The sequence below is a fragment of the Musca autumnalis genome, unplaced genomic scaffold (assembly GCF_047663935.1).
Source record: "Musca autumnalis isolate F117 unplaced genomic scaffold, ASM4766393v1 scaffold_4, whole genome shotgun sequence".
NCBI lineage: Eukaryota > Metazoa > Arthropoda > Insecta > Diptera > Muscidae > Musca > Musca autumnalis.
This window is the reverse complement of record NW_027411977.1, coordinates 190693817-190765905: the sequence shown is the minus strand read 5'-3', so window position 1 is coordinate 190765905 and position 72089 is coordinate 190693817. Positions and strand designations below refer to the sequence as shown.

The following is a 72089-nucleotide window of genomic DNA, read 5'->3' as shown; positions in this document are numbered from 1 at the left end:
TTAGCTACATTTTCAGACCGATGTAGCTATAATTTGACATTTAGGGTTCTTAAATGTCAGAAAACTTATATAACAAAAGTTGTGGACATAGGTCCACTTTTTGGTATAGCCCCCATATAACGGTACCCCCCGATTCACGGTATTTTGACGGTTTTAGCTACATTTTCAGACCGATTTAGCTCTAAATAGACATTTTGGGCTCCTAAGCGTCACTAAACTTAGCTAAATTTTGACATTTAGGGTTCTTAAGTGTCATTAAACTTATTTAAAAAAACTTGTGGACATAGGTCCACGTGTTGGTATAGCTCCCATATAACGGTACCCCCCGATTTGCGGTATTTTGTCGTTTGTAGCTACATTTTCAGACCGATTTAGCTATAATTTGACATTTAGGGTTCTTAAGTATCAATAAACTTATATAACAAAATTTGTGGACATAGGTCCACGTTTTGGTATAGTCCCCATATAACGGTAGCCCCCGATTTATGGTATTTTGACGTTTTTAGCTACATTTTCAGACCGATTTAGCTCTAAATAGACATTTTGGGCTCCTAAGCGTCACTAAACTTAAATAACAAAAGTTGTGGACATAGGCCCACGTTTTGGTATAGCCCCCATATAACGGTACCCCCGATTTACGGTATATTGACGTTTTTAGCTACATTTTCAGACCGATTTATCTATAATGTGACATTTAGGGTTATTAAGTGTCAATAAACTTATATAACAAAAGTTGTGGACATAGGTCCACGTATTGGTATAGCCCCCATATAACGGTACCCCCGATTTACGGTATTTTGACGTTTTTAGGTACATTTTCAGACCGATATAGCTATAATTTGACATTTAGGGTTCTTAAGTGTAACTAAACTTATATAACAAAAGTTGTGGACCTAGGTCCACGTTTTGGTATAGCCCCCATATAACGGTACCCCCAATTTACGGCATTTTGACGTTTTTATCTATATTTTCAGACCGATTTATCAATTGACATTTAGGGTTCTTAAGTGTAAATAAACTTATATAACTAGTGGACATAGGTCCATGTTTTGGAATAGCCCCCATATAACGTTACCGCCCGATTTCAGGTATTTTGAGAATTTTACCAACAAGTTTTAACCGAATTATCTGTAATTTGAACATTTGACATTTGAAGTTCTTAGTGGTCACCACACCTCTCCACCAAAAATTGTCAAGAAAGCCCCCATATAACGGTACCTCCCGATTTTCAGTAATTTGATGATTTTAGCTACAATATTAAACCGAACTAGCAGTAATTTGACATTTGAAGTTCTTAGTGGTCACAACACCTCTCCATCAAAAATTGTCAACATAGGTCCATGTTCGGATATAGCTCCCATGTAACGGTACCTCCCAATTTTCAGTAATTTGGCAATTTTAGCTACAATTTTTAACAGAACTAACTGTAATTTGACATTTGAAGGTTGTAGTGGTCACCACACATCTGCATCAACAATTTTCAACATAGCCCCAATATAACGATACTTCCCGATTTTCGGTACTTTGAGGATTTTACTTAAAATGTTTACTTAAACGTAGGTCCATGTTTTTGTATAGCCCCAAAACAAACCTCCCGATTTTCCGTACCTTAGCTTTATTTTTTGGACGAACTTTCTGTAATTTGAAATTTAAAAGTCAACAAAAATTGTTCATTTAAGTTCATATTTTCGTATAGCCCAGATACCTCCGAACTAGCTGTTAATGACATTTGAAGTTCCCACCTTATGTACCGATTTTCGATATTTTGGGGATTCTAGCTAAAATTTTTAACCAAATTAGGAGTTATTTGACATTAAAGGCTCCCATCAAAAACTGTCAACATAGGCCCATGTTTTATTATAACCCCTATATAACAGTACCTCCCAATTTCTAGCCCACCAAAAATTGTGAACAGTTAGATATAGGCACCATAAAAAAGGGCCTCCCGAATGAAGCATTTTATGTACATTATCTGACATTTTAACGTACTCACTTAAAGTTGGGGACAGGAATGAATATTTTATGGTGGAGGGTATGAAAAGTTCGGCCCGGCCGAACTTAATGCTTTTTTACTTGTTTTGTTTGTATTCTTTTTTATTACACTGTGCAGCAGCATTTTTGGGGGGTGGAAAATTTCTTTTGAATATGAAAGTACTTGATGAGTATACTAAGAACCCAAAAGGAAATTTTCGCCATAGGTCAAGTTTCTGAGATATCGCGCGATGAAGTTTTTGATTTTTTCCCTATAATACTTGGTAAAATAGCTCCATATCTCTATTTGGCGTTGTTGTAACTTCATTTTGAGGTGACATGTCTTCAGTCAAATCGATTGGCGAATCTTTTTGTAGAACATTTCATTCTTCTAACTCAATGCCTTTCATGTCCTTTTCGTCCTTTATTTCTTGAACCGTAGTGAAAGTACTACAAGATGAGATTTTTCAGCATCCAAATATTCTACGAAAATGTTGCTCAGAAGATTTTAGGTACGGTTCTCTTTGACAACTAATCGATTTTGTCCCGTTTTCATTGTCCTTTTTGAAATTTTCCACCCCCCAGACTTTGAGTTCCATTTTGTGTCACAGTGTTATTAGCTTTTTAAAAACTAGCATATTTCCCCTCCATAATAACATGGAATTTATTTATTTTATAATATTTGTTGGGTCTCCTTGTCATTACTTATTAACAACATAGAATTTATTTTTTTACATTCGGTGGCTCTCAACGTCTCTATCCATCAATAACGTAAAATTGATTTGTTTGGTACGGTTTGGCTTTCGTTCTCCCTCTTCCTGTCTGCCTCTCTTCGCAAAATACATACATTCTGCTGTAGGCATAGAATGCACACAGCAACACAGAGGCCGGTGGATGGCAAAGTGTGGAACAGAAGGAGGGAGAATCTAACCACCGCAAAAAACATTGGATGTTTTTTTGTCTATTCGTTTTCTTTATCTTGAAGATTGCACTTATGCGTGAGCCAATATTATTTTGCCATAGAAAGTAGTGGAATTTTGAGATCGCCAACACTTAAGCCGGTTTTTTGACATTAGTATTTTTCTTGTCGTTCGAAAACGAGAAATAATAAGAAATTGAATTGTTCCTTTTTAAAATAAACACCATATTAGTGCCATATTAGTTAAAGAAAATCTGAAAATGTTTGCTGTCAGTTCCTTGCTTTTTGGGAAGCTGCCTTTGGCGAAACGTCCCCCGTTCTCTCGCAGGGCGAATCTGACCTAAGTGACCTAATTTGAGGATTGCATAAAGCGCGAAGGTGCAGGTGGACTGGGCAGACCAGGAAAGGAGTCTCCGTGGTGGCCAGCCTTCGTCAGCTGGGTCAGTGGCCCAAACAACCGGTATGAGAACCGTAAATAGAGGGCATCGCTGTAGTCGCCTTCTCCGGTTCCAGTTTCCATCTTGGAGCGATCGGTATATACCGCAATGCTGGGTAGAGATGGGATGTTGTGGGTCCAGGCTCCCCTGTGGGGTATTTGTACATTAATCTTGTCGAAGTGTGGTTGTGGTGATATATAATCACTGATTACCACCAATCCCAACGGCAGTCCAGATAGTCGTACAATTGCAGCATGATCATATTCAAAGCTGTGCCGTGAATTTATCTAATTAATTAAACGGGTGAAGGTTAAGAGTAAGTTGAGGACCGCCTATGGAGTGCTCCTAATGCTACCGGTGATTAGTACAGCTGCAGCTCTTCTGATGTTATTTAGTTTGTGGAGGTACGATGTTCTGTCCAAAGCATTCATTCCACCATACCAGAGAACCATAAGTAAGCATTGACAGTACTATAGTCGTGAAATAGTCAGGTCCACACTCCTACGAATGGAATTTTTGAATGGATAAAGGGCTTCGAGGCCTCTGTTGGGACGTTCTTTAAATTCGTTTTCCAAGTTAATTGGCGGTCTAGGATGTTGCCGGGGTACTTGGCTTTTAAAGAGAGCTCTAAGGTGACTCCATCAATGGTTTGACTTTTCTCTTGTTCGTAAATAGAACTAGCTCTGTCTTAGATGAAGTCACTCCAAGAACACTGTTCTGTCTCCATCTCCATAGTTTGACTAGTGCTCTATCTATGAGTTCCAATAGTGTGTGTGTGAAATTGAGCTGATGATTACGACCACGTCGTTAGAATAAGCTACCGTTTTTGTTCGTAGTTTATCAAATTCCTTAAGAATTTCATTTATCACCAGAAGCCACAGCAGTTGCTATATAATGCCATCTTGTGATGTACCCTTGGTGACAAACTTGCGAATGGAATACCAATCGATATTTGAGTTGATTATCCTGCTGTTGAGAATTCCGTCAATCCATCTTCTTGTGTGCAATATCTTCCTCTGCATCTCCATATAATCTACAGTAGACGTCGCCACTGTCCAATCTTGAAAGTACAGATCGCAGGATCCGTTGATGAGGATAAAATTCTAAGTCGATATAGCCTTATACGTCTGTCCGTCCGTATATATCCGTATTTGGTATAAAAATTATATTATTCCTAGGATGTTTGGTATTGCAAAGGGGCTATTCGGTCCACGTTTTGATATTGTCCCAAAGAACGGTACCGCCGGATTTTCGGTATTTTGAAGATTTTAGCATTATTATCACTCCAAAATGGCGGAACGGTAACTCCCGATTTTCTGTATTTTGAAGGTTGTGGCCACAGTAACACACCGAAATGGCTGAAATTTGGTTTTAGTCTTCCTTGGTGGTATAAAACTTTCTCCCACAATAACCCACAGAAATGGCTGAAATTGACAATTTGACTTCGTTGGTGGCACTAAAATTTCCCCCGAAAATTTTCGGCACAGTTCCACGCCTTTATTTTGCCCCCATTGAACGCTACCTCACGATGTTCGGTATTTTGAAGGTTGTGGCCACAACAACCCATAGAAATGTCTAAACTTGTTCGGTATAGGTCCTCGTTTCGATATAGTCCCTATAGAACAGTACCACCCGATTTTCGTAATTCTGAAGGTTGTGACGTCAATACCCCAGCGCATGACTGGAATTGGTATTTAGTCTTATTTGAGTTTAAAAACTTTACCAAAGAAATTGTGTAGGGTATAAAAAGTTCCGCTCGGCTGAACTTAATGTTTTTTAATTGCTGGGAATATCATGGATGATGTCTCTGAAGCATTCAATATTATGGGTAGCAATCTTACTGTAGAGTGTTATTTTTTTTTCAAACCGGTAACCAGTATCGTTATACTTACCTCAAAACAAATGCTGCTAATGCTTTTTTGGAGGTAGATTTGAACTTCGGTATTATGTTATAGTTTTTTTTTTTAATTTTTTTCTATGGACAGCCCCATATCCTTGCAATTTGAATTGCATGTCCTTTCTAGCGACAACGATACACTCATTAGTTTGTTCGGTATTTACAATGAGCCTGAAATTGAAATGAAGAAATGATTATTTTCAGTTTCTTCTTTTGCTGCTGTTTCGGTTCGGCTCTTCATCATCATTGTATTTTTCTCTTTCATTAGATCTTAACGGTGGTCTTCTATGTTGTTATTGCTAACTATTATTTCTGTTTTTGTTTTAAGGCTCGTTATTTTTAGGTAGTAGGATATTTTTTTTAGTTTATTGTACGAAATGGTTTTGACTTTTTTCCACTTCACTGGAGGGGGTCTCTTTTGTTTTTTGTTTTATATATCATTTCCATTTTGATTTTCAACAGATGATGATGTTGTTGTATAAGCAGGAAATTGCATGCAGTAAAATAGGCCATTAAAAACCAAAACCCAGAGCAAAACAATGGAACCCAGTAACAGAACCAAGTATCACAGAAACAAGAACAGTAACTGAAGTGGCCGGGGTGGGGTGGGGCGGAACGACAAGGCGGCAACACGAAAAAAAATAGCAAAAAGAAATATAATACAATACAATTTATCGCGTTACTTCCGCTAAATTGGTGTTGATTGTGGTCATTGTGACGCCAGCCATCATGAACGAAGTACGACACGGACTACAACAAGCACGGCTGTGACATGAACCTTGGTGGCGGCATAAACTAAAGAGCACCACGCGATGCTGTTGTTTGGTTGCTTTTGCTCGATTCAATGGAAAGAGAGAACAGCACGATATAATGACCAACTAAAACAAAAGGTGGGCTGTAGTGGGGTCTAAGTTTTTGGGGTCATAGGCCCATTAACTGCCTTTCTGTGGTCCTTTTGTTAAATCTTGTCCCCATTTCTTGACCAGCTGCTAATACTTAATGCCATAATGGTCGCCACTTATTTGCATGCAAAGTTTGTGGCATTGTCACCCGGTGTGCCTTTGGTGGTAAATTTCGTTTGCCTGCAAGTCGAATTCAATGAATGGCATAAAATATTCATAGCAATGTATGAGTGTGTGTAAGTTCGTATATAAATCTAGGTTAAAACCGCCATGATTTACACAAGTTTTCGCAGGGCTTTTGTTTTTGTCGTTTAATGTAGGCACGAAAGAAAATCCATAAATAAAACAGTTATGATTGGCCGGATGTGAGGTTGGTGAACTTTGATAACTTGTCGGTTTGCTTATTACACTACACATCAAGGTATTTTTTTAATGCCCAAAAACAAAAATACCTTGATGTGAAGTGTAATAAGCAAACTGACAACTTTATGATTTGAAACAAGTAAGAACGGCGTTATATATATGTATACCCTCCACCAAAAGCTGTATTGAAGTAAAACGGAATAATTAGTTTCCTTTCGTGTATAAAGAAGACTTAATACTAAATTTCAGCAATTTTTGTAAAACAATGTGAGGCACCGTTCTATGGGGGCTATTTCAAAACGTCGATCTATACCTATAAATTTCTGACGGAAAGTTTTTAGACTCAAAGAAAGAAAGAAAGAAACTTAAAAAATACCGAAAATCGAGAAGTACGCTTCTATGGGTATATAGGAAGACGTGAACCTATACTGATAATATTCTGCTGGAATATTTTATAACTCTTGGAAGACTAAATAACGAATTTCAGCCATTTCGGTGGGATATTGACGTCACAATCTTCAGTATTACGAAAATCGAGAGGTACCGTTCTAAGGGGGCTATATCGAAACGTGGACCTATCCCGACGAATTTTAGTCGGAAAGGGGGCAATATGAAAGCGTGGACCTGTACAGACAAATTTCTGGCGAACAGTTTTATATCACATTGAAGACTAAATACCAAATTTCAGCCATTTTGGTGGAATATTGAGGTCACAACGTTCAAAATACCGAAAATCGGGAGGTGCCGTTTTATGAGGGCTATATGAAGGCATTGACCGATACGGACTAAGTTCTGGGGGAAAGTTTTATACCACCAACGTAGACTAAGTAACAAATTTCAGCAATTTCGGTGTGTTAATGAAGCTAAAACCTTTAAAATACCGAAAATCGGGAGGTACCGTTGTATGGGGGCTATATGAAGGCGTGGACCGATATCGACAAAATTCTGGGGGAAAGTTTTATACCCCTAAAAAAGACTACGTACCAATTGGTAGGATAATGAAGCTTAAACCTTAAAAACTCCGAAAATCGGGAGGTACCGTTCTATGGGTGCTATATCAAAACGTGGACCGATATATCCCATTTTCAATACCAACCATCCTGCAAATTATAAAAACTTCTGTACCGAATATTAACTCTCTATCTTTAAAATTGCGAGCTGTATCTTGATTTCAACAGAGGGACGGAAGGACGGACAGACGGACATGGTAAGTCGACATAGAATTTTATGCTGATCAATAAAAAAAAAAAAAAAACTTTATAGGGTTTCCGACGAATATTTCGATGTGTTACAAACGGAATGACAAATTTAATTATACCCTCCATATGGTGGATGGTATAATAAGGTACAAGAGTTCGCATGGTTTGCTACAAATGTACGGCGTAAGGTTGTCACAACCAAATATTTACATGGGACAGGTCAACAACCTATCTCCTTTTCTAGCTTACAAACGAAAGCACCAAAAAAATTTAGTTCCCAAGAAGACCGAGAAGATGTTCCGAAGTAATCAGATCTCACCAGAAGATCCTGGTCATTTAAGGACTAAGCCTGTTTTGATGACAGCACCAGATGGTAGCAGCTAGTAGTAGCAGACATTGAAAACCCTGATCCAGAAGATTAGATCAGTAATCATCATTGGATGCTTCTAAAGTTTCTTTGGAACAATATCGTCTTATCTGACATTATGGGGTCATATAAAACGTACTTCGGCAGGGTAAATTCAAATTCAATCCCACGGTGGCTCTTCGATACCGGATTGACCCGGAACTACCCCACATCCTTGTTCCGGATGTGCTCGATTTGTCACATAGTCAAACTTGGGTGAGATGCAAAGGGGCTGCTCTGGACTCGCTCATGTGAAGGACTACGTTAGGGACTTTGTTATTGCGTTCTGCGCCAAAACTGCCAGCAGTAAGTCGTCGTCGTCGTCATCAGAATACGAAACTCCCACGAAGAATACGCAGTAACCGCACACACAACTCTTATCACCAACCGATGTTGTTCCAATCCCTGAAAATGCATTATTTTTACTATTTATTTGCAAGGGACTCCGAGGTAAATCGGAAACTGGTTGAGAAAATGAATTCCTCCACGTTTTACACCGTCAATTAAGACGGTCATACCAGAATTAGCGGAGAGTGTAACAATTCGGAATGCACATCGTGTCACCTGGTCTGACACATGACGTTACCTGGTAATCCGTCGTTTCTCATGGGGTCTGAGGTGGTCTGATTAATTATCTCAATTAACAGACCGCCAGATTTCATCCCCTCTGGACGCCGCACTTTCACCAATCATAAGAAGGCTAATTGGCCTAGTAAAAAAGTTTTCACTAACTACCGCTTTAAAGATCAACGCAATCCTTCTGATGTTCGTGAATCAGGGAGGGAGTTTCGATACATCAGAACTGCTGCAGCCGCTTGCCATATACCTGCGGAATACCTGAAGTGAGACAAAACTTCCCAGCAGAGGCGACGGGATAAGCAAATGAGCGTGATAAGCTTCACCGTACCAACCCCAGTGATCCCAGAGTCAAGAAGTTGACACTGGTTGGTGGGCGAGCATAAGCGGAACAAGTTGCTAAATTACCTGAAGAGTTGCAACACTGAAACCGGAATAAGTCACTCTCGAACCCTGGAAAGAAGGAAGATAGGACTTCAGTGACTGAGGCTCAGTCACGTTTGGCGACGTTAAGTTGACTGATCTGAAGAGTTGCGCAAGTTATTTTAATCGACAATTTGTCGAGCACCCCTGGGGTGACAGGCCGTAGAGAAGAGTACTACGTCGCAAATGTCATCAGGAACGCTATATCATCCCAGGTGTTTGGTCCGATCCCGAAGTCTGGAAAATGGGCAGGATAGTCACGCTACTGAATCCAAGCAAGGATGCCCGAAAAGGTCAATCATACAGGCCGATCACACTTTTGTCGACCGTAGCCAAAAGTCTTGAGGTTTTATCCTTACCCAGCGTCATAAATACCCAGCAAAATAAATTGGAAGTAGTGCAATGTGGACTAGTTCTTTCACGGCATGTTTTGATGCAGTTCAAACAGAGTCGTGAAAAAGGCACTCCATTCCTCACATTTTAACTGCATTTGGATGCAATCCAAAGAATCACATCCACGCTCTTGTACAAGTCATGAGTGAAAATGCATAATTTGATGCACTTCCAAGTCACTTGTACATATGATATAACTCTGCCTCTTTGGGGGCAAATTTTTGCTGGATCATAAACATCGGTTCCGTAAGCAGCATAGTACGATAACAGCGCTGCCATTTCTCTGCATATCATTCGACGACTCCACCTGAACAACCCGTGGCCGTAGTGGAGCTCAATTTATCAAAAACCTTCAATATTGTCAAGCACTCAATGCTGTTTGAGGACATTGAGCAGACGATCCTTCGGCCAAGTTTGAAACGTTTCATAATCAATTACATATACATATGTATGTTGTGGACGGCAGTCGAACGTGCAATTCAGGAACAAAAAGTCCAAGCCCAGTAGGGTGAAACAGGGAGTCCCACAAGCTGGTTGGTCACCGGAACTGTTTAACTTATACTTCTCCTGTAGTTCACCCACTCCAGATGTAATCCTAACATATGCGGATGTTTGTACGATGTTGGCTAACTCCTATTTGACTAATCTTACAACATTTTTCCACGCGAGGAATATGAAAATAACTAAATCTACAGCCTGTTCACCGCATGGACTGCAGGGGTGAGCACTGAGTTTAATGTCATGATCGATGGTAGCAGAATTCCGACCATCAACTACACCAAGATTCTTGGGGTCACATTCGACAGCATGTTCACGTCGTTCGTGCACGCCACAGCTAACTGCGAAAAGCGTCGTTCGCGCATGCCACAAGTAGAGGCGTAGGAACAGTGTCCTCAATCTCTAGTGGCAGCACTTGGGTTGCAGATAAAAAACCTTTTGACTAGATTTTGACTATTGATATAAAGCGACAGGGTGCATCATGTCTTCTGTACATCATCTACATGAGGAGACAAAGACTCTTTCAGTACAGCAACGCAACGTCATTCTCGCAATGCAGTCCTAATTCGGGTGTTACCGTGAGAACAATCCCAACACCATATGGTGGATAGGAACCGCCACATCCAGGCATGTCAGGAGGAAACTAGAAAGTGCTCATCAAGCCTGAATCGCTGAAGCCATAAACAATCTATCATGTGAATGCGGTCCTCGGTGAACATCCTCTGATGGGGAACATCAGCTGCCACGAAAAACCAGAGTAGTTTTCGCTCAACTACGCTCGGGATGGTGCAGCCGTCTTTATTTCTATAGGGCAAGAATCGTTGACATCGTGCAAAACATCTGTCCAGCATGTGACACAGGCCAAACCAACTTAACTTTTATCAGTATCATCACGGTTACAACCCACAAGATCCTAATGGACATGCCCTGCAGAGAAGGTAAGAATTAAGTTCGAAAGCTGCTGGGCACGACAATTCACGGCGTTTGGACGGTTGATTGGCGTGTTGTCAATTCTTTCCAGGTGGATGGTGCCTTGGTGGTTAAATTTCTCATCGTCAAAGAGAGTTCGGAGTATCGCAATTTTAATGGAATTGATTATTGGGATGGGTGTGTTTTCTTCCGATGTAATGGGAAGTAGAGTAGGTGCGCTGCCATATATCGAAATAACGGCGAGTAGTGTTAAGCAACAAGCACTCCAAGTGTTTCCCATAAATCTACATCATCTCACCGCTTCCACTCTCCCTCCGAAGTTGGTATTGCCTTAGTTCGGAGCTTTATTTGAATCTGCATAAAGTTTTTTGGCGATGGAAACTATTTTTTGCTCCTCCATTAATACCTAACTCATATCAGTGACGAACATGTGACGATTGTCTATGTCGCGAGTTCATATAAACGGTAACCAAAAATAGAAGGAGTTCGCGTAGGTGGATGAATTTTGGTACAAGTACTTATTGTAGGCTGACAATGTCGAGGGGGGGCAAAAATTTGGAAGGGTCGCTCCACGTTTTGGTGATGACAAAATTTAGCTAAATTTATCGACCAAATGTGTTGGATTTTGAGGTGCAGAGTTCCAAGTTGACACAAAAACTTTTCCGATAAAAATAATGGACATAGATCTACGTTTTGATATAGCCCCAATAGAACAGTACCGCCCGATTTTCGAGATTTTGAAAGTTTTAGCCACATTATCCAACCTAAGTGGCTGATATTTGGTATTTAGTCTTCGCCAGGGTTGCGAAATATTCCTACAGAGAACTGTTGGTACTGGTCCAGGTTTTCATATAGCCCCCATGGAACGGTACTGCCCGATTTTCGGTATTTTTAAGGTTTTAGCCACATTATCCATTAGAAATGACTGAAATTTGGTGTTCTGTCTTAATATGTTTTTCTGGGCTTATTGATTGCATCAAAATTTTGTCTTTAAATAAGAGGATTTTTCTTAAAAAATGTTCTAAATACCGATTTTGACTGTTTACTGTTCCTTAATACTAGCTCGTATGTCTTAATACAAGCTACAAAAACTAAATAACGGAATAGTTGGCAATAAAAAATAACCAATCCCATTTCAAACAAACTTAAGAGCACAATTCAACAAAAACAACAACAAAAATCATAAGACCAACTAAAAATACGGGTCATTAAAATCTAAACTGTTGCCTCAACCAAAAAGTAGCAATGCAATAAAATTCTTATCCACAAATGAAATCACGACAAACACCAACCGAAATCAAGCTACTTAAATCACAAAACTTTTATAAAACAAAGAAATTAATTGCAATTAAAACAAGGGTTTAGATTGAAAATGAACATCATAAAGGAAAGAAATTCTCCGTGAAAAGGTTAATGAACTTTTCATCACAGAGAGATGTTAGATGTAGATGATTTGGGAGAAAGGCGCACTCGAGCATCGTTAAAGTTGTTTAGAAAAGCGGAAGGGATGTTTCGGATTTTCGGATAGCTGAGAAATGTTTATGACACATATAAAATAGACAAATTTGACTTAAGACATTAATTTGTATACGATTTTAAATACAAGCAAAAAGACAATGAATGACAAGCTAAGCAGCATAATAATATTAGATAATTTAGACATTTGGTGTATTCTACCTTAAATTGTAAAAGGAAACTAATTATTTAATTTTAATAAAGACTTTTTTATAATGGAGGGTATAAAAAGTTCGGCCCGGCCGAACTTAACGATTTTTTACTTGTTCAACCTCAGTAGATTTATTTTGTCTTTCCTTTCCACTCGTTGATATTTAGGAACTTTTCCCTTACAGGATTTATATCATTTCTCTTTGATTTCGTTTCAATGCCTATCGTGTCATAAAATCTTAACAAGTGAACAGTTAAATTAATGGAGCATATTGTCATTCCAATAATTTTAATTTATGTAGACGCCAAATGTTTGATATTTTGTCTAAGATCATTAAAATTAACTCAATACCACAAAATATATTTTAAATGCTTTTATCTTTGTCTTGAACGGGGGTTTGTCTCTCTCCCCAAAATGGAGACAACCATGAAAAATGTGATAAAAATTAAATGTATCAGGCTCCTTCCTTATTGGAAATAAATGCTAATTTATCAATCAGGCAATACCCAACCCATCACAATCCATCTGCAAAACCACTGAAGAACGTTCTGATTTAATGTATTCCGTTTGTTGTTAAATAAAATTTAATTTGATTTCTTTTTGGGTGATTTCAATTTCCGTAGGCCTATCATCAAGCAGCCAGCTGTAGCAAAGCCAAGATTCTTAGGGCCACCACCCACATATCCGTTTCCGTTTTCCCTTGCCATCTGTTTGTTGTTCGTTTTTGACAGTCATAAAAACAGAGTTATTTCCATATGCAAGAAATAAATTTAACCGCCATAAAGAATCCTCAGAAATAATTTGCTATGGTTTTGTAGTTGACATTGAATTGATAGCAGTAATCAACGATATGATGATGAGGCAATTACCAACAGCGTCACCACCACCATGGCATTAGAATGGCTCAAACAGAAAGCCACGCTGCTGCTCATCAACATCAGCCAACTTGCCGCAACAACAAGCAATGAAGCAAATATCCAGCAAACAAAAACAACAATAACCATCACCGACAGACAGCTACACATTCACAGACATTCATTATTGGAAGAGATTTCTTTGGTTATTTGTATTTTTAGTAAGGCATTTCCTTAATAAAAGTACAGCAAACTTTTGCTAAAAGGATTTCATATTTAGACATTAGGGGTAAACATATTGCGAGACAAGGAGAGGGGATTTTCTATTCATCTCCTATTGTCTATTACAAAATAAACCTTTAATTTGTGATTGCTCGCTTGGTTTTATACCACGCTTGACTGTGAATGGATGGTGGGTGGCATCGTGTCTTGTTCACATTGTTTAGCTGTTGATTTCATTGCAAAATTTTCCAACACATAATTGTTGAGTTATTAACAACAGCAGATTCTTCTGATGGATTCTCAACTTTAAATGAGGTAATTAAATGCCAGTTTTGACTTAATGAAATAAATATTTACATAATTGCCTTAATAAAAGACACAAAGGATAAAATAATGTAGCATAAGAGTTTTACGAAATTTATTCATGTTTAATTAATGTAAAGGGATAAGGGTTAAGGACAGGACACTATAACGTTTGGAGCGTAATTGGGATATTCGTTTATATGAAAAGCAGCTATCTACTTGATTTGAATGGTTGTCAGGTTAGTATGAAGTGTGGCAAAACGAGTTGCTTAGTATAGGAAATTCAAAAGATTCACTTTGATTTGGAAGCTTAAAGCTTTACACTAGCTTAGGTAAGATGTACGTAGACACGATTGGCGTTCTCTTCAAAACTTGGCGTTTATATATTACATTTGAACAACACTGATGATTTTATTTTCCACAATTTAATTAAATTTGATTTCCTTAGACTTTCAATTAAGACTCTTTACCAATATCGCTTTTATTTGATGTTATTTACTTCAAAAGAAATCTATTTCACTTTTTGCTTACAATATCCATTAAGAATACATTGCCATAGGCAAACTTAATGCAAATATGGAATCGTACGCGTACAGATTTAATTAAATTAAGGAAGCATGTTACAGCTTTAAAATCTAAGCACACACACATACAATAGTATAAATTTACCATCTTGCTTTGAACTTTTTTTTATACCCTCCACCATAGTATGGAGGGTATATAATGTTTGTTTTTCCGTTTGTAACGCATTGAAATACTCATTTGCGACCCTATAAAGTATATATATTCTTGATCAGGGTAAAATTCTGAGTCGATCTGTGAATGTCCGTCTGTCCGTCCGTCGGTCTGTGGTAATCACTCTAGCATCCACAAAAATGGCGATAGGACGCTGAAATTTTGGGAAAATGTGTCTTTTGTTTGCAGGCAGGTCAAGTTCGATGATGGGCTATATCGGTCCACGTTTAGGTATAGGCCCCATATAACGGTACCGCCCGATTTACGGTATTTTGAAGTTTTTAGCTAAATTTTCAGACCGATTTAACTATAATATGACATTTAGAGTTCTTAAGTGTAAATAAACTTATATAACAAATCTTGTGGACATAGGTCCACGTTTTGGTATAGCCCCCATATAACGTTATCTCCCGATTTTCGGTATTTTGAGCATTTTACCTTAAATTTTTAACCGAATTAGCTGTAATTTGAACATTTGACATTTGAAGTTCTTAGTGGTCACCACACCTCTCCACCAAAATTTGTCAAGAAAGCTCCATGTATGGATAAAGCCCCCATATAACGATACCTCCAGATTTTCAGTAATTTGATGATTTTAGCTGCAATTTCAAACCGAACTAGCAGTAATTTGACATTTGAAGTTCTTAGTGTTCATAAAACCTCTCCATCAAAAATTGTCAACATAGGTCCATGTTTGGATATACTTACTTACTTAGCTGGCCCATTACAGAACATTTGTTCTATAGGCCGAACTAAGAAGAGATCTCCATTCCTCTCTATTTGTTGCTTTGCACTCTGGATTACCGCGCCTTTTCATCTCATCATCCACTTGTTTGCGCCATCTATTCCTTGGCCTGCCAATTCTGCGTGTATGGTATGGTCCAATTATCTCGTTGACCATAGGCTTTAGTCGTTCGCACAATATCCCTGACACGATCTTGTAGGCAATAGGGAGTAGACTTATGCCCCTATAGTTAGAGCATACAGTCTTATCTCCCTTCTTGTGGACGGGGCACAGGATACTCAGGTTCCAATCGTCGGGTACTCGTTCTTCCTGCCAGATGGTGCTAAACCTTATCAGCGTGTCGCCTCCGGTTTTGAACAGCTCGGCTGGTAAGCCATCGGCCTCTGCTGGCTTATTATTCTTCAGCCGATTTATTGCTGTCTTTACCTCATTTTGGCTGGGCGGTATACATTCAATACCTTCTTCTGGGATTGGGACTGTGGTATCTTCGTCATCTTCGCTGCTATTGGATACCAACAGATTTGAAAAATGTTCTTTCCATATCCTGAGTACACTATATGTATCAGTTACCAAATTACCTTGCTGGTCTCTACAGGAGGATGTGCCTGTACCAAAGTTATCAGTTTGATGCTTGACTCTTTGGTAGAATTTTCGGACTTCATTCTGGCTCCTGTACATCTCGATTTTTTCACACTCCCGCTTTTCTATCTCTCTCTTTTTCCTGCGGAAAAGACGTTTCTCCTCTCTCCTTTCCTCCCTGTATCTCTCTCGTGCGTTACGCGTTGCTACGGATTGTAAAGTAGCCCTACATATATGCCGCATTTTTCTCTTCGGTGGCAGCACGACACTCCTGATCATACCATGGATTCCTTGGTGGAGGTCTCTGGTATCCAAGTATGGATTTTGCGGCTGTTTGCATGGAGTGGGCAATGCTTTGCCATTGCGCTGATATGTTATCGGGATGAGGAGTGCTTTGATTAAGCAATTGGGCTAGTTGAGTGGAATATGCTGTGGCTACCTGTTGTGATTGCAGCTAACCGATGTCTAACATTCGTGTTGTGTCTGTTCGTACTTTGTTTGCTACGTTTAAGCGGGTGAGTACCTTTGCTGCAATAAGGTAGTGGTCCGAATCAATGTTTGCGCCTCGGAACGATCGTACATCCAACACGCTCGATGAATGTCTTCCATCTATCACAACATGATCAATTTGGTTTCTTGTTTTCTGATCTGGAGACAGCCAGATGATTAAATTTGGATGATTAAATTTGGTACTGCTAACTACCATGTTTTTTGCAGCTGCAAAGTCTATCAGTCTCATACCATTGTCAGATGTTTCGCTGTGGGGACTGAATTTCCCGACTGTTGGGCCAAAGATATTCTCCTTTCCAATTTTGGCATTAAAATCGCCTAGAATGATTTTAATGTCATGGGCAGGGCAACGGTCATATGTTTCTTCTAAGCGCTCGTAAAATATATCTTTGGTCTGTTCGTCCTTTTCTTCAGTGGGAGCATGAGCGCAAATAAAGCTGATGTTGAAGAATTTAGCTTTTATTCGAATTGCAGCAAGTCTTTCATTCACTGGGGTGAAGCTGGATACCAGATGTTTTAGTCTCCGACTAACTACGAATCCACAACCAAACTCATGCTTTACGTCATGGCAGCTATAATACAGTGCGTCACCTTTAGGTGTTGTTGTGACGCCTTTCCCAATCCATCGTATTTCCTGTATGGCAGTAATATCGGTCTTGTACTTTTCAAGTACGTCTGCCAATGCGAAGACTGCACCTTCTCTATAAAGAGTGCGAACATTCCAGGTGCAGATTCGCAGATCATGGTTATAGCCTTCATATAACAGTAACTCCCGATTTTCAGCAATTTTATTTTCAAATTTTAACCTAACTAGCTGTAATTTCACATTTGAAGGTTGTAGTGATCACCTATAGAACGGTACTTCCCGATTTTCGGTATTTTGAGGATTTTGCTTAAAATGCTTAACCGAGCGTAGGTCCATGTTTTGGTATAGCCCCAAAACAAACCTCCTATTTTCCGTACCTTAGCTTTATTTGTTGGCCGAACTTTCTGTCATTTGAAATTTAAGAGCCAACAAAAATTGTTCATTTATGTTCATATTTTCGTATAGCCCACATATAGCGGTACCTCCGAACTAGCTGTTAATGACATTTGAAGTTCCCACTGATCACAATCCACTAGAAATATTCAACATAGGTCGATGTTTTGGTATAGCCTCCATATAACGTCATGTACAATTTTCGGTATTTTGAGGATTGTAGCTATAATTTTTAACCGAATTAGGAGTTATTTGACATTAGAGGCTCCATCAAAATACTTCCATGTTTAATTATAACCCCTATATAACGGTACCTTTCACTTTCTAGCCCACCAAAAATTGTCAACATACATAGTTAGATATAGACACCATATATGTACATTATCTGACACCGACCTCACCGTGGTGTCACCTGGGGAACTACCTTTAACACCCGTTAAAGGTAGTGAGCTAACATGTGCCGCGCGTTCTCCCATAATTACGTTAAAAACTTGGGTTTGGGCGTCGGATTAGTAACCCTCCCTTAGAAAAAACAGCCTACTATGAAAAAACGAAAGAAAAGAAAAACAAACCCCTCTAAAGTTGACGAACCCCGCAAACGTTTTAAGGATCATGATCTGCGAATCTGCACCTGGAATGTTCGCACTCTTTATAGAGAATGTGCAGTCTTCGCATTGGCAGACGTACTTGAAAAGTACAAGGCCAATATTACTGCCATACAGGAAATACGATGGATTGGGAAAGGCGTCACAACAACACCTAAAGGTGACGCACTGTATTATAGCTGCCATGACGTAAAGCATGAGTTTGGTTGCGGATTTGTAGTTAGTCGGAGGCTAAAACATCTGGTATCCAGCTTCACTCCAGTGTATGAAAGACTTGCTGCAATTCGAATAAAAGCTAAATTCTTCAACATCAGCTTTATTTGCGCTCATGCTCCCACTGAAGAAAAGGACGAACAGACCAAAGATATATTTTACGAGCGCTTAGAAGAAACATATGACCGTTACCCTGCCCATGACATTAAAATCATTCTAGGCGATTTTAATGCCAAAATTGGAAAGGAGAATATCTTTGGCCCAACAGTCGGGAAATTCAGCCTCCACAGTGAAACATCTGACAATGGTATGAAGCTGATAGACTTTGCAGCTGCAAAAAATATGTTAGTTAGCAGTACCAGATTTAATCATCTCGATATTCATAAGGGCACCTGGCTGTCTCCAGATCAGAAAACAAGAAATCAAATTGATCATGTTGTGATAGATGGAAGACATTCATCGAGCGTGTTGGATGTACGATTGTTCCGAGGCGCAAACATTGATTCGGACCACTACCTTGTTGCAGCAAAGGAACGCACCCGCTTAAACGTAGCAAACAAAGTACGAACAGACACAACACGAAAGTTAGACATCGGTAAGCTGCAATCACAACAGATAGCCACAGCATATTCCACTCAACTAGCCCAATTGCTTAATCAAAGCACTCCTCATCCCGATAACATATCAGCGCAATGGCAAAGCATTGCCCACTCCATGCAAACAGCCGCAAAATCCATACTTGGATACCAGAGACCTCCACCAAGGAATCCATGGTATGATCAGGAGTGTCGTGCTGCCACCGAAGAAAAAAATGCGGCATATAGGGCTACTTTACAATCCGTAGCAACGCGTAACGCACGAGAGATACAGGGAGAAAAGGAGAGAGGAGAAACGTCTTTTCCGCAGGAAAAAGAGAGAGATGGAAAAGCGGGAGTGTGAAAAAATCGAGATGTACAGGAGCCAGAATGAAGTCCGAAAATTCTACCAAAGAGTCAAGCATCAAACTGATGGCTTTGGTACAGGCACATCCTCCTGTAGAGACCAGCAAGGTAATTAGGTAACTGATACAGATAGTGTACTCAAGATATGGAAAGAACATTTTCCAAATCTGTTGGTATCCAATAGCAGCGAAGACGACGAAGCTACCACAGTCGCAATCCCAGAAGATGGTATTGAATGTATACCGCCCAGCCAAGATAATAAGGCAGCAGGGGCCGATGGCTTACCAGCCGAGCTGTTCAAAACCGGAGGCGACACGCTGATAAGGTGTATTCATCTGCTAGTTAGCACCATCTGGCAGGAAGAACGAGTACCCGACGATTGGAACCTGAGTATCCAGTGTCCCGTTCACAAAAGGGAGATAAGACTGTATGCTCTAACTATAGGGGCATAAGTCTACTCCCTATTGCCTACAAGATCGTGTTATGAATATAGTGCGAACGACTAAATCCTATGGTCAACGAGATAATTGGACCATACCAAAGCGGCTTTAGACCTGGCAAGTCCACCATTGACCAGATATTTACCCCGCGGCAAATCCTGGAGAAGACCCAAGAGATGCAGATCGACACCTACCACCTTTTTGTCGATTATAAAGCAGCCTTCGACAGCCCGCTGCGTTCAAAGGTATTCCAAGCCATGTCTGAATTTGGTATCCCCGCAAAGCTCATCCGGCGTTGTAAAATGACTTTAACTGACACGAGGTCCTCAGTTAAATAGGAAAGAACCTCTCCGAAGAGTTTGGTACCAAAAGAGGTTTCAGACAAGGAGACAGCCTTTCATGTGATCTCTTCAACATCCTGCTAGAAAAGGTTATACGAGAGGCAAACGTCAAAAGAAGTGGCACAATCTACACCAATAGTCACATTTTACTTGCTTATGCTGATGATATAGACATGATGGGCCGATCAGTAAAAGAAGTAACTGATACCTTTATAAAGGTCGAAGGAGAATCTGCAAAGTGGGCCTGGCGGTAAACGGTGAGAAGACCAGGTTGATGGTGTCGACGCGCAATGCGTCCATTGAGCTCGGACCGACTGTGGAAGTTGGTTCCTATAATATTGAGGTAGTAACAGACTTCGTCTACCTCGGCACCTCCGTAAACACAACAAACGACATCAGTTGTGAAATAAAAAGAAGAATTGTATTGGCCAACAGATGCTACTTTGGTTTAAGTAAGCAGTTTAAAAACAAAGCCACATCTCGTGAAACAAAAATAACGCTCTACAAAACACTGATACTACCCGTGCTGATATATGTCCGAAGCCTGGGTACTTGCGCAAGCAGACATGGCAGTGCTTGGTGTGTTTGAGAGAAAAATTCTTCGAAAGATCTACGGACCAATCTGCGTTGACGGTGAATATCGACGTCGCATGAACCACGAGCTGTATCTGCTATACAACGACATCAATATTGTTAAACGTATCGAGATGCAGCGATTGCGTTGGCTAGGCCATATCATAAGAATGAGCGATGATGAACCCGCTAAAAAGGCGTATAAATACGGACCGCTAGGCGGTGCACGCAGAATTGGCAGGCCAAGGAATAGATGGCGCAAACAAGTGGATGATGAGATGAAAAGGCGCGGTATTCCAGAGTGCGAAGCAAAAAATAGAGAGGAATGGAGATCTCTTCTTAGTTCGGCCTATAGAACAAATGTTCTGTAATGGGCCAGCTAAGTAAGTAAGTATCTGACATTTTAACGTACCCATCTAAAGTTGGGGACAGGGATGAAAGCTAATTATTCCATTTTAGTTAAGAATATTTTATGGTGGAGGGTATGAAAAGTTCGGCCCGGCCGAACTTAACACTTTTTTACTTGTTTTATTTTTTTGTACCTAAAATAGAAATTCTTAGATAAATTTGGTAAGTCTGAAAAGGTTGCTGGAGTCTGACCCAACAAAAATAATCAGACTCTGACTCGCGACATAATAAATCTTGTTTACATTGATTAACAAAATAAAACAAGTAAAAGTGGGCTATAGTCGGACGGGGCAGACCATGTGACACCCTACACCACTTCCCATGGACACTAGTTTTCCGCTGTATTTATTATAATATTGTGAAGTCTCCCTTGTTCCTTCGGGGATGTTGTCCCATATATGTATGTATGGATGTATGTATGTTTGTATGTACATACATATTTATGTATGATTGCGACACATTATATATTATTTTCATTATTTCGTAATGGACAGATGGACTATTTTGGCTACATGTAAATACATATGTCTTCAAAAAATTAAAAATTTGTATTAAGAAAGCAAAAGCAAATGTATCTAGAAATAGCTTTTGGTGACTTTATCTGATTCGATCATTAATTCTAATCAAAGGTAGCATAAAAACTTCAAAACCCAGTACATAGGATATGGCATCAATTTAAATAAAAATCTTGGAATTCCTCCTTCATGATTTTAATACCTATTTATCATGATTGTGAAATTTTGTAGCATGGAAGGTAAAAGTTGTTCTTTATAAACAATAAAGGAAACACACTTATATATCACGGTGCGCCTGAACCAACATTAAAAAGAAGGTGCTTAAAACACAAAAAAAACGCCGGAGCACTTTTTAAATTAATCGCGATCAAAGTTCACATTTATATGTTTTTTTAGGTTTTCACGATTTTGCTTGGAAACCGCAAGTCCTATGGGATCAGAGCTTTATGCCTTTTTCCTATATTTTACCATTTTTTAGATATAGAAGTTGAAATTGGGACAATGAACAGACTGCATCGCCTCCCTACAAAAACTGTCAAAGACGAAGCGCCTTAACTAACTTTAAGTGGAAGGTGCTTACACCTGGGAAGTTTTTGCAGATTCTGAATCTACAATGTTCATAGATGAGAAAAACAAAAAACCAGAAATATCGACGAAGGGATATTGAATAAAATCGCGGTCAAATTTCACATTCTTAGAGGTTTTCAGGATTTTGTATGGGACTTGCGGCCCATCGAAATGAGACTGAAGAAAATGTTGTAGCAGTAAAAATTATCTACAACATTTTTTTTAATTCCCATTTCAATAGGGCTTGCGGTTGGCATGAAAAATCCTGTAAAATATAAAAAACCCTAAAAATGTGAACTTTTACCGTGATTTAATTAAAATTCCCTCAAGCTATTTTTTTGTTTTTGCATCTATGAACATTGTTATTTCAGAATCTGCAAAAACTTCCCAGTTGTAAGCGGTTTTCATTTAAAATTAGTAAGGGCGCACCGAACATGACATTATTTTATAAGGAGGTGATACAGTCAGTTCATTGTCCCAATTTCAACTCCTATATCTCAAAAATGATAAAGCCAACGAAATATCGTGAAGGTCTATCTTGTAGAGAATTTTCACAGCTACAACATTTGCTCTAATCTCATTTCAATATGACTTGCGGTTTCAGGCAAAACCGTGCAAACCTAAAAAAGCCCTAGAAATGTGACCACGATTTATTTAAAAATCCCTTCGTCGATTTTATTTGTATTTTTCATTTTTCTCATCTATGAACATTGTAAATTCATAATCTGCAACAGCTTCCCAGGTGTAAGCACCTTCCATATAAAGTTAATTTAGGCGAACCGTGATGTTAGGCAGTAATTCCTTTATATAACTGCTACATTGATATAATTTGCATAAAGTTTGAGGTCAAGAGTTGGTTTTTACGATTAGATTTCGTAAGTTGTCCGAATATGCCCCCAGAATTGAAATTACTGATAAAAAGTTAAATTTGGATATTTTTCCCACAAAAGTTATGGTCAATATTACACGCTAAATACTATCCGATCATTATCAAAAATTATTGCCAGTATCCTTGACCAAAACTACTACCTCGTGCAAACATTTGTTGAACTATAACTGCGATCTCTAGCGTGATTAAAGATACACTACCCGCAACTAAAACTAAGGGATCCCTGCATATACTAGGATGTAACTCTTTTATCTGATAACGAACATCAACATAGTTAGAAAAAATGAACTTTCGAAAAGCAAACTTATAACACCCTTTCCACATTGTGGTGTAGGCTATAAATATTAATTTTTTCCCCATGTGACAGAGCTGTGCCTAACAAAATGTTTGTTTTCATTCCCTTTTAAAATTGCCTCCTGCGTCTGTTCCAACATGTCTTGTTATCAAAACATTGAAAATAAAGTCAATTACGAACAATAAGAACAGCCATAAGTTGAAGTGAAACTGAACAATTAGTCTCCTTTCGTTTATGAAAGTATTAAGATCTTCCGCCACGCTAACTGAAGAATATTGCTTTCTTTTAAACAAGGTTTATTGTTAATCATACATCGATGTTTTCTACCCATTCAGAATCCGAAATACCATGTTGTTCCGAAATACATTTAAAAGACATCGAGCGATATCGTAGTATCTACATAAACGTGCATTTATACCTACAATTCTCTGTAGACATATTTTATACACATATCGAATACTAAATACCAAATTTCTGTCATTTCGGTAGGATTTTAGCCACATTATCCCAAAATAGCGAAAATGGGTAAGTACCTTTCTATCGGGGCTATACCAAAACATTGATCTATACCGACAAATTTCTGGGAGAAAGTTTTCTAGCCACAAAGAAGAATAAATACTACAAAATTTCAGAAATTCTGGTAAGATAATTGTAATGTACAAACGAGAAGCTAGCAGTTTCCTAACTAACTCTCTGTATGAGTAGTAAGGTAATTACTAATAAAATTTAATTTCTGAAGTTCAATGAACTACAAGAGGACTGGGAGCCATGATATGCCAGCTTCAGCCGATTGGGGGGTTCGTGTCCCCTTGTAATCACACAACACCTACTCTCTACATAAACAAAAAAATGTTAAGACTCCCATATATCTGTATCTATCAATTGACAAAAGAAAAAAATAAAAGAAGATGGATTGAATGTGCGTAACATTAAACAGTAAACCCCATTTAGTAAGGTAGTATATCTATCATATTCTTAACTGAAAACAATTTAGTTCCTGATGGTATGGAACATCTGCCTCATAACCCTACCCATCCTTGGTCTTATTGGCCTGATCATTTTAAACAAGACCCCTAACTCAGACAATACTTACTCTACTTACACATCACCGCCGTAAAATTATCTCTATTTATAGATGCATGGTTAAATTTAATTTAACAAGAATTTCATTTATTCATAACAATGATCAATAACACTTTTATCTCTAACTTAGAGTAATTGTAAATTATTTATGTTCGCTTCACACTCGAACATGTATGAAGAGATAAACTGGCATATTGCTGATTGCTTACGTTTACTACAACAATGTGGATAGGTTTGAAGTTAACCCTTCGTTGGACACCAATATTGTTTGTCATATTCGTAACATATGAGTCTGGCCAGACCCATATAATTATTTATATTTTTTTAGTAAACTTAATTAACATTTTCATATAAAAAGTTGTAGAATATGTTTAAGTACCCTAATTTTTAATAAATAATCCTTATTTGTCAAAAAACATGCCGAAAAACTATAAATTTTATATGATATTATCAAGTTAGTAAAACAGGACATATGCCTACGAAGTAAAAAATTCGTAGTTTTCTTGTCTCTAAGCTCGAAAATTCTATTTATATTTCATTTTGATGCACTATATTTTATTTTGGCCTATTATTCAGAATGAAGAGTGTCTATTTTATAACTTTACAGCTTATTGCAGCGCAATAACGATGATATCAAGAGGTAAATAAAGGCACATATCCTAAGGATTTTCTTATAATTCATATGGAGAATCCTATATTTGGACCAAACTACCCCACAAAAAGAGCATAAAAGCTATGTAATGGGTTCTATTAGTCCACTTATGTGTATAATTGTCTAGGATACAAGTGTAACCCTATTTGCAAGGGATTTTTTTAGGTTGTGGTACATTCACTGATTTCAAACCCTTATCCTGCTTTTGCGACGTTTTTATGTGAAATTTTGAAGACATGCTTGGTTGAAATGCGACAATTTTCATAAAAGGGTATTCATTTTGTCAAATAATGTAGGTAAAAATCAAATTTTAAGAAAAATTTCGGAAATTTTTCGAAAAAAATGGATGGGGTCTGGCCAGACTCATGTGTTACGAATGTGATATGTATGTCAAAAAATCCTTGTAGCTCCTTTTCTGGTGATCCTTTTGACTTCATGTTTCCTTCATTTGAAAGGTAAGAAAATTTCATGAAGCTAACTGGAATCTCAGGTTCATAGCTTTATCGTAACCCAGTTTAAAAACCAAAATAAAATTAAAAAGGCCTGGCCAGACTCCGGTGTCCAACGGAGGGTTAAATACGCTTTGAATTAAACGAAGTTAAAGGAGATAGGGTATAGAACAGAATCAATTCCAGATTGCTTATTGCATAATTAGATAGGCAGGTAGTAGATGAAATTCAAATAAACTTATCAATCATAAAATTAAAATTGCATACTAAGTACTTGAAGAAACAATTTGAAATTGAAAATGTTGAAAACTTAGTCTATGATAGTTATTGCGTTTATATTAATTCACGTTTTAGAGGTTACTTTTTATGGAGCAAAATCAATTCCACAATTGTTCTTGCATTTTCTAAACAGATTTGGATCAGGTTAATTTCAAATATTTACCAATCACAAAATAAAGCATTGAGATTTAGTAATTCAAAGAAAAAATGAAATCTTAGATTAAATCTCTTAAATATCTTTAAAATTTGGATCTCTTGCGACTTAGGATTTTATTATGTAGGGTGTAAACTGATTTAAAGAATAGTATACTTTGGTTAAAAAATACCAATATGAATTGAATTTGTGTTTCTTAAAAATGAATAAGCTTTTTTTAAAACTTCTATTTTTTCAGCAAAGATTTCAAAAAAAAAAGATACATATTTAAAACATTTAGTTTTGCAATAGCACTACAGATAATGAGTTTCACTTACCACTTTTTGTTGCTTTTTGTAGAACTCCGAGGCCTCGTTGAACTTTTGCAGACAGTGGTGGCTGTATAAAATGTATGAAAAGGTTATGCTTCAAATATGCAATTGCAATTTAAAATCTTTGCTTGGGGACAAGAGATCTCGTTCTTATATCCATGATCAAACTTAGGCTAGTTTAGTAAAATTTTATGATGTAATTGAGTGCTCCAGGGTAAATGAGGTTGTTTCATTGAAGGTGGTGGCTTTTAAGTTGTCCAAAAAAATCAGTATGACGTAATGGCGATCTTTCGACAAAATACCAATTGAAGTTATGATTTTTTTTTGTCGATATCTGTTTCATTGAAGGTAGTGAGAATAACTAATTCAATTGCTGGGTTCCTTCCATTCGTGGATTGGCATAATGCTGATGAATTAGCAGGATTAATTTAAATGTAGCTCTTGAATAAATAAAGATTTCCTTTGAAATATTTGTGCAGCCCTTCTTTCGCCAGGTGATTGGCCACAAACACAGGCTTTGGTAAAAACCAAGAGCCAGAGGGCTGTGAACACAAAAAAAAATCAAATTTATTAACAACCCCACTTTTTCCTTGAATAATCTGATTTCTTTAAGGTATTTAATTTTCTTCCGTAACGTGTTTGCTTTCTTCACTTGATTATTACAATGGCCAAAGTAATATTTCTATTAAAATCAATAAATTAAATCGAGTTTCCTTAATATCCAAATTTATGTTTAAATTACCTCACCAAGTTTTGGTTATTTTTTTTAAAGATTTATTACTATTACAATTTTACTCTGGCTATTGTAGTTTATTAATTGGTTATAAAAAGGTTGACAATAACCTTAATTATTGAATTCACTTTATTTGCGGAGTAACTTAGGAAATTCTGATTTGGTTACTGCAATTAATGTGTACTGATCAAGAAACACAAACAGAAAGATCGATGATTGGGACAGAGAAATCAGTGAATCTCTCTTGAAACCAATCTTGAAAGCAGAGATAAAATTCACCCCAACATTATCAGAGGAACATCGCAAAATTGGACTGTTTACGGTTATTTAAAACAACTTTGGGCTAATACGATATTAAGATTTCTGATTATGCACAACAGATTGAATAGAAAACGCTCATTACATAATGTGGCTAAAATCTTCAAAATACCGAATGTCGGGAGGTGCCGTTCTATGGGGGCTATGTAAAACGTGGTAGCTCCACCAACACATTTTTTGGGGAATTTTGTAGCCTCAAAATAGACCAAATACAAAATGTCAGCCATTTCAGTAAGATAGTATGGCTAAAATTTTCTAAATACCGAAAATCGGGAGGTACCATTCGTGGGCTAGTACTGACAAATTTTTGCGGAAAAATTATGTAGCACCAAAGTTTACGAAGTACTAAATTTTAGCCATTTCGATGTTATAATGTGGCTAAAACCTTGAAAATATCGAAAATCAAGTGCTATCTCAAAACGTGGCCCTGTTCTGACAAACTATTTAGGGAAAGTTTTGTAGCCCCAAATAACACTAAATACCAACTTTCAGCCATTTCGATGTGATAATGAGGCGTTTTTTGGGCAAAAAAAAAACTAAATACAGTTGAAATCGCTTATAACGTCGTCGTTTATAACGTCATATCGCTTATAACGACGAAATCCGAAAGTCCCGAATTTCTGCCCTTTATATTCCACACAAATAAATATCGCTTATAGCGTCTTCGCTTATAACGTCATATCGGTTGTAACGTCGGTTTTTTGTGAAATATTTGAATTCTGTTATCGGTTATAACGTCGAACAATACAAAGAAAAAAATTTTCTAAAAATTTTTTGTTGTATGTTATTTTTTCAAACTCAAACGACAAGAAAATACTAATCATATTCACAACATGTTCGAAGGTGGGATTGGACAACTGAATTACGACTCACATGTAGGCGGTCTCAAGTCAATTAAGCTTGAATTTTTGCCACCCACTGACACATTTGCTTTACAACCCATGGACCAAGGTGTAGTAAAATCATTAAAATCGCATTGCCGGAAACCGTTAGTGCCAGAGGCGTGTTTAGCTGTAGAAACTATTCAAAAATGTATTTATGTACTCAGAAGATGTTGCAAGCAAAGAATATGTTTTGGAAACCCTTTCAAAACTCAGAGATGTGTTAAATTTAAAACTTATGTTAAAATTCAAAACCACAAACTAAAATAACAGACCATTTTATATAGAACCATATCCTATATTAACGTAATATATCTGCTGCAGAATTAATTTAATATCGTAATTTTTATTATTTTGTTTTTAAGACATTTGAATTGAATTTTATATTTACTTAATAAAACAACGTAGTTATACCCAAAAGTCACTATACATAATATAATTTCACCTCTTTTACAAATATCGTTTATAACGACTATCGCTTATAGCGTCTGATTTTGGTCAGTCCCTTGACTGACGTTATAAGCGATTTCGACTGTAACAATTTTCAGCCATATCGGCGTGATAATGATAATGAGGCTAAGCCTTTAAAAATCCGAAATCCAAATGGGAAACTTTTGTTCAAAATTATTGTGTCTTGATTTCAACAGACGAAAGGACGGACGGACAGACGCACAATTATATAATTTTATGTTGATCAAGAATGTACGAGTATTTATGTATATTAGGCCGGGGCAATTTGAAAACCGCGCCTTTAGTTGCTTTGGGTAACTTCGTTTTGTTTTTTATAACGGTAAGAGTAGTGTTTTCACTACTACTGGCTTTCTTACAATTTCAAATTTAAACGGACATATCTTCTTTTTTCACAACGGATATCTATTGATCCTACTTCCTTTTAAAGGGGCGAATAATATCTTTCGAACAAGTTATTATTTTTTTAAGTCGGTTAACAAATGGCTAAGTTATAGTGGCTTAAGTCTGAATACCCATAGTTCCTTTTGGGGATATACATATAATCACTTTCTGAGTCGATTTATGCATGTCCGTCCGTCTGTCCATGTATTTTTGTTCGCAACATACAGGTCGAATTTGTTGTCCAATTCAGCAGAAAATTGGGGGGTATATTGGGGTATATTAAGTTTGTTTGTAACTACTCGAAATAATCATTGCAGACCCGACAAACCATATATATTCTTGATCAGCGTGCAATTCTACATCGATATAGCCATGTCCGTCCGTCTGTCCGTCTATGGAAATCACTCTAGCGTCCGAACGGATTGAAGTAGGTGGATGAAATTTTGGTAAAATCTATAATATGTACGTAGGACTTTTGGTATTGAAAGCCAACGATGTAGGTCCACGTTTTCGTATAGTCCACATACAACGTGACGCGTCGTCGTTTTAAGGAATTTTTAAGATATTTATCCCATTTTACCACCGAATCGGTTTAATTTGGTATTTTATGTTTCCAGAGGCTAAAAAACATATCTACCAAAGTTTGTTTATATAGATCCACGTTTTTGTATAGCCTCCATATAACGCGTCACTTTAAGATATTTTGAATGTATTAGTCCGAATTGACCACAGAATCGGTTGTAACTTTGTATTTTGTGTGTTCCAGAGGATAAGAAACATTTCTACCATAAAATGTTTATATAGGTCCACGTTTTGATATAGCCCCCATAGGACGATATTTCCCTATTTTCGGTATTTTGAAGGTTTTAGCCTCAATATCACACTGAAATGGCTGAAATTTGGTATTTAGTCATCGTTGGGGGTATAAACCCCCCCCCCCCCAGAAATTTGTAGGTATAGGTCCGCGTCTTCATATAGCCCCCATAGAATGGTACCTCCTGATTTTCGGTATTTAGAAGGTTGTGACCTCAATATCCCGCCGAAATGACTGAAATTTGGTAGTTAGTCTTCGTTGGGGTATACAACATTGCACCTGATATTTGTCGGTATAGGTTCACACCCTCACATAGCCCCCAAAGGACGATATATCCCAATTTTCGGTATTTTTTGTATTCACTTCATTACAGTTCGTGGTGGAGGGTATAAAAAGTTCGGCCCGGCCGAACTTAAAGCTTTTCTTACTTGTTTAGCCATAGGAAGAAAGCTATTGTTTTTGGTGAAAATCGGTTCAGATTTGGATATTCAGCAGAAAATTGGAGAATATAATTCTTTAGCCATAGGAAGAACGCTATTGCTTTTGGTGAAAATCGGTTCAGATTTGGATATAGCTCCCATATATATTTTCGGACGATTTCAAGTATTTGCTGCACCAAACACGTTATATATGTCCGATTTCGATAAAATTTGGAATGTGTGACTGAATGCGGCCTGAAAATAAATGCGAAAAATTATAGTGAAATCGCTTCAGATTTGGATATAGCTCCCATATATATTTTCGCCCGATTTTACGTGTTTGCTCAAAACACGCTATATATGACCGATTTCTATGACATTTGGAATGTGTCACTGAATTCGGTCAAGGAACAAATGTGCCAAATTATTTCGAAATCGGTTTAGATTGGGATATAGCTCCCAAATATACATTTTCGGCCGATTTGAGGTATTTGATGAACCAAACACCCTATATCTCTCCAAATTTGATCAAAATTTGGTCCAGAAATAAGTGTGCCATATTATCACTGGGAGCTAAATCAGGAGAATAAGGTGGGTGGTCAAGCAACTCGTACTTTAATTCGTTGATTTTAGCCATTGTTAAAACACTCTTGTGCGCTGGTGCGTTGTCTTGATGAAAAATTATTTTTTTGTGTTGTAAGCCAGGACGTTTTTCTCGAATTTGTACATTTAATTGATCCAAAAGGTTGCAACAGTACTCTGAATTGTTGTTTTGTTTTACCCTTTTGCAGATAGTCAATCAATAAAATACCTTTGAAGTCCCAAAAACCTTACCAGTCGATTGAATAGTTTTTGCCTTCTTTGGGGCACTTCCTCCAGCTTCAGTCCATTGTTTGGATTATTCTTTTGTCTCTGGAGTATAGTGGTGGATCCATGTCTCATCAACAGTTATGAAACGACGCTTAAAATCCATTTTATTTCGCTTAAAACGATCCAAACAAGCTTGAGAAATGTTCATTCTTATGCGTTTTTGATCGACTGTTAACAAATGCGGCACCCATCTTGCAGAAAGCTTTTTCATCTGTAGTTCTTCATGCAAAATTAAATGGACTCGATCATTTGAGATGCCCATGATATTAGCAATTTCACGCACTTTTATTCGTCGATCATTTAATACCATATCATGCACTTTGGCTACAATTTCTGTTGTTGTTGCTGTTTTTGGACGTCATTATGAATTTCTTGTCCCGATAAACCTTTTTTATGTAAATATTTAATGACAGCACGCATTTCTAATTTTCCATTGTAAAAAAATTGCGGATGCGTCTTTTTTGAACACCTGTTTCTATATGAAGGAGTTGCCAGATCGAAAAAATTTAACATGTGTTCATAACAGAGATGGAATTTTCCAAAACACTTAACTTTTTCTGTTTATACCGCGCTTTTTGTGCTAGGCTAAGAAGTTTCCGAACTGCCCTCGTATTTTTTTAAAACAGATAAACCGAAACAAATAACCGGCTTTTCGGTTAATGACGTGTTTTTCGAAAACCGGTTTCGGTTTTGTAACTCAAAGCCGGTTAACCGGTTTCGGTTTTGGACACCCTAATGGCAGCTGACGGCCGAACATGAATGTTGTATGCTTTCGGGTATGGCCCCTCCGCCGCACAGTGGTTCAGAAATCGATTTTCCTGGCCAAAACCCCCAGTTTTTGTTGTCATCGATTGTTTATTTTGTATATTGGATTCGATAGTAAACGCATTGAAACTAAGGAAAGCAAAACATTAGGTCAAAATATCGGAAGGTGTGGGCGTTACGTGCTTCTTAAAAACTACAATTTTTCGTAATTTTGGAAAATACGTAATTTTTGCAAATTTCTGGAGTAAGAAACAGATATTTCTCAGAAACTATAACAGATATTGTGTTCAATGTTTTTTGTTTGGTAGTAGGATTGTTGCCTTTAAGAGTCGTTTTAATAAATAATTAATTTTTTTTATTTTTATGGTTTGTTTATTGGGTTTTGACCTTTTTTAAATGGTTAGAACATATGAAAAACTCAAAAACCTCACATTTTGATGCAAAATATAAAAAAACCCAAAATTTTTAACTTTGAACTTTTAATGTGTCGGAAAGCTGAAAATGTTATCTGTCGAACAAAAAAACAAAAAAAAAGAAAAAATATGAAAATATCTCTATCAGTTCAAAAGTAACTGAGTTTTGACCAGGAAAACACGATTCTGAACCACTGTGCGCCGTGGGATTGTGTGTTTGCTAGTTATTTGATTTCATTTGGAGGATCTAGGGTTTTGGACGAAATCCATTTCAGAACGGATCAAGCGATTTGGTAAAAATTTTGGCCCTCGTGAAACCTTGTTCAAACTTAGATCAAGATCGAAAATAGGCCATATCTCGAGGCCCTTCCCCACAAAAGTTCATCGTTTTTAGCAAAAATGATGAACGCGATAACTCTCACTTTTTCGTTTACCCTCCACACAAAATTTCGGAAAAGTGTAGTCTGCTCTCGAATAGTGTTGATTTTTTGCAACATGTTGTTCTCGGGACCTTTTCAACGACGATTCAAGCTTGGTAAGTGGTAAGTTTTTTTGAGTGCAATTTTTTGGATGGGATGGGGAAAGTTTATTTTTGTGGTGGGTGGGTTTTTGTTTTGAGTGGGGGAGGAAGCAAGTTGGCCCGGTCAACTTGCGAGAGGAATTCGAGCAAGTATTCGGAGCTCTGGGTAAAAGTTGCAAAAGAGCAAACAACCAAAAATGAGTTCCACATACACATTTTTCCAAAACGTACGGGGACGGAAAAATTACAGAAACGCCAAAAAACTTGAAGAAATCTAATAGTCGGCGTGCTAGGTAATCAGTAAAAGTAAAAAGTTTCTAAGGAGAACGCTATTCAGCGCAATTCTTGTTTAAAGGGATGTTAACAGTATGCAAAATTTTTACGCAAAAACACTTTTGGGAAAAATGTTCCAAAATTGTTAAAATTATAAAAACTTTTTAGATCTTGAACACAACTTTTATGTTCCAAAAAAGAGCATATCGGACCATTTCTTAGAGTACCGATCCCGGATTTTTTTGAAAGCACAGATTTACCTTTGCTCTATGAACAAGCCAAGATGGATATAGAATCAAGTTGTTACTTTTTTTATACCCTCCACCATAGTATGGAGGGTATATTATGTTTGTTTTTCCGTTTGTAACGCATTGAAAAATTCTGAGTCGATCTGTGCACGTCCGTCCGTCCGTCTGTGGTAATCACTCTAGCATCCCCAAAAATATAGATAGGACGCTGAAGTTTTGGGAAAATGCGTATTTTGTTTGCAGATCAAGTTCGATGATGGGCTATATCGGTCCACGTTTTGGTATAGCCCCCATATAACGGTACCCCCCAATTTACGATATTTTGACGTTTTTAGCTACATTTTCTGACCGATTTAGCTATAATTTGACGTTTAGGGTTTTTAAGTGTCAATAAAATTATATAACAAAAGTTGTGGACATAGGTCCACGTTTTGGTATAGCCCCCATATAACGGTACCCCCCGATTTACGGTATTTTGACGTTTTTAGCTAAATTTTCAGACCGATGTAGCTATAATTTGACATTTAGGGTTCTTAAGTGTCAATAAACTTATATAACAAAAGTTGTGGACATAGGTCAACGTTTTGGTAAAGCCCCCATACATCGGTACCCCCGATTTACGGTATTTTGCCGTTTTTAGCTACATTTTTAGACCGATTTAGCTATAATGTGACATTTAGGGTTCTTAAGTGTCAATAAACTTATATAAAAAAGTTGTGGACATAGATCCACGTTTTGGTATAGCCCCCATATAACGGTACCCCCCGATTTACGGTGTTTTGACGTTTTTAGCTACAGTTTCAGACCGATTTAGCTCTAATTTGACATTTAGGGCTCTTAAGCGTCACTAAACTTATATAACAAAAGTTGTGGATATTGGTCTACGTTTTGGGATAGCCCCCATATAACGGTACCCCCGATTTACGGTGTTTTGACGTTTTTATCTACATTTTCAGACCGATTTATCTATAATGTGACATTTAGGGTTCCTAAGTGTCAATAAACTTATATAACAAAAGTTGTGGACATAGGTCCACGTTTTGGTATAGCCCCCATATAACGGTACCCCCGATTTATGGCATTTTGACGTTTTTAGTTACATTTACAGACCGATTTAGCTATAAATTGACATTTAGGGTTCTTAAATGTCAATAAACTTATATAACTAGTGGACATAGGTCCTTGTTTTGGAATAGCCCCCATATAACGCTACCGCCCGATTTCAGGTATTTTGACATTTAAATTCACATTTCTAGACCGAATTAGCTATAATTTGATATTTAGGGTTCTTAGTGACCAAAAACTTATATTCGAAATAATTATGAACGTAGGTCTATATTTTGGTATAGCCCCATATAACGGTACCTCCGTATAACGGATTTCGGTATCCCCATATAACGGATTTTCGGTATTTTGAGAATTTTACCTACAAGTTTTAACCGAATTATCTGTAATTTGAACATTTGAAATTCTTAGTGGTCACCACACCTCTCCACCAAAAATTGTCAAAAAAAGGTCGATGTATTGATAAAGCTCCCATATAAAAGTACCTCCGGATTTTCAGTAATTTGATGATTTTAACACATACCTCCGAACTAGCTGTTAATGACATTTGAAGTTCCCAAGTAATGTATCGATTTTCGGTATTTTGAGGATTCTAGCTACAATTTTTAACCGAATTAGGAGTTATTTGACATTAAAAGCTCCCATCAAAAACTGTCAACATAGGTCCATGTTTTATTATAACCCCTATAGAACGGTACGTCCCAATTTCTAGCAAACCAAAAATTGTCAACATACATAGTTAGATATAGGCACCATAAAAAAGGGCCTACTGAATGAAACATGTTATGTACATTATCTGACATTATAACGTACCCACTTAAAGTTGGGAACATTATTCCATTTTAGTTCAGAATATTTTATGGTGGAGGGTATGAAAAGTTCGGCCCGGCCGAACTTAACGCTTTTTTACTTGTTTTCTTTCAGAGTTATCGTGCTTAGCATCCGCTTTAGTTGATAAAAAACGGAATGACGGATATAGTTAAATCCGCTCAAAATTGACTGAAATTGATTTGTCCAACAAATCTGGGGTCAAAAATCATTACTTTTATGAGACACATTGTAGATCGTATCGAAGAAGGAATGAAAACTATAGAAGTGGTGACTTATTTTCATATATATGTATGTTTATTCCGGGTGATTTACTAATGTATAAGATGTTTTTATAATCAATAAATGTTATTGTCGATTGGACTTCTGTATTGCGAAACCTAACTTCCCACATTTGAAATATGCCATTAAATGATAAATGCGATTCGAACTAACAATAAAACCTTGCCATTACCAAATTAGCATAAAATTTTCAAATCCAATAAAATCACTTGCCATTTATTTACATCATTTTCATGTCGCTCCCGGGCATTAACAAATCACCCACAAGCCAACGGACTTATTGAAAACCTCTGCCTTAAGAAATGCTCATAATGTGAATCGAATGTAAACAATAAGAGCAACGATGTGCGGACGACAAGAAAATATTTTATGAGGGATTATCCTGACCAGAATAAATCCATTTCAAATACACAATAAATCCGACAGAAGGCAATGTAGAAATTAAATTATGCATTAACAGCAACAATAACAACAAAGTTTTCATCAAACAAAGAAAAGCCAGGAAAAGAAATATTATTTAAGGTGGGAGTTGTGGACAGACAGGACGTTCGGAGAACAATATAAACAATAACAAGAAATGAATAATGCAATCTTTGGAATAGTAGTCCGCTTAATTGAAGGCTTTCAACAACGATTAATTTAAGAAATTGAAATTTCGTGAAATTTTCTTAAGTAAATATAAGAGTGGATGATGGCGAAGATAATGGAATGGAGGAGGCTAGTCACGAATAGGTAGGACTGTGTAGCCAACTAATGAAAAAGAATAAATGATTTCAAAACTACAAGGCGAGTAGGAGCTGCATGAGGTATGGAAGTCCCTTGTCTTGTTCGTCTTCCTTAAAAATCATTCATCGTTCCATAAACAAATGAATAATGTTGCCTTGCCTTTCAAGTCTGCTGGGGATAAATTAACGCTTATCTGTCTTGTACTGCAGCATATTTATGCCGCGAATTGAATTTTGAAATCAAATTATGAGCTGGCAGAATTTGCGACGTTGTTTATGTCTTACGAATGTTAAAATCATATTTCATTTGATTCACATAGTCAGTCAGTCGGGCAACGTGTCCTGCCTTTCATTAGAATATGCCACCATATCTTGTATTTGTAAGGCAACAGCTTTCAATGATTAAGAATTCAACGAAATGACAATACTTGGACCGAATGAAATTAATTTCTTCATGATTTTTATTCTTTAGCCTAAAAATGTTTTCATTCAAATTGTTTTGTTAATGTTGTGTTTGTTTGCTTTTTTCTGACGATTTCTGGAGAAGTGTCATTAAAAACATTGACAATTTGATTGAAGATTGCAATTAGAAATTTTTTGAGATGTGTTGATATATTCCTTAGAGAACTTATTAGAATTGTTAATATTAAACTTAGTTTCAATTTTTAAGTATTTCAATTTTATTAGATTTAGTGAATAGGACAGAAAATTATTTTCTTGGAATATTTATACGCACGAGCGAACGTGAAATAGATTCAGAAGCATACAATCCTCAACGCCAATATTTATAATCACTTCATTTATATGATAAAACGAAAATGTTCCCCTCTACGTTAACCTGTTCTGCGTGTCTGTTTTCATTGAATGTGCTAAATGTACCAAAATATTACGAGGACCAAGAGTGGTTTCTTCAGGTGATTGGACAATTGATTTTTGGCAGAACCAGAACAATAGATAGCGACACATATGTACATATAATGATATTCATAAAACGGGAGACCAAGGAAAGAAAGACATCGAACGTGTGTACGATGGGGCCAATGGCAGGTTTTTGAGGCAAAAAGTCATTTTTTCAAGTCAGTGATTGAAATCAAATAATAACGGAATTGTATTCTTAACACTTTTAAACCTCCAAAACCAAAAAATTATAATCTGGCAACGGCCCCCGGCGACATGCCAAGCCGCTAAAGATGTCATAATTTTCATTCCGTTTATTTCTGACATTCAGTCGTAATTAAACAATTTAAGTATTTTGGCGCCAAAACCTGATCTGTTGATATTATATATTTTTTAAAAATGGAAAATGTTATGGTATGTAAATTAATATTATTATTAAAAATGTAAATGTAATATTAGATGTGGTCAATAATTTGTTGTGTCAGTAAGTGATGTTTTTTGATGTAGAATTTTCGGTATCGTGGTGTATTCTCGTAAAAAAAGTATCTGGTGAAAGGTGACAACGCCGGCTAACAGAAAAAAATTATCAATTTCCAGATTTCGTAAAACTTAAAAATTTGGATATTTTTATACCCTCCACCATAGTATGGAGGGTATATTAAGTTTGTCATTCTGTTTGTAACACATCGAACTAATCATTTGCGACCCTATAAAGTATATATATTCTTGATCAGGATAAAATTCTAAGACGATCTAGCCGTCTGTCCGTCTGTTGTAATCACTCTAGCGTCCGCAATAATTGAGATAGAGTGCTGAAATTTTGCACCCGAGGGTCTTTTTTCCATAGGCAGGTCAAGTTCGAAGATGGGCTATATCGGTCCACTTTTTGGTATAGCCCCCATATAACGGTACCTCCGGATTTGAGGTATTTTGACGTTCTTCGCCACATTTGCAGACCGAATTAGCTATAATTTGGGATTTAGGGTTCCTAGTGATCAACAAACTTATATCCCAAAGGATATGGGCTAGGTCCATGTTTTGGTATAGTCCCCATATAACGGTACCTCCCGATTTTCGGTATTTTGAGAATTTTAGCCACAACGTTTAAACGAACTATCTGCAATTTGATATTTGAGGTTCTCAGTGGTCATGAAATATCTCCACGAAACATCGTCAACATAGGTCCATGTTTTGGTATAGCCCCCATATAACGGTACCTCCCGATTTTCGGTATTTTGAGAATTTTAGCTACAATTTTTAACCGAACTAGCTGTAATTTGCCATTTGAGGTTCTCAGTGGTCATGAAACATCTCCACCAAGCATCGTCAACATAGGTCCATGTTTTGGTATAGCCCCCATATAACGGTACCTCCCGATTTTCGGTATTTTGATAATTTTAACCACAATTTGTAACCGAAATATCTGCAATTTGACATTTGAGGTTCTCAGTGGTCATGAAATATCTCCACCAAACATCGTCAACATAGGTTCATGTTTTGGTATAGCCCCCATATAACGGTACCTCCCGATTTTCGGTATTTTGAGAATTTTAGCCACAATTTTTAACCGAACTATCTGCAATTTGACGTTTGAGGTTCTCAGTGGTCATGAAATATCTCCACCAAACATCGTCAACATAGGTCCATGTTTTGGTATAGCCCCCATATAACGGTACCTCCCGATTTTCGGTATTTTGAGAATCTTAGCTACAATTTTTAACCGAACTAGCTGTAATTTTCCATTTGAGGTTCTCAGTGGTCATGAAACATCTCCACCAAGCATCGTCAACATAGGTCCATGTTTTGGTATAGCCCCCATATAACGGTACCTCCCGATTTTCGGTATTTTGAGAATTTTAACCACAATTTGTAACCGAAAAATCGGCAATTTGACATTTGAGGTTCTCAGTGGTCATGAAATATCTCCACCAAACATCGTCAACATAGGTTCATGTTTTGGTATAGCCCCCATATAACGGTACCTCCCGATTTTCGGTATTTTGAGAATTTTAACCACAATTTGTAACCGAAATATCTGCAATTTGACATTTGAGGTTCTCAGTGGTCATGAAATATCTCCACCAAACATCGTCAACATAGGTTCATGTTTTGGTATAGCCCCCATATAACGGTACCTCCCAATTTTCGGTATTTTGAGAATTTTAGCTATAGTTTTTAACCGAAATAGCTGTAATTTGCCATTTGAGGTTCTCAGTGGTCATAAAACATCTCCAACGAAACATCGTCTACATAGGTCCATGTTTTGGTATAGCCCCCATATAACGGTATCTCCCCATTTACGGTATTTTGAGAATTTTAGCTGCAATTTTTAACCGAACTAGCTGTAATGATCGGTATTTTGAGAATTTTAGGTACAATTTTGTCTATTCAAAAATAATCGTCAATATAGGTCCATGTTTTGGTATATCCCCCCATATAACTGTACCTCCCGATTTTCGGGAATTTTCAGTGGTCACGAAATTTCTTCACTAAAATTCGTCAACATGGGTCCATTTTTGAGGGTCTACATTGTTTTGATGAAACTACCCTCAATTTGACTCTTGAAGTTCCCTGCAGCAAAAAATTTAAAGATAGGTTGACTCTTTGATATAGCCCCGTAGGTGGTACCTTTCCCCTAGCTGAACACATTTTTTTAGATTAGATCAGATAACACTGTGCAACAAAATGGAGGTGAAAGTCTGGGGCACGGAAAATTGCTCTTGGGGAAGAAAGGCCTTGGTGAGTATATTATGAACCCCGAAGGACGGACCCGCCGTGAGTCGAACTTCCGCGTTATGGCGTGATGAAATTTATGTTAGAGACCTTGTGGCCATCAGGAATTAGCGTTATATCTTTGTTCACCGTTGCTTAAGTGCTCTACAAAAACAACAAATAAAGATATAATGCTAATTCATGATGGCTTACAGGGTCTCTTGCAAAAACTTCATCACGCCATAACGCGGATGTTCGAATCACGGCGCATCTGTCCTTCGGGGTTTTTAATATACACACACCAAGGGCTTTCATCTCCAAAAGGAATTATCTCTATCCCAACATTTGTGTTCACAGTGTAATTTAAGCAATAGTGGGAGGCAGTAGGAGTCTAACCATTGTCGAAAAGTTGTTCCTCCTAAAATTGTAAAAGGACACTAATTATTCCATTTTAATTAAGACTATTTTATGGTGGAGGGTATAAAAAGTTCGGCCCGGCCAAACTTAACGACTTTTTACTTGTTAATATTTGGTTGGAAAATCAGCGAAAACCTAAACACGTCATAGACTGGATTTCTGCGAAATTTAATCGAGGTGTCAAAGTTTTTATTATGAACTATATATTTATGAACTATATATCCAAATCTGCACCGATTTCAATTTGATGTCTTAATAATGTTTTCTTGACCAAATTCCGTCAGACACTTTAAATTTCATCACAATTGGACATATATAGCGTGATTGCTGCACGAAATACCTAAAATCGGGTGAAAATATATATGGGAGCTATATCCAAATCTGAACCGATTAATTTGGCATACTTTTTTCTAGACCTAATTCCGTCACACATTTTAAATTTCATCGAAACTGGACAGAATTTGCGAATTTGGCGAAAATATATATGGGAGTTATATCCAAATCTGAATCGATTTCAAAATAACTTGGCAAACTTATTTCCAGTCCGAATTCCGCCACATATTCCAAATATCATCATAATTGGACAGAATTTTCATGTTTGGTCCATAAATTACTCGAAATCGGGCGAACATATATATGAGATCTATATCCATATATGAACCGATATCAACCAAATTTGGCAGATTAGTTTCTAGGCCGATTATAAAGATCTGCACGAAATTTTGAAGGTCTAGCTTGCCCCTGTGATTTTTTGCCCCAAAAACCTGTCATCGGCCCCATCGTGGTGTGGATTGAAACTCTTGATAAGGGCGTTATTCTTTTAATAGGTAGGTTGTTGTTGTTGTAACATTGTTTATTATTATGTTTGTATGTTCGTTCGTTTGTTCAATCTGGCTCTGGGTCTATCTCCAGTTCCAGGAAAGTGGCTGCTTCGATGGGATGTAACCACAGATCCACTGGAGTTAGATGAGTAGGTTTGGCTGGGCAGTGGAAAAGGTGTTTTGTGTAGTGCGGGCCCATGCGGCATACTGGGCATATGTCTTGCAAGGCACGGTCGATTTCCGCCCAATAAGAATTTAGGCGACTGCAATATCCCGAGCGTAGTTGAGCCAAAACTACTCTAGTTTGTCGTGGCAGCTGACGCTCCTCAACTGCGATAGATGGGGGATGTATTTCGAGGACTATATTCACACGATATTTGCTTATGGCCTTAGCAACTGCATCCGTGTGAATACTATTTAAAACTGCTTGGTATGCCTGTTGATCTAGGGGTTCTCTCATATATTGTTGGATCTTTCTTTATAGAGCATGAATATCCTTCCTGATATGCCTGAATGTGTCGGGTCTAGCCAGCAGATGGTGATTGGGATGGCTCTCACGGTAACACCCAAGCAAGTACTGCAACGAAAGCATCTCATTGTGTTGCTTTACTGGAAGAATACTTGCCTCCTCTTGTATATGGTCCACTGAAGACTTGAGGAGGCATCCTGTTGCTGTTCTCAGGGCTGCATTCTGGCAGGTTTGAATCTTTTTCCAATTCGTATCACATAATCCCGGGGACCAAACTGACGCCACAAGCTTACCACAGACCGACCTATCGCGTTATATGTGGTCAACAAGGTTTCTTTATTCTCTGCTGTATGTCCTCGAACAGCGTAGAGTGCCTGACTGTATCAAACGCTTCTGATAAGTCAAGCGCACCATTACTGTTCTATCGCACGTCCGTCTCTGGTTGAGTACTTGACAAATATATGTCGTAATGGCGGGCAGCGCAGTTGTCGTGCTGCACTGCTTACGGAATCCATGCTGATGATCGGCGACATGTAAGCTATTTCTGATACTGGGGAGGACTAAGGCCTCAAGGGTCTTTGCTACGGGCGACAAAAGCGAAATCGGCCTGTACGATTCACTTTTGCTGGCATCCTTGCCGGGCTTCCGTAGTGGGACCACCCTGCCCATTTTCCAGACTTCGGGAACCATGGGGTGTATAGCGACCAGTTGAGAACTTTAGTGAGATACTCCAATCCCGGCTCATCCAGCTGCTTCAGCATTACCATGGAGATTTCATCAGGGCCCAACGCTTTGGATTATTTAGCGTTCCTGGTGTCATTGGCAACATCATCCATTGTAAACTGTGGTGGTTCCTACTCGGCAGGAAGAGATCTGATGCGACGTAATACTCTTCTCTTCGCCCTGTCACTCTCGGGGTGCTCGACAAATTCTCGATTGAAATAACTAGCGAACCTCTTCGAGTCAGTCAACGTTGGCTACAACTAATCGAGCAGTCGGTACCGTTCTATTGGGGCTATTTTAAAACGAGGACCTATTCGAATAATTCTGTGCGCAAATATGTAAAATCCATATGAAATAAAAATCCACAAAATATCTGAAATAAGGAGGTATTGTTATAGTAGAGCTATACCAAAACGTGGACCTATGTTGACAATTTTTGGTAGAGAAGTTTTGTGGCCATGGGGAACCTCAAATATCAAATTACCGTGGTTCGAACAAAAATGTGGCCAAAATCTTCAAAAATGCCTAAAATTCAGATATACCGTTATATGGGTACTGTAGCAAAATGTGGGCCGATATGGCACATATTCGAACTTGACTTGTCTGAGAAGTTACAGGTAGTTCCGTGAAGAATTTATACAAAAATCATCAAAATACCTAACATGGAGAATAACGGTGAACCCTTTCAGACCTGTTGTGGCATAAAACATGGCTATGTTTTGTCGCCCACATTGTTTGTACTGATCTTACTCTGTAAACAAATGTAGAGGAACAGGTGCATACAATGCTGGACAATCAAGGATTAAGTAGTCCTGTACTATGTGCCATTTACCATTAGCCCACGGACCGTAAATATTTAGCCCGCAATGTCTATCACTTCCTGCAAAATCTTTATTTGCGGTGCTCTTGTATGACTGCACTCCAAGAAGGAAATTACAGATATTCTCCAATGAATTTGTATGCAAATCCTTCATATTCTCGCCAAATTGGCTAAGAAAGATGCAAAAAATTTAGTTAAGAATGCGCAAGCCCTCTGAAATATGTAGTCGCAATTGGAAATTGACTGGCCATTTCTTGAGGAGACCGTTCAACGTAATAGCTACACAAGCCCTTGAGTGGAATCCGCAGGGTCTCGAAACACACGAATTCGTATTTCCAAAAGCGAATCTCAATCATGTTACACGACATGGAATCAAATAATGATCTTAGCAAATGACCGAACTAAACCGTTATATAGGGGATATACCAAAGCGTTGACCGATATTGTCAATATTCGTACTTGACATGTCTGAGAAATTACAGACAGTTCCGTGAAGAAATGAAACAAAAATCCTCAGAGGAAAATCGAAGAGTATGGGGGCCATACCAAAATGTAGACCTATGTTAATTTTTTTGAGCAGTTTCGTGACCACTGTGAACCTGAAATGTCAAATTAAAGGTAGTTCGGCTGAAAACTGTAGCTAAGATCTTAAAAATACGTAAAATCGGAGGTACCGTTATGTGGAGGCTATACCAACACCTGGACCTACGTTGACAATTTTTGGTGTGAAGTGTTGTGATTACTGAGAACCTTAAATGTCAAAAAATGCGATTACTGGTATTTATACGTCTTAAGCTACATTTTTAGGCCGAATTAGCTATAATTTTTCATTTAGGGTTGGTTTGGTTTACGGAGGCGCAGCTGCTGTAATGGCAGCCACTCCACTCGGAGGTCTTGAGGTCCATTTTGAAGAGTATGGTAGTTGTGGAGATGATTATTGTTGTTGTGATGGTGATGATGAGATTGTTGAGGTATAAGGCATGTAGTGATGAAAAAATAGCTGTTGTGGTGGTGATGGCTGGATGGCTGGCTATTGCTTGAAGAAGTTGAGATTTGATGCGGTGAAACGGTGAGGAGCATAGTAGATTGTGGTGTGATGATGATGTGGTTATCCGCCTATGAAAGCAGATTAGATATGGTGATCTATGTCAGATAAGGTCAGAGTTTTTATCTGATATCTACCAAAGAATCGGTACCTCCTCGTGTATAGTGAAGGGCTATGTCACTGTGTCCTGAGCCCAACAAAGAACAACGATATCACGTACATCAAGCAGAGAGTTTTTGCAGTCGATGATCGCTTTGGAGATTATGGTCCATGATTTGAGCGCCTTGAGAGCCGCTTGACTATCGACATATATAGTCACGGATCCTTTAAGACTGCATGCAAGTCCTTTGATGAACTCCACTGCTTTTCTGATGGCAAGAATCTCCGCTTGAAAGACGCTGCAAAACCGAAATCAGAAAGTCCATTAAAAGTGTTTAAAACCTTTGCATGTACAAGGTGTGAACATTACCAACTCCGGTCTCCCTAATTCTAAATTCCGTCCTCGCCGCCTGGAAATGAATCAGGATATCCAGAGATTGGAGATCGAGGACCACATTCAAAACAGCCTGAGGTGTGCACCTTACAGCCCCAGAAATGATTAGAGATGCGGCTCTTTGCACACTTAGTAGTTTGGACAGAAGTTCCGAGAGCGTACCAAACAAGTCAACCATAGATTAATATGGGCAGAACCACTGTTACATGCAGCCAGTGTATTATCTTTGGTCTGAGGACCCAACTTTTGCCAGTGGATCTCTTGCAGGAATATAATGCCGTAAAACCTTTTTTGCCCTCTCCTCAATGTTCCATTTCAAGCTAGGCTAGGCGGTGGTCTTGGATTACACCGAGGTATTTGGCGACGAAAGAAAGTGTTAAGGCGACTCCACCCAGAACTGGTAGCTGAAATTCGGGTAGTTTGCGCTTCTTAGTGCGCTTAGTATCAGTTCCATCTTTATCCACCTAAGTGGTCAAATAACTTCTCCGCCAAAAATTGCGGACATATACATCCACGTTTTGCACAAGCCCCCAAGTAACAGTATAACCCGATTTTTAGGAATTTTGAGATTTTAGCTACATTTTTGACTGAACTATCCGTAATTTGACATTTGACGTTCCTAGTGGTCACAAACTTCTCCATTAAAATATAGATCCATGTTTTGGTTAAGCCCCCATATAATGTTGGGTCAAGCCCCCATGTTTTGGTTAAGCCCCCCAGATTTTCTGTATTTTGTGGGTTTAATCTAAATTTTCCGTCCGAACTACCCGTAATTTAACATTTGAGGTTCCCAAGAGTCCGATTCCCAATTTTAGGTATTTTGATAAGTTAGGTCCTTGTTTTGGTATAGCCCCATAACACGGTACCTCCCTATTGTTGGTATTTTGAGGGTTTTAGTTTTATTTTTTGATTTAACTATTCTAATTTGACACTTGCGGTTCCCTGCAGTGACGAAACTTTTCCACCACAAAGTGTCATCATCGGTCCACATTTTGATATAGCCCCCATACAAAGGCACCGTCCGATTGAAGGCATTTTCAGACATATATGTTAACCTAAGTTAGGCATTTGGGGTTGAAAAGGTTCTCTATCTAAATTTGTGGGCAGCAAAAGGGAACTAATTATTGCATTTTAGTGTAGAATATTTTATTTTGGAGGGCATAGAAAGTTCGGCCCGTGTTTAACGACTTTTCAAACTACACCACTATGTGGGGAGGGTATTATAAGTTGGTTTTGGCAAAAAGGTTTGTAACGCATCGAAATAATGGTCGCAGACCCATACTTATATATACCAAAATTAATGTCTCGACGAACTGAGTCGATCTGGTAATCGATAAACTTTGTAATCACGTCACAAAATTTTGTGTGTTGACGGGGATCCCAGAGGCGATGAAGCCTATTTTGGTAATGGTCGGATAATATTTAGGGGTCGGAATGGGCAAAAAACGTATGTGGAGAAAAAGTCAAAGCAAATATCTCAGCTTCTATAAGGGGTATAGCAAAATCAAAACCTGAAAATAAAAGTAAAAAGTATCACCATTCTAACAGCGTAAGGTAGGTTGTCGTATGTGGCAAACAACGAAAATATCCCAATAGTGACTAATAAAATCCAAGTTTACATTTTTGCGATTTTAAATATAATGACAAATATTACAGCTTTTGTTTGGGACTTTCCAAAAACAAATCCTGACTATGAAAGTAGAAAATCCCATCTCTACAATGATGCAAAGCAGCTTGGCGTAGATGGCCAGATAACGGAGATATCACAATAGTCGATAATACATCTCATTTTTCCATTTTCTTGAAATCACGCTGCAGGTCGCAGTTTTGATCGGAGGTGAAGAAGACTACTGATTTTGGTGATGGCCGGATAATATTCAGGGGTAGGAATGGGAAAAAACGTATGCGGAGAACATTCAACGTTTTATTCATATACGTATATCTCCGCTTCTAGTGGGCGTATTCCAAAAGGAAAGCCTGCCACTGAAAGAAGATGAGATTTATTTTACATTGTTGCAAAGTAGGTTGACGTATGTGGTTAAACAACGGAGATATCGTAAAAGTCGGTAATGCATCAAATTTTTGTAAATCACGCAACAAATCGCAATTTTGATAGGATCGTCACGAAATTTTGGTGGTTAATAGGTTCCCACAGAGGAAGAAGCATATTGAGTTTGGTGATGGTCGGATATGTGGACAAAATTCAAAGTTTTACTCTTATGCTAATATCTCCGCTTTTAGTAGTCGTATCACCTCCATAATATGGAGGGTATAATAAAATTTGTCATTCCGTTTGTAACACATGGAAATATTCATCGGAGACCCTATAAAGTATGTATATTCTTGATCAGGATAAAATTCTAAGTCGATATAACCATGTCCTTCCGTCCTTCCGTCCGTCCGTCCGTCTGTTGAAGTCAAGATACAGCTCGCAATTTTTAAGATAGAGCTTTGTAATTTTGTACAGAATTTTCTATTACACCTAGAATTTTCTATTGGTATTGCAAATGGGCTATATCGGTCCACGTTTTGATATAGCCCCCAAAGAACGGTACCATCCGATTTTCGGTATTTTGAAGGTTTAGCTCCATTATCAACCGAAATGGCTGAAATTTCGTACTTAGTCTTCGTTGGGGTATAAAATTTCCCATATGAAATTTGTCGGTATAGGTCCACGCCTTCATGTAGCCCCCATAGGACAATACCTCCTGATTTTCAGTATTTTGAAGGTTGTGGCCTCAATATTCCTCCGAATTGGATGAAATTTGGTACTTACTCATCGTTTGGAGTACAAAACTTTCCCCCAGAATTTTTTTCGGTATAGGTCCATGCCTTCATATAGTGCCCATAGAGCGGTACCTCCCGATTTTCGGTATTTTGAAGGTTGTGGCCACAATAATCCACCGAAATGGCTAAAATTTTGTATTTAGTCTTCGTTGGGGGTGTACAAATTTCCATATGACTTTGTCGGTATAGGTCCACGTTCATGAAGCCCCCATATAACGGTACCTAGGGATTGGCGGTATTTTGAAGTTTGTGGCATCAATATTCCACCGAAATTGTTGAAATTTCGTACTTAGTCTTCATTTGAGGTGCAAAACTTTCCATTTGAAATTTGTCGGTATCGGTCCACGCCTTCATATAGCCCCCATAGAACAATACCTCTCGAGTTTCGGTATTTTGCAGGTTGTAACCTCAATATTCCTCCGAATCAATATTCCTCAATATGCCTCAATATTCCTCCGAAATGGCTGAAATTTGGTATTTAGTCTCCGTTGGGGGTATTAAACTTTCCCCCAGAAATTTGTTAGTACCGGTTCACGCCTTAATATAGCCCACATAGCACGGTACCTCCCAATTTTCGGTATTTTAAAGGTTGTGACCACAATGATCCATCGAAATGGCTGACATTTGGTGTTTAGTCTTCTAAATTTGTCGGTATAGGTCCACGCCTACATATAGCCTCATAGACGGGCAGACGGACATGGTTATATCGACGACTACCGCGATCAAAAAAATATATACTTTATATGGTCTCCGATGAATATTTTGATGTGTTACAAACGAAATGACAAATCTAATTATACCCTCCATATTATGGTGGAGGGTATAAAAAAATTGTACCAGCTATCCCAATAAAAAAACGCCACCAATGTTCTGAAAAAATTAATTTGACATGATTACAATATGCATTCAATAACACTGTGCAACATTTTTAAGGTGATCTTGTGCAAACAATTCGAACTGAGGATTTTTTGAAAGTACAGACCCAAACGACAAAAACCCTAGTTGGGTTTTGTTGTGTCAGATCCAGCTCGGATATTATGGCCCCATCTAAACATGGTTAAATATTGAGTTTTTAAAGAAATTCGGGGCTATATCGCTGAAACCAATGCGAATCTTCTTCCGACCTCTGAAGCAAATTTGTAGATAAGGACAAGAATACAATATTTGGAGAAATAATGAACTCGAAAAACTACATTTATTGCCTCAAATTTCAAAATATATGCAAAAATACCACAATTTTTATACATTTCGCGCCGTATCTCAAAAACCGTAATTTTTTTCTGCATATTTTCTTTTGGAATGTAATACACAACTCTTTGGAACATGTCATTGTTGTAAAATGCCTCTATCCCGTTGTTTTCAGTACATTTTTCAACGACGATTTAATAAAAATGTCAATAATGTAGTGAAATCCGAAATGCGAGAATAAACTGTTGGTGTGAACTGTGTTTGAAATAAGTGTTGTAAAAGATATGATGCAAAATAACGCTGAAACAACATGAAGTAAGCATTTTAGAGTTTCAGAATGTTCTAAAGAATTGTTGAGAACTTTATTTGGAAGATTTTTGCAAAAGGTTACTTGGTTCAACTCCCAATAGTTTAGCCGATACTGACCAGAATTTCAGCAAATATGTAAAAATTTCTATACTTTATAGATTTTGATGCCCTAGATGGAGTTTTTCTTATGTGGTTTCTTCAAAAGATAAGTTCTACTAGTTTTGTAGTCTAAATATGTACTTTCAAAAAATCCATACTAGAAGTTGTTTGCATTTTCAGTGTTGCATAGTGCAATTGTAGTTTTTAATTTCAACTCTGCCTCTTTGTTCTCAATATGGTGGTGGTTTGCTTGATTGACACAAATTTCCCTGGCAGGATAATGCCGGTTATAATAAGTTCGCTCTGAAAATTTCACCGATGTCTATGTTTATTTTAATTCTATGTTAAATTGAACTACTGAATTTATTATTTTTCTTAACATACAAATTTCAAGTTATGTGTCCATGCTCATTTATGACCTCTGCGTGTTTCCAGAACATTGAGTTAGCATTGCGATTAGCGTCATAAAACATCAAGATTTTGTGATGATTAACAACAACATCGTTGCAGAAGGAAATAAGAAATTTTGCGATAAAATACGAAATACTTCAAAAATTTTATGCAAATATGTCGTGATTACATGACTCCATGGTATGTTATAGCATGCCAGAAGCTTTCGAATTTTATAGTTGATTCAAAGTACTCATAAAAATGGGCACAAGGCAAATGTAAACACGAGAGTGTATTTTTGATTAGTTTTTATTATTATACCAAAATACATTTTACATGGAGTGATTTCAATATTATTCTACTTCTTTTTGCGTTCGTCATCCTCATCATCATCGTCGTCATAATCATCTTCCTCGGAATCATCATGATCATAGGGTGCTACATTGACATCATATTCACGTGCATTTAATGAAATACCACCATCCAATGAACGAACAGCAGCGGCAGTACCTGCAGGTCCAGCAGGGCCAGCGGGACCAGGTGGTCCTGGTGGACCGGCGGGACCACGTTCACCGGGATAACCACGTCTACCGCGACGGCCTGGTGGGCCAATGGGACCAGGGATGCCAGTACGGCCAGAAGAACCACGTTGTCCCTTTGGACCTGGTGGACCGGGACGACCGGGTATACCATCAGGACCTTTGTCACCTTTTAAACCTTGGGCTCCCACAGCACCAGGTGGTCCAGGAGGACCTGGAGGTCCTGGTTGGCAGACACACTGTTGGCCTTGTAACACAACGGCTGCAGGTTGTTGGCGTACACCCAGCAGGGCACGTTGTTCACCAACATCACTGAATTTTTTGGCACATACCAAAAGTAAGAGGCCACAAAAGACTAAAAAGAGACAATTAATTAAATAAGTTAAAACAATCTTTAAACCGAAATGCAAAATTACCCAAAAATTGTGTTAGGCTTAGACTGTTCATTCTTCGAATCAATGATCGATTGAGAACTATGTTGGAATGTTTTGAAACTAGTTGCTTAAATACTCTTAGCAGGCACTTAACTGAATCGAACAGCAAACACACAATGAAAATCACTAATTCATTTAAAGGCAACGGTAAAAGTTTTACGATTCTTCAGTAAGATATCCATCTTTTCACAGAATAATAAGCGTCAAGCACAGAAGCTTCAAATAAAGATGAGCTATCTTTATAGGCCATTTAGTTTATTGCAATGATTAAGCAAAATGTTTCCATCTTAATCATAGTTAAATATGCAAAAACCAAGCCCATAAATAGCAAATAACAACTAGGCATAGAATTTAGTCGACCATCGATCATGAAGACCATAACATTGATATTTTTAGGTGGGTTAATGTGGTAAAGACTTAAGCTTCAAGCAATTGTTACTTTTACACATTCTTATACTTTCAGTTCTCTATGTGTCATTGGCAACATCACAATTTATACGTGTAGGGCCACCAGGACCGCCTGGTCCACCAGGACCCCCTGGCCTGCCAGGTCCCAAAGGAGAAACTGGTGAACGTGGTGCTCCCGGCAGAACTGGCTTACCTGGTCCACCAGGGCCTCGTGGTAAACGTGGTAGAACTGGTCCCGCTGGCCCTATTGGTCCCCCTGGAGCTCCTGGCCAACGTGGACCCCGTGGCTATGAAGGTGAACGTGGACCTGAAGGACCAGCTGGCCCTATTGGTCCACCAGGACCGCCCGGTCCAGATGCAGCGGCTGGCACGACGGCCGGCACCGGAACTGCTGCTGCTGTCAGAAGACGTATACGCAATCGCAATCGTGGTCGTAGTTATGATTTGTATCCTTTGAATGCTGAACAAAAATGTATTAAGGAATAACATAAACAAATAAAATTCGAAACTCTTTATTAACAGTTTACAATTTTAAATTATAATTATAAACATAAAGCATCTGCCTGAAGCAGACAGAAATGTAGACTTCCAAGGGGTTTTGTCGATTGATGTATACTCTTACGCTAAAATAGTGAAAATATATTATTCCAACGATTATTGTTGCAAATTATCTGACTGAAAACTAGATGAACAAATGTCTTTTTCCAAAATAGACCGTTTATAGGCGAGTCCAGAGTTGGCATGTTTGCAGTTGCTTTTATTGGAGGCTGCAGGGACTGGTGACAGAAATTGTCAATTTAAAAATTTAACAAGTATATAACGCGTTAAATTCGAAAGGGCAGAACTTTTTATTGTATGTAAACAAGTATGAAAGTATCAATCAGCTGTGCTGACCAGTGTGACCGTTGTGCCACTAAAGTATCAATTTTTTCGGCTTTGAAACTTCTGTGCCTTTTTGTGGCACTTTTTCATACCTTGTGCCACTATATATATATATATAATATATATAATATATAATTGTTCCACAACATCCCATAGGGACAAGGGAGACTTCTCTCATATCAATGAGTGCACCCCGATTCATATTAGCTCAATGATATGGGACCTACAGTTTATCGCCGAGTCCGAACGGCGTGTCTAAGACACCACTTTTGTAGAGAAGTTTTACATGGCTGAAATACTCAGGAAATTTCGCCAACATTACTGAGGGGTATTTTGCCACCGTTGAAAATTTTGATGTTGACTGGCCGGGGAATCGAACCCCCGACCTTCAGCTTGCAAGGTGGGTGTGCATACCATTGCACCACGGTGCCACTATTTGTAAATGAAATTGTAATTTGTAATATAAACTCTCTACATAAATCACAAAGAGGAGAAGAAAAATCGTCGAACACGATTACACGATTTTAAAGTAGGGTGTTGAAGTAACGTGCTGCATTTTTTTGTATTAGGTTGTTTCTAAGCGATATTTGCATCTATAAATACACTTTTTCTCGATTTGTAGGAATGAGCGAAAAGGTTTGACAGTGGAAGCCAGACAGTTTGACCCACATAACGGGTACACTCAAGACTATTTCGTATCAAGTAAAGAATTTTGTTGGAATTTCTATGGATAATGCACTTAGTATAGTTGTGTCGGAGGACTATCGGAAGAGTGAGGCGAAACACGAATAATATATTTGTTCACATAGCCAATCCTCTTCAAACGTCAACCTCACCCACTGTCCACTTGAGACTTGGGGTCCTCTGTTCACGCAAACGAGGCTCTGGCGACCGATCATGGGCGGTATAACCCTAACCCGATGCATGGAAAGAATGCCTGCAACACTACCAACATATCTGTTAGAGCTGACTCAAAGTACTTGAGGAATAGGGTCTACAGATACACGCAGAGAAAACATATTTTTCGCTTTTGTTGGAACAAAAATATCTGTTTTGGTTCCAAAAATGTATTTGATTTGTTCAAACATTGTAATCCAAATCCAAAAATACCATCTTTTGTTCCAAACATAGAAAACAAAAACAACTTTCGAATTTCCGCAATATTGTAAAAATCGTTAACAATACCGCTTGTAGGAACTATCATAATCTAATTTTGTTTACAAAAAGTATTGTCAACTCAGAAAACCAGCCCAGAAATTTTAGATTTGAGTGTATATACTTCTCATATACACTTTTCACATAACTTGGATATAAATGTCGCGTATAATATTGCAATCATTGATGAACACAATACATGGTTTGCTGCATTGGCTGACAACAAAGACAAACAAAAAACCACAAGAACCCACCACAACATAAGGAATAATTAAACACCATAACAAACTCCGGTATAACACCAAACCTCAAAGCACAATGAAGATAGAAGAATGAAAGAAAACAGAAACAAATAAAAACAAGAGTCTCATTGTTGGTATACATACACACAAAAACAAAGATAAAGGCATCATGTCATACAAACAAAACTCACCATAATTGTTTTTCAACACGGCATCGAATAGCGAGAGAAGAGAAAAAATTGTCGAAGAAAAGAGAGAACTATTGTCCAGTTGACAAAAACTATTTTTGGATTTAACAAAACCCAATTGTTGGAATCACAATACTACATTTGGAATTTAACAATATCTTTACAATACATATTTTGCTCTTCGAATATTGTTGGATCAATCATATTTTTTTCTCTGCGTGTATCTGCGTTGTTATGGCGGACAATACAGTAGGGATGGCAGCGGATGAGCCCATTATAGGTCAACGGTGGCGCCCACAGGCTTCCAAGAAGTTTACGCTCGTGCTTAGACGATGTTGAGTGCCAGGCTCTCTAAGCTCTTCCTTGTTCTCACAAGCAAAGAAGAAATCCTGACAAATGTAGTCACGAAAAACATGAAAGAAATAACGAAAAGCAATTTTAATCTCCCAGGAGGTCACAGGCACATGCCAAATCCTCCCGCAACTGCGGCAAGCTCCACGTGTCTGGGAGGGAGCACTTCATGTTCAGACAGTGTTTCAGAAACCTCTAGATGCCCTATGCTCCTCAAGGAGTTAAACGGAAAAGAAGAAGAAGATAGTTGTGTCGCTTCCTTATAAGAAGGAAAATACACAATATTTTGCAAGTAATTATTTAATAAATAATTGCCATTGAATATTATTTTTAGGTTATTAGTTCTTGGAAATTAAAAGAAAATGTGATTTAATGTATTTTTTAAATATTGTATATTACTACCACCGTGGTGCAATGGTATGCACACCCGCCTTGCACGCAGATGGTCGTGGGTTCGATTCCCCGGCCAGGCAACATCAAATTTTCAGCGATGGCAAAATACCCCTCAGTAATGTTGGCGACATTTCCTGAGTATTTCAGCCATGTAAAACTTCCTACAAGTGGTGTGGTAAGACATGCCGTTCAGACTGGGCGATAAACTGTAGCCAATATGAATCGGTGGGACGCCATTTATCCCGCCTGGGATGTTTGTGGAACAATTATTATCATAAATAATAATAAAACAAGTGAGCAAAGGCTATAGTCGAGAGGGGGCCGACCATGTGATACCCTACACCACTACCCCTGTGTATAAGCTTTCACTGGTAAACATTTCTTTTAGGGAATATAATCCGACTACCACCAACACACAATATGCCTCTTTCTCTCTGGGACCAACATAAGCAACCAAAATTTCGTGACTGTCCGATAAAAATTGCGACGAGTAGCGCGATTGCAAAAAAAAAAAAAGTAAAAAGTCGTTAAGTTTGGCCGGGCCGAACTTTTTATACCCTCCACCATAAAATAGTCTTAATTAAAATGGAATAATTAGGGTCCTTTTACAATTTTAGGTGGAACAACTTTTCGGCAATGGTTAGACTCCTACTGCCTCCCACTATTGCTTAAATTACACTGTGAACACAAATGTTGGGACAGAGATAATTCATTTTGGAGATGAAAACCCTTGGTGTGTGTATATTAAAAACCCCGAAGGACAGATGCGCCGTGATTCGAACTTCCGCGTTATGGCGTGATGAAGTTTTTGCAAGAGACCCTGTAAGCCATCATGAATTAGCATTATATCTTTGTTTGTTGTTTTTGTAGAGCACTTAAGCAACAGTGAACAAAGATATAACGCTAATTCCTGATGGCCCACAGGGTCTCTAACAAAAATTTCATCACGCCATAACGCGGAAGTTCGACTCACGGCGGATCTGTCCTTCGGGGTTCATAATAAACTCACCAAGGCCTTTCTTCCCCATGAGGAATTTTCCGTGCCCCAGACTTTCACCTCCATTTTGTTGCACAGTGTTATCTGATCTAATCTAAAAAAATGTGTTCAGCTAGGGGAAAGGTACCACCTACGGGGGCTATATCAAAGAGTCAACCTATCATTAAATTTTTTGGCGGAAAAGTTTTATAGCTGCAGGGAACTTCAAGAGTCAAATTGAGGGTAGTTCCATCAAAACAATGTAGTCCTTCAAAAATGGACCCATGTTGACGAATTTTAGTGAAGAAATTTCGTGACCACTCAAAATTCCCGAAAATCGGGAGGTACAGTTATATGGGGGATATACCAAAACCTGGACCTATATTGACGATTATTTTTGAATAGACAAAATTGTACCTAAAATTCTCAAAATACCGATCATTACAGCTAGTTCGGTTAAAAATTGCAGCTAAAATTCTCAAAATACCGTAAATGGGGAGATACCGTTATATGGGGGCTATACCAAAACATGGACCTATGTAGACGATGTTTCGTTGGAGATGTTTTATGACCACTGAGAACTTCAAATGTCAAATTACAGCTATTTCGGTTAAAAACTGTAGCTAAAATTCTCAAAATACCGAAAATTGGGAGGTACCGTTATATGGGGGCTATACCAAAACATGAACCTATGTTGACGATGTTTGGTGGAGATATTTCATGACCCCTGAGAACCTCAAATGTCAAATTGCAGATAGTTCGATTAAAAATTGTGGCTAAAATTCTCAAAATACCGAAAATCGGGAGGTACCCTAATATGGGGACTACACCAAAACATGGACCTATGCCCATATCCTTTGGAATATAAGTTAATTGATCACTAGGAACCTTAAGTGCCAAATTATAGATAATTCGGTCTGCAAATGTGGGGGAGAACGTCAAAATACCTCAAATCCGGAGGTACTGTTATATGGGGGCTATACCAAAGAGTGGACCGATATAGCCCATCTTCGAACTTGACCTGCCTATGGAAAAAAGACCCTCGGGTGCAAAATTTCAGCACTCTATCTCAATTATTGCGGACGCTAGAGTGATTACAACAGACGGACATGGTTAGATCGTCTTAGAATTTTATCCTGATCAAGAATATATATACTTTATAGGGTCGCAAATGATTAGTTCGATGTGTTACAAACGGAATGACAAACTTAATATACCCTCCATACTATGGTGGAGGGTATAAAAAATAGGAAAATGGGGTGCATTACCGACTATTGCGATATCTCTGTTGTTTGACCACCTACAACAGCCTAGTTTACATCGTTGTAAAGGTAATATTTTCTACTTTCCTTGCCAGGTTTTGCTTTTAATATACCTCCTAAAGAAACAGAGCTATTGGCTTTGAAATAAAGCGTTGACCTTTTTTCCAAATAAGTTTTTGACCATTACGACCCCTGAATATTATCCCACCATTATCAAAATCAATAGGCTTCTTCCTCTGTGGGACCTCCATTAACCCCGAAAATTTCGTGCCTATCCGATCAAAATTGAGACCTGTAGCTCGATTTCGAAAAAAAAAAATTGAAAAATAGGATGTATTACCGACTATTGTTATATCTCCGTTATTTGAACACCAACGCCGACCTACTTTGCATCATTCCCATGATGGGATATTCTCCTTTCATAGCCAGGCTTTGCTTTTGGAAGCTCCCCAACCAAAGCTGTGATATTCGTCAATATAATTAAAATCGCAAAAAATGAAAAGTTGGGTTGTATTAGCGACTATTGCGATATCTTCGTTGTTTGACCACCTACGACAACCTACTATACATCGTTGTAAAGGCGATATTTTCTACTTGCATTGGCAGGTTTTGCTTTTGATATACCCTTACAGATGCGGAAATATTCGCTTTGAAATAAAACGTTGACTTTTTCCCCAAATGAGTTTTTTGCCCACTCCGACCCCTGAATATTATCCAACCATCACCAAAACCAATAGGCTTCTTCTCCTCCGGGACCCTCATCAACACCCAAAGTTTGGTGACGATCCGATCAAAATTTGTGACCTGTGGCGTGATTACAAGGCTTAGATGGACAGACGGACGGACGGACACACATAGCCAGATCTACTCAGCTCGTCGAGACATTCATTTTGGTATATATAAGTATGGGTCTATGACCATTATTTCGATGCGTTACAAACTTTTTGGCCAAAACCAATAATACCCTCCCCACATAATGGTGTAGGGTATAAAAATGAAGTGACACAAAGAAACCAAAGGTATTTTGGTCTTCCATGTACTCCCATTAAACCGAATTTATGCATCAGAACCCCTGCAAAAATTTCTTGTCAACTTTTGTCTCACAATGTTTCTAACGTTGTCGTAGGTGGTATTGGATCCTAAGCTCTAGGACATTTATTCCGTGGCTCTCCCCCAGAACCGATGAATTGTCAGCGACTGTCTATTTAATTAGCAGCTTTCCAATAAATCTACTGACCATTTTACCATCCGCAACCTGCAGTCGCGTTCGGTAGATCTCACCTTGGCTTCTCCAAAGGGACAACATTTTCAGAACCATATAAGTAATACCTTTCAATTAAAAATTCCCATAGCTCCCGAGATATTGCTTACATGAAATAATGTTATCAGCCCACATTGCGTTCATACCCTTCAGAAATGTATTTCAATTTAATTAAAGCCACGTGTTTCTGCTTATCCTAGTTTTTTATTAACCACAATTCTCCATTTTATTTTCATATGATATCATTTGTCTTGGAATGACAATATTCATTCTCCTCCAATTGATTGGCACATGAAGAACTTTCTACTGAAGAAATTTATATTTGTTATTAAATTCTTGGAATTTAGATTTCATTTGTAAACTTTACTAAATATCTTGTTTTAGATCTTCTAAAGAAGAGTTTTTGGTGAGTCTCATTATCATTGTTTCGATCTTCTTTGGAAACACTAAACAATTAAATATTTATTGTTGTGGTTTAATTTCATGATTTCGTGGTGATAGAATTTTCTAACACCAATCCGAATTAATAAAAGCATTGAAATTTGGTGTTAAAGTTAACACATTGTTGCGAACTATGAAGCGGAGAATAGTTCTAATTTTGGGTAACGTTGTTATATTGTAAGCTTTCCCTAAAAAGTTACATACAAATTGTTATCTTTTTTATAGGATTATGTTTTACCTTAACCTCTGCCCAGTTTATTACGCAAATTGGACCTCCAGGGCCACCAGGACCTCCTGGTCCACCTGGACCCCAGGGTCCAAAGGGTGAACAAGGTGATCGTGGTGAAGATGGTATACGAGGCGCCCCCGGCCCCAAAGGACCATCGGGCAGGCGTGGTCGGACTGGTGCACCAGGTGCGGTTGGACCTCCTGGTCCACCGGGTGTTCGCGGACCTCGGGGTTATGTGGGTGAAAGAGGACCCGAAGGGCCTCCTGGTCCAGTAGGACCTCGCGGTCCACCCGGTGCTCCAGCAGCTGCTGGTGGTGGAACAGGAACCACAGGCACAGGTGGGGGCGCAACTGGTGGCACGGGAGGCACAGGTGGCACTGGTGGAGGTGCCACAGGAGGTACGGGTGGCGGTGCCACTGGTGGTACAGGTGGCGGAGCTACTGGCGGTACAGGTGGAGGTGCTACTGGTGGTACAGGTGGAGGTGCCACTGGTGGTACAGGTGGCGGAGCCACTGGTGGTACTGGTGGAGGTGCTACTGGTGGTACAGGTGGCGGAGCTACTGGCGGTACAGGTGGAGGTGCTACTGGTGGTACAGGTGGCGGAGCTACTGGCGGTACAGGTGGAGGGGCTACTGGTGGTACAGGTGGCGGAGCTACTGGCGGTACAGGTGGAGGGGCTACTGGTGGTACAGGTGGAGGTGCTACTGGTGGTACTGGTGGTGGAATTGTTCGTTTTGGCCCTGGTATAGGTGGCATTAGAGTTGCTAACCGCTACGGTAGCCGAAGAGGTGTTCCAAATCCTGTCCGTAACACAAACGTAAACCCAAACAAACGATTTAAATACAAAGGTAATCGTAATGGAAATCAAAATCGTAGACGTAATCGTTTTAGAAAGAGACTTATTAAACTTCGACGAGGACGTTACCTAGGTGATTTGTAATTTCTATGAACTATAGTTTAATAAATGTAATATGAGTAACGCTACTGTTAATTTGAGGACTTTTATTCAATTGGTATTATTAATAGATAAAAACGGCATTAAGTTCGTATACCCTCAGTCTTTAGTCTAACGAGGGTATAAACACTTTCATACGGATAAAATGTGTCTCATCGAAATAATGGAAGGAATCCCTTTCAGACAATCTGGAGTCGATTTAGCAATGCCTGTCCGTCTGTCTTTCGGTTTGTCTGGCTAGCTGAAGCGCACGTTAACTTTTGAGCGTAAAAGCCGATCCAGTCCAAAATTTGACCTTCGTAATATTTTGTCCAAACTTAGTTTAAGTTTGAAGACGGATAATATCGGGCCACTCGCCCACAAATGTTCAAAGCTTTTCGCTAAAATTGTGCGAATGATAACTATCGAAGGCAGCAACAGATTTGATCTATACTTTGCACATTGTAATATTTTTACCAGATATAAATCGAACATGGCATATATCGGTCGACTTCATCGGCTTCGTCCCACATAAAGTTTCAGAAAGATGCAGTTTAAGGCCTGCACTTAAATCGCTTTGATTTTTTTCGCAACAACTTGTATTTGCTGTACAAGTTTTTTCAGGGGCAGGTCCATACTTCCTGAAAATATCCCGAAAGCTATAAAAAACCTATAGCACAATGTGTAGTGGCTGGGTTGCAAGTTAACTTTCGAACGGATCATCCGGTTCGGTATAAAATTTGGCCTTCGTAATATTTTGCCTAAACTTAGTTTAAATTCGATGATGGCAATACCGGTCCAGGAATTCCCGGGCAACAAAAATTTAAAGAAAAATTTAGCTAAAATGGTACGCGTTATATCTGTTTAACGGAGCATCTGATTTGCTCCAAATATTTTATCTCTTATATTTTGTTTAAATGTAGTTTAGATTCGAAAATGGTCCATATCGGTCATCTCCTTAGTGTACCACCCCCATAAACGTTCGACATTTCTGTTTAAGTGCAGTTTAAGATCTGTTCGAAGATCTTTTAGAAAATCATACTGATACCTTCATGCCTTAGTGGTTATACGGTGACTAACTAAAATGACACGAGTGTGCGCTATCTACCGAAAAAATAAAATAATCCACTTCAAATTCCGATGCATTCCTTCAGGTACCTCATCCGCAACACTTTTTTGCTTTAATGCAAATAGATATTTTTGTCGGCAAGTTCATGTGTCCAAAAAGGGCTACAAAATATGAAAACCCCCTTATTCATAATTATTGGAGAAAACGATTTTGGGTGCGTAGCCGGTATTCGATTCTACAAAAAATGGTCCATATATGAAAGTTTCAATTTACACAGGCTGACGCTATATCTCTATATTTTACACCAAGAATTGTATTGAAGTATCATTGTATAATAAGTTTCTTTTCGTTTATGAAATTAATAAGCTCCTCCGAAGTACATAAAATCGTGCGATACCGTTCTATGGGGGGCTATATTAAATTGCAGACCTAAACCGAACAATTTCTCTAAAAATTTTGCTACGCTAGGCATCGTAGACTAAATACCAAATTTCAGTTACTTATGTTGAACAACAGGATGAAACCTTCAAAATCCCAATAAAAACAAGTAAGAAAAGACTATAGTCGGACGGGGCCGACTATTTGATACCCTACTCCACTACTTTTGCATGATCTTTTGGCGGATAAGAATAACTTTTCATAACAATTTATCATGAACATATGGGCCGGCAAACATAAAGGGTGTTTTTTTAAGCTAGATAGAACTTTAAATTGTAAAAAGTAACACAAAAAATTAAATTTTGATAAAACTTTTTTTTATTTGTTTCAGTATACTCTGACAAATCATCGTGAATAGACTCACGCTTGAACAACGCTACGAAATTATCCAAATTTACTTTGAAAATCAGTCGTCGATTCGCGCAACGCAGTTGGCAAATGACCCGTTGTTTTATCGCAAAATTGTGTTCAGCGATGAGGCGCATTTTTGGCTTAACGGGTTTGTTAATAAGCAAAATTGCTGCATATGGAGTGAGACCAATCCACAAGAGACCCTACAGACTCCATTACATCCAGAAAAATGCACCGTATGGTGCGGTTTTCACGCTGGTGGCATCATCGGACCTTATTTCTTCAAAAATGAGGCCGGAGCTCGCGTTACGGTCAATGGAGATCGTTACCGCACCATGATCAATGATTTTTTGTTTGAAAATATGGATGACATTGATCCGGAGGAGATGTGGTTTCAACAGGATGGCGCTACGTGCCATACGACGAACGCAACCATCGACCTATTGAAATCAAAATTTGGCGATAAGTTGATTTCGAGAAGTGGACCTGTCAATTGGCCTCCAAGGTCGTGCGATTTGACACCTCTCGATTATTTCCTGTGGGGCTACGTGAAGTCACTGGTTTATGCTGATAAACCAGCAACAATTGATGCCTTGGAGGCCAGCATTGTTCGTGTTATTCGTGACATACGGCCAGCAGTGCTCGAAAAAGTGGCCAAAAATTGGACGTCCAGAATGCACTTCGTCAAGAACAGCCGCGGTGCCCATATGCCCGAAATCATTTTCAAATGTTAATGTCACGTATTGATCTTTCGAATAAAAAAAATTTTGATTACAATTTAATTTTTTGTGTTATTTTTTACAATTTCAAGTTCTATCGGCCTTAAAAAAACACCCTTTATTAAGCCAGATTTAAAGACTCTCAGCATCACCTAGATTATTCCGATTTCTTTCAATGTTAAAGCGTGGAATTTCTCTGTCGTGGTTTCTCCACCATGATAGCGACAATTTCTTAATAATGGAAGCGAAATAAAAATCTAGGTTTTTACACACAACAAAAAACTAAGGAATCCACCTATATATTAGGGAGCAGTTCCGTTACCAAACCGCTGCATTATTGCAATAAGCAGAAAGTAAAATATCAAGATTTAATTTTGTCTATTTCTGCTAGATGGTAGAAATATACCTCCAGAAATTTAAATATAGACTAAAAATTGAATTTTAATATTTTTCACACCAAAGTTATGGCCAATTTCACACGCTAAACACCATTCGATCATCATCCAAAATTATTGGTATCTTCATAGACCTAAACTCTAACCTCGTGCAAAATTTTGTTAGCATTGAGCTACAACTACAACATTTTCGTGATTATAATACACTAAGTACTGTGAGATCCCTTTATACATTAGGCTGTAACTCTGCCATTTGACCACCTAAGTCATCATAATTGACATCAATGGAAAGGTCAAGAGTTCCTCTTCCAAATAACACTTACTGGACCGAAATGGATCTTCCAAGAATAAAGATACAGGCTGTACATTAACAATTTTTACAATTTTCACACAAAAGTTTTGGTCCATTTAACCTGCTAAATATTTGATCATCTTTTAAGATTGCAGATTCTTTGTCATGAACTCAAACCTAATTTAAAATTTCCCGTGGATTGGACTATTATTGCGACCTACAGAGCAGCCACAAAATCGATTAAAAATTTTGTATTTGGTCCATTTCACCCGCTAAATATTTCATCATCAATCAAAATAACGATCTATTCTGATTTGAAACCGATCTCCATACCAAATTTCGTTACGATCGGTCCATAATTGCGGCCTGGAGTTTGATTACAATTTACAATGGACAGACGGACACACGGACGGACACACATCGCTGTATCGTTTTATCTCTTCGAGATGTGAAAAATGGTATATAACATTGGGGGTCTACGACGAATATTTCGCGGTGTTACATGAATTTATAACAAAACCAACTTATAAAACCCTTCCCACATTGTGCAGTAAGGTATTGTAGGTGCATACTTTACAATGTCTGTACTTGTAAACTTACATCACCTTTTCTTTGAATTTAAAACTGACAGAAAAATACTTTTTTCTTTTTGAAATTATAATTTTCAGTTCTTGTTTTTCATTCGAACCAAATATACGTTTTGTTACTTTTTATATAAATGTGCCTTTGTTTCAATTAAAAAACATTAACCTAGCACATTAATTGGTGACCTCGCGTTTTAAATCGTTGCGTACAAAAACCAAATACAAAACTAGTGTAACAATGCCCTCGGAAAATTCGGATCAATTATCAGATGGTCGGAATTAAAATTCTCAAGCCCGTAATGTTGCTGCTTCTAGTGTCCACAAGCTGCCTCCATTGTGGAAAGAAAATCCAAAACTATGGTTTATGCAGGTTGAAGCTATTTTTGCAATTTCTGGTATCACTCGCGATGAGACCAAATTCCAATATGTTGTAGCAAATATCGATTCAAATTTTCTTCCTCACATTTGTGATATTTTGTAATCCCCTCCTGCTGATGGTAGATTTGTTGCCGTTAAAAATCGCCTTATGGAAACATTTTCCGAATCTCAGGAATCAAAACTCCGCAGACTGCTGAAAAATCAAGAATTAGGAGACCAAAAGCCATCGCATTTGCTGCAAATTATGAAAAATCTTGCTTCTGGATCTTATTTTTGACAGATATTGCGCTCACTGGTCATTTCAGTGGGTCATCGCATAAATTTTGGACTAGAAAATCGATATCGGGCATTTTGGAAGTTAAACTAAAACCTCATCATAGTCTGGTAAGAATTTCACGATATGCAAAGTATGGACCACATCAGTTTCTCCGTTCAACAGTTGTCGCGCGCAAATTTTCCGAATATTTTCGAACTTTTGAGGGGGAGGTACCGGAAGGAGTGGACCGATATAACCCATCTTCGAACTTAAACTAAGTTTGGACAAAATATTACGAAAGCCAAATTTTGGACCCAATCGGTTGATCTGTTCGAGAGGTATCGAGCGCACCAGCCAGACAGACGGACAGACAGACGGACGGACATTGCTAAATCGACTCGAAATTGTCTGAAACACATTTCGTCCAAACATACTTGGGGTCTAAAACCATTATTTCGATGAGGCACATTTTCCCGTATGAAAGTGTATATACCCTCGTTAGCATAAATGCTGAGGGTATAAAAATAGAAAAACAATGTGAAAATTATTTCACAATATTTATTTTATTTGAAAGATAAAAAGCGTATGATAAGCGTCGTATATGTTTTTTTTTCTGCTCAGGGTCATAGGGTTATTAATTTAATATTATGAGACTAGATCGTGCATATAGCATTAGCCAACATAAGTTACTGAGTTTGAACGGTTCTGAAATATGCAGTGAAATATAGATCCTTGTATTGTAGCCCCATCTCAACTTTTTGCATTAAATTATTGTTGAACGTTTTATAAAATGGTTTTCATGCAATTCCTTTTTTAATTTTTAGCAAAAAAAATATGTTAAAAATCGCATGACTGACTGCTGACTGATATTTGACAATTGTGCATATGTTGTGAAAATTAATGTAAATTAAGAAAATGAGTTAATAAAATAGAACAACAACAAGATTAATGAAACCTATGTGTGTGGTGCACCACTTAAATTGAATTCATGTTATTTAACTTAAAAAAAGTTACATGCCCAGATACTCCCTGCAAAAAAAAATATTACCAAATAATGGGTTTTTATAGTACGGCCCAGGAAACAAAATCCTCCCAAAATAATGGGTTTTGTATGGGATTTTTGGCAGTCGAAACTACTTACAAAACCCCCTACTAATCCATTATTTTAATAAGGGCATTTCGCACTGAATTACTAGTTATTCTATGACCACTAGAATAACTAGTTATTCTACAGTCACTGGAAGTTAAACAATAAGCTATAAGCTAAAAAAAATATTTTTTATTTATAGATCAGTTTAGGTGGAATTTATTTTCTATTTCAACACACTTCATATTTTTATTTTATTTCGCTATTTGCTGGATTTGAACACACGAACTTCTGCGTTGTAGCCGAACACACTACATACTACGCCACGCACACCAACATTAAGGCTTGTTAAAAAGCTTACATAATCACCACCAAATATTCGATGTTTTGTTTAACAAAAAGTACCCGGTGAGCGTTGAACACACAACCCTCTGATTTGTAGTCGGACACACTAGCTCTGTGTCACCGTACTCATAACTTAGTAAGGAGTAATATAAGTAGTAATTTTTGTTTACATTACGAATTTTTGCTGGGTTATTGGTAGTCGCAACTACTCACAAAACCCCCTACTAACCCATTATTTACTAGTTATTCTATGACCACTAGAATAACTAGTAATTCCGTGGCCACGAGAAGTTGAAAAATAAGCTAAAACAATTTCTGTTTTTAAACTTAGAGTCTTATGGATTTCGCACTCCTACACACCTATTAACATCCGCATCATGTTAGCGAAAACTTGCCTTGTGCCTGGCTTGATATATGGCTGCGAACTATTTGCTAACTGCGACTCCTTAAGTATGCGAAAGTTAAATGTTGCCTTTAATAACATCAACCGTTATGTCTACGGCTTAAATAAAATGCAGAGTGTCACACACCGTGTGTTGTCCCTTTACGGTTTTACTTTTAATACCCTCCTCAATACCAGAGCTTTATTTCTCTTGCATAAAATCATTGTGAATCGAAAACCAAAATGCTTATATGACCAATTAATTTTCTCGCGTTCCCTTAGAAGTAAAAGATTAAAACCTTTTAGAAGGAGAAGCCTCGTTTCTGAATGGCAATTTTTCATTTGCACCACACGTCTCTGGAACACATTACCCCACGAAATCCAAAGCATCAGCAACGTTTTTACCTTCAAAAAACGAATTTTACAATTCTTCTTGAATAACTGATCATTTTACCTAAACCCACTTTAATATTTTTTCTATATGTAATGATTTTTTACTACAAAACCTTTCTCAAAGATCTTTCCCTTAGTTAAGATGGATTATCTTGTTGTGTAGAAAAATAAAATAAATAAATAAAACAAGTAAGAAAAGTCTATAGTCGGACGGAGCCGACCATGGGATACCCTATACCACTATCCCTGGACAATCGCTCTCCATGGAACTTCTTTTCAATGATTGTGAAAATTTAATTATCAAATATCCGAGATGTAATGTATAATACTTATGACCAAAACCAAAAAGTTATTTAGCATGACAAAGACATTTTTGTAGCAGGAATGGACAATTTAGTTCATACAAAGTAAAATGTAATGAAACGCACTTATGTAGTACTACTACTTCCGTTGTTTAACCACTACGTTATTGAAATTTTTACCAAGTTCACACAAAAGTTTCAGTCCATTTAACCCGCTAAGTATTATCTGATCTTCACGTTGGTTTGTACGCTTCTTCTTCATCATAAACTCAAACTTTGTTTAAAATTTTGCCGGTTATTATTTTGACCTACAGAGCCGCTACAAAATTTGTTAAAATTATGTTTTTGGTCCATTTCATCCCCTGAACATTTCACGATCATCACCAAAAACTAATCATTTCTATTCTGGCCGGAACCCAACCTCCTTAAAAAATTCGTTACAATCGGTCCATAATTGCGGCCTTAAGCTTGTTTACAAGCTTATCTCGTCGAGATATGATTTACATAAAATTTGGAGAGACAATATGTCGCATGGGATAAAAATATGCTTCTCTACACAGAACCTATTATATATTAGGCAGTAGGCCCGTTATCTAGCAAACACTTTATTGCAATTTGCATCAGAGGAAAGGTCAGTAGTTTTTTTATCCATATGTAGGATACTTTACGAAATATATATGCCCTCACGGAATTAAAATATCGACCAAAAATAAAATTTTTATATTTTGCATACAAAAGTAATGGTCCATTTCACCCGCTAAAGAATATCAGATCATCATTCAAAATTGTAGGAATCTTTTTCGACCTATACTCTTACCCGGTGCAAAATTTCGTGACTATTGATGTATAATTGCGACTTCTAGCGAGTTTATTATTACACTACAAACAAATATATTAGGCTGTAACTCTGTTATCTGATCATGCACACCAACATAATTGGCATCAATTGAAAGGTCAAGCGTTCTACTTTCAAGGATATCTCACTTGTCCGGAATGTCACTTCCAGGAATTAAGATATAAGCTGTATATTAAAAATTTTCACAATTTTCACACAAAAGTTTTGGTCCATTTAACCCTCTAAATGTTATCCGATCGTCATCTCAAATTGCAAGCTTCTCCTATGTGATATACTCTTACCTTATTTAAAATTACGCGTTGATCGGACTATTATTGAGACCTAGAGAGCCGCTAGAAAATTGGATAAATATTATGTTTTTGGTCCATTTTACCCGCTAAATATTTCACGATCATCACCAATAAGAATATGGATCTATTCTGATCTGAACCCGACCTCCATACCAAATTTCGTGACGATCGGTCCATAATTGCGGCCTGGAGCGTGTTTACAATTTATAATGGACAGACGGACGGACGGACGGACGGACACACATCTCAAAATCGCTTTATCTCGTCGAGATATGAAGATTGGTATACCACATTGGGGGTCTCCGACGAATATTTCGCGGTGTTACATGAATTTTTACCAAAACAAACTTATAATACCCTTTTCCACATTGTGGTATAGGGTATAATAAATAAACAGTCGAGGTGAAATTTGTTTTTAACTTCACACACTTCATATTTTTATTTTATTTGCTCTCTGCTAGATTTAATCATACGAACTTCTGATTTGTAGCCGAACATGTGTGCTACGCGTACGAACATTAAGGGTTGTTTAAACGCTTACTTGTGCACCAGCAATTATTTTTATATTGTTAACAAAAAACTCGCGTGCCGACGGTGAGCGTTGATCACACAACCCGAGGATTTGTAATCGGATACACACGCTCTGTGCCACCGTACCAATTACTTAGCAAGTAGTGAAGTTAGTAGTTTTACTTGTTACATTACTTTGTAATGGGTTACATAACAACTAACGGATCCTAATTTTTGCTGGGCCACATTCCTACAGAAAATTGTGGATAGTTTAACTATAACCCCCATATAAAAGGTATACCCGAATTTGGGCATTTTTTTTTTTTTGTATTTTTGACGTTTTGAAGATTTTTACGCAATAATACGAGTGTTTCGACATTTAGTGTGCAAATTTGACAATTTCTCTAATTACAAATTTAGTCATATGTCATAATGTTGTTATTACCCACATATCACGGTACCTCATGATTTTAGCTACTTTGAGGACTTTAGCAACATTTTCCGATCAGAATAGCTCTAAGTTGCAATTTAAGATTTCTAGTAGTTATAAACTTTTCTACAAATATTGTAGACATACATAGATGCATATTTTGGTATAATCTCCATCACAGCCGAAATTCGGATCAATTAGTGATTATGTAACCCATTACAAAGTTAACTACTTATCTTACTCCTCACGAAGTTAGAAGTACTGTGGCACATAGCGTGTGTGTCCGACTACAAATCCAAGGGTTGTGTGTTTTTTAAACAAAATAAAACAACAGATTGTGGTGCACATGTAAACGCTTAAATAACCCTTCGGCTACAAATCAGAAGTTCGCAAGATCAACTCCAGCTGAGGGCGAAATTAAATAAAACAAAACAAGTAAGCAAAGGCTATAGTCGGACAGGGCCGCCCATACGATACCCTACACCACTACCCTGCGAGTTAGCTTTCAGCAAATCAAAGTTTCTTTTGGACAAATAAACTTATTGTAAGAAATAACTTTTTGGAGTCTGCAACCTTATCACATTAAGTTTAAATAACAATATAATAATTGTTCCACAAACGTCACAGAAGGGACAGGGCGTGCACCACGATTCATATTACAGCAATAGTATGGGACCTACTGTTTATCGCCGATAAACAGACATTTAGTCTGGACCTAATTTTTTGCATATTTTGACATATTTGCTAAACCATATGGAAGACTTTGTGTCCTAAATATCCCACCGAATTGGCTGAAAGTTTGTATTAAGTATTCATTCATCACAATTTTTGACCTCAAATTTATCGGTATAGGTCCAGGTCTTCATATATATATGGGTGGAAGATGTGGTTCTCTTCACAAAACTCATTATATCTAAGGTAGTAGGTCCGTTATCAAGCACACATATTATTGAAATTTTCATCAGAGGAAAGATAGGTAGTTAATTTTTCATATATAGGCGACTTTGCCGATATATGCCCTCCAGGATTCAAATATGGAACAAAAATAAAATGTTTTTATTTAGCATACAAAAGTAATGGTCCATTGCACCCGCTAAATAATATCAGATCATCATCAAAAATTGTAGGCATCTTCTTCGACCTAAACCCTTACCCGGTGAAAAATTTCGTGACTATTGAGCTATAATTGCGACCTCTAGAGTGCTTATGATTACACTACAAGCAAAAAACTGGATATATTAGGCTGTAACTCTGTTATCTGACCACATAAATCAACATAACTGGCATCAATGGAAAGGGCAAGAGTTGTCCTTCCAAATATTATTTATGTGGGCGAAATGTGTGGTCCAGGAATAAAGATATTACCGGTATATTAAAAATTTTCACAATTTTCACACAAAAGTTGTGGTCCATTTAACGTTCTTAACATCATCCGATCACCATCTCAAATTGCAAGCTTATTCTTTGTCATATAATCTTACATTATTTAAAATTCTTTTTGGTCCATTTCACCCGCTAAATATTTCGTGACGATCGGTCCATAATTGCGGCGTGGAGCGTGTTTACAATTTATAATGGACAGAAGGACGGACGGACACACATCTAAAAATCGCTTTATCTCGTCGAGATATGAAGATTGGTATACCACATTGGGGGTCTCCGACGAATATTTCGCGGTGTTACATGAATTTTTCCCAAAACAAACTTATAATACCCTTTCCACATAGTGGTGTAGGGTATAAATATAAAAGTGTGTTGAAATTGAAAACGAATTCAACCACAACTGTCCTAAATATACATTTTTTAGCTTATCTTTCAACTTCTTGTGGCCATAGAATAACTAGTAACTCAGTGCGACATGCCCTTGATAAAATAATGTGTTAGTAGGGGGTTTTGTAAGTAGTTACGACTACCAAAAAGTACTATGCTTAGGTTAGGTTGAAAAGAGAGGCGATATAAGAATCGCCACATGCCCGTATGGACATACACTTAAGCCAGTATAGGCCTGTTGTGCGCTCTAATTGCGGAAGCCTAAATGGAATAAATTTTTTTTTTTGCTTAATTTATTGAAAGAAAATAAATTTATCAATTAAGAAATTCTGTGCCATTGACATAATCTCTTAAGTTTTTGAACTCGCTTGCCCTAATTTGGTGGAGTTCTAGTATAGTGTTATTTCCTAGAAATTGGTTTCTTAGCGTCGCGAAGGCTGGGCAATGACAGAGATAGTGTTCTAACGTTTCGTCGTCCTCTCCGCATGCTCTGCATTCGCTGCTTTCTGCACAACCAATTTTGTGCAGGTGTGCTTGTAGCCCTAGGTGTCCTGTAAGGATGCCTGCCAGTCTACTAATGTCCTTTTTACTCATTTGAAGGAATTCCTTTGTTTTATTCTCGTCTGGGTTTCCTGATCCTGAACCCACGGCTTCCAGTTGGCATCCGTTCCAGGGTTCCATCGATCCACATGTCCCTGTCCGGTATTAAAATTTCACACAAGGCGGATTCAATTGTTTCAGGTATACGGTCTGATACAATATGATCTATTGACTCACCCGTTGTAACCTGTAATATGCTTTGGTGGTATGTTTGGTGGTCTCTTACGATCCACTTGCTCATCGACTTAAGTCTTATAGCTGCGATGGCTGCCTCATACTTTACCTGAATTTCTATTGGGTGGACAAATAAAATTGTCTCTAAAGCCCTAGTCGGTGTAGTCCTCATTTCCCCGCTAATATTTAAGCAGCACGTTCTTTGGACTTTTTGCAGTACTTTTACGTTGCATTTCTTGTCCGTAGCTGTCCACCATACCACAAAAGCGTAAGTTAGAATCGGTCTGATTACGCTTCTGTATAACCAGTGTGTCATCCTAGGATTTACACACCATTTTGAGCCTATAGCCCTTCTGCAGGTTGACCAACATCTGTGGGCTTTATTAGCCCTTTCCTGAATATGGTCTCTCCATTTAAGTTTCCAGTCTAGAATTACTCCCAGGTACTTAATTGTTGGAGAAATGTTTATCATCTTATCTAGGAATACGGGTTCTTCGTAAGCTCCTATTTTCGTTTTCCTAGTGAATAGACATAGTTCTGTTTTTTCCGGGTTGACATTTAGACCTCTCGGTCTAGCCCAGTTGTATGCTATTTTTAGAGCCGTTTCGGCCCTTCTACAGAGTATATTTGGATTCTTTCCCCTAAGAAGTATTATAACGTCGTCTGCATAGCAGATGGGTTCAAATCCCTCGTCGGTTAAGATCCTTAGTAGACTATTTATGGTGGTAACCCATAGGAGAGGTGATAGTATTCCCCCCTGTGGCGTCCCCTAACCAACTTTGTGTCTTTTTGTTACGTCTTGTAGCGCGCAGCTTATCCATCTATTCCTTAGCATGTGGTCTATCCAGTGCCTCAAGGCCCGGTTTACCTAAAACTCGTCTAAGGAGTGGATTAGCGTTTCTGTGGTGACGTTGTTGAACGCTCCTTCGATGTCGATGCAAACTGCGAGTGTATACATCTTCATCTCGAAGGTTCTCTCTATATGGTGTACTACCTCATGTAATGCGGTTTCTACTGATCTACCTTTTACGTATGCATGTTGTTTGTACTTGAGCATATCGTTAGAGATGTTACTCTTTATCATGGTGTCGACCGTCCGTTCCATTGTTTTGAGTAAGAATGAAGTTAAACTTATCGGACGATAAGATTTTGGTATTGCATAACTTGACTTGCCGGGCATGGGAATTAATACTACCCTTGCCTCTTGCCAGGCCAATGGAGTATACGCAAAGTTTAAGCAAGCATTGAAAATCTCGACCAGATTGGACGAAATGTAGTCCACTTCCCTTTGAAGTAAGGCTGGGAAAATCTGGTCTGGTCCCGCTGCTTTGTATGGTGAGAAGCTCATTATTGCTTCTTTAATCATCAAGTTGTC

At 38.0% G+C, this 72089-nt stretch overlaps 1 protein-coding gene across 1 annotated transcript; it reads right to left on the bottom strand.

Moving 5' to 3' along the window:
• Positions 1-49756: 49756 nt before the first annotated feature.
• On the bottom strand, positions 49757-50384 carry LOC141403200 (uncharacterized). Its single transcript, XM_073985380.1, has 2 exons — positions 50354-50384; positions 49757-50292 (listed from the first exon to the last, which is right to left on the bottom strand). Exons 1-2 carry the CDS (start codon positions 50382-50384, stop codon positions 49757-49759), a joined length of 567 nt encoding a protein of 188 aa, XP_073841481.1.
• Positions 50385-72089: the final 21705 nt, after the last annotated feature.

Excerpts from the sequence above, each read along its gene's own strand:
- LOC141403200 (XM_073985380.1), bottom strand. The coding sequence starts at position 50,384 with ATGAACAGTCTAAGCCTAACACAATTTTTGG. Across the intron at positions 50,293-50,353 it reads AAGCCTAACACAATTTTTGG|TCTTTTGTGGCCTCTTACTT; the intron begins GTAATTTTGCAT and ends GTCTCTTTTTAG.